The sequence below is a fragment of the Oncorhynchus mykiss genome, chromosome 1 (genome assembly GCF_013265735.2).
Source record: "Oncorhynchus mykiss isolate Arlee chromosome 1, USDA_OmykA_1.1, whole genome shotgun sequence".
Taxonomy (NCBI): Eukaryota; Metazoa; Chordata; class Actinopteri; order Salmoniformes; family Salmonidae; genus Oncorhynchus; species Oncorhynchus mykiss.
The window spans coordinates 75,135,516-75,207,159 of NC_048565.1; the positions used below are offsets into that span (position 1 = coordinate 75,135,516).

A 71,644-nucleotide genomic window follows, 5' to 3' on the forward strand; every position below is an offset into this window, starting at 1 on the left:
ACCAAGCTATGAGTTGACATTATACAGTAATGCTGAGTGATGAAGGAAAGCAAGTTGACCATAAGGCAGAAAGAGTGACATACAATGTGGGCTGCACATGGGAAAAGCTATATACACAAGGCTTGGATAACACTGCAGGGTGAAGGATACTCTGCCCACAATTGGAACAACCTTTCTTCTTTCCAGTCGCTTGCAATGTGCGTGTAGTAACAAGCCAGTGTAACTGCCAAAATGGAAGGCACTGGACTCTGAACTGAGGTCATTTTTGTCACATTATCAAGGTCCATACACATTTAGCCCAATCAGCTTTGAGTGTGAGGTCTATTGGTGTTGACAAGACAGTCAGGAGATGTCTTGTTCCAAGGCTGTAACATATAGCTACAGGGGGAAACCGTTCCCACAGAATTACCTTGGGGGAAGCCATTCTAGTCAGTTTCAGCACTCAGCAGAAATGGAGATGACCAGCAGTGCAAGGACATGAGATGAAAGAAGCAGACAGGTTATTAATGTCGATGCACAGTTCTTGTTTAGTGGTAGCTCTGATGCAGCAGCAAGGTCTGGTTAGTAAAGCTAGAGTACGTTGTGTTTTCTCCCTGTCAACCCCATACAATCCACAAAAGCTGAGCTAGCTCAGCTCAGGTGATCAAAGCGTACTTCTCAAGTGGCACAACTGAACAGCATTGGTAAAGCACAATAACGAAATCCTCTAAATGTGTTATGTGCAGCAAAGCGCATACAGTTGTTTGTGTTATTTAAGAAAAATTAGACATTGAGTGACATTAATTAGGGATACTGCGAGAATCTGTTTTTTATAGTCACCCATAGTCAGATGAACTCGTAGATACCATTTTTCGTATGCAAGTGTACCTGTAGACTTCTCGTCTTTGCACTAACTTTAGTTAGCATTGGCTCGTGAAACTAACTTCCTTCATACTGCATGCAGAGGTGCCATCCACGAATTCTTCTGACTGGGTCATAGCTGTTATTTTGTCCTAAAAATTAATATAAGCACAAATTACAGTAGTGGCGAAGTAAAACTGAATCTAGACTCTTTGTCATCTAAATAGGCAACCGCATGATTCATAAAATCCATTGATTGTTAAAGGAAATTAAATCCTAATAAAGACAGCTCAAAGTAGAGTATCAGAACTGTGCAGACTAATGAAATTATAGCTTACGCATACATTTATTACTCCTTTGTAATAAGCAAAAAAAAAGAAAAGACAAAAAAAGAACAACACCTGTCTCACTAAAAAGACAAGTTTGAAGGCCACAGAACATTTTCCCTTTGCTTGTCTTAAATAAATTGTTAAAAGGCAAACATAGTGCAAGAGGTAATGGTACAATTGGATGCTCAAAGTTGATGATGCAGATGTGACGCAGCATGATCCAGGACGAGCGGAGTGGGTCTATCCATTCTGAGAGGTCGGACAAACTGGTTGGCGTTTATTCAGTTATAACGTAATCAGTCCCTAAATCAAACACATTCACTGGAGGCAGCCAGGCTCCAACTGACTATCTTTACCACACTAGACAGAAAAGTATAGCCCATGAAGCATGACATTACCCCCCAGAATGGTTATCAAACTAAAAGCGAACAGAAATACACATGCCTTTTATTTTCCGGGCTGGCACTTCCTCTGTAATATAGAAGACTACTCTCTTTGATTGGTTGGGATGCCATCCTCTCCCAGTGTGTCAGTTAATTGTGTCCCCATGGCTGGCGTCTACGAAGTCTGTGAGCCAAGGACTGAGGCATCACCGTCTGGACTGAGGGCGGCTGGGCGGCCCTGCGCCAACACACTGGCAGTAACCGGGGGCAACTGTGCCACCTCGCTCACAAGGTTCTCATACTCACTGCTGTCCTCATCATCATCATCCTCCTCCTCCTCCTCCTCCTCCTCCTCCTCCTCCTCCTCTTGCCCTGCAGCCTGTCTGTCCAGGGAGTCAGAGCTGGATCCGTCTCCGTTCCCCAGGTAGGGCGTACTGGGGCTAGGAGCAGGGCTGGGGTTCAGACCCAGAGGACTGGGAGAAGGGTGGCCTGGAGAGCCCACAGCCTGGGGACGGGGAAGCAGCGCAGCACTGGTAGGGGAGGACAAGGAGGGGAGGAGCGAGTCATCCTGCAAGGAGTGGAGGTCTGCGTAGGAAGGGGGGTTTGCAGAGGGACCTAGCCGCTCGGGGGTAGATGGGGTGTGAAAGGCCACCCTGGACAGGAGGGAGGTCTCCGGGGGCTCAGAGTTCTCCTCAGGAGTAGGACGTTGCTCAGGGTTCTGCGCCTCCTGGAGTCCTAAAGTACAGGAATAAGGCTAAGATTAAACGGGAATTCAATGCAAAACTAAAAACGTCCTGGTTTGTTTTTGCTCCCCCCCATCTTAAGTAAAGAAATTGTATTTGCTTAATACCACGTAAAACACCTCCCCAGAATTGGTTACAGGGAATGGATAGTTGATTCAAGAATCAATGTCACGAGAGAATGAGATGGTCAGAGCAGTCAAATTCAAACCCAATTAAGTAACATACTTCTCTCCTCCTCCGCAGATTTTTGTTTCCTGAGAGCAATTTGCTGTTTGAGTTTGTTCACCTCCTCCTGGAATTTCTCTTTCACGCGTTCATTCTGCTCAACCTCTCCACATACAGCCTGAAAAAGTCAAGAAAAAGCTATCAAGAATCATATCACTATTTATCTAAAAAATATATATAAAAACGCAACATACAACAATTTCAAAGATTTTACTGAGTTACAGTTCATATAAGGAAATAAATACATTAGGCCCTAATCTATGGATTTCACATGACTGGGCAGGGGTGCAGCCAAAGGTAGGCCTGTGAGGACATAAGCCCACCCACTTGGGAGCCAGACCAACCTACTGGGGAACCAGCACCCAGCCAATCAGAATACATTTTTCCCCACAGAAGGGCTTTATTACAGACAGAAATACTCCTCTGCAAGTAATACATTTTAGAATAACGCTGTAATGTAAGTAAATGTGGAAAAATTCAAGGGGTCTGAATACTTTCTGAATGCACTGTAGCCATGGTGTCTACCAAAACACCACATTGCTGTTAATCCAAGTATAGATGTGACTTGAAGGGTATGAATAGAACATTTGCAGGCAGTCAACTCACTTGCACTCTATCTTGTAGTGCACCGTAGACTTGAAAAATTGTTCTGATATCCTTCATCACACCGTCTTTATCAAAGAATTCAGCCCTGTAAAACATACGGTACATCCCATTTCCATCAACACATAATTCTCAATACTGAAAAAGAAACTACTTGACAGGGCCTACATATGGGAGACACTCACCCGTGCTCTTTGATGACCTTGGCATAGTTGAGTGAGGTGTTGGGGACAGAGGAGACTTTGTATTCCTGCTGGCTGGTGGTGCCCAGGTTGGGGATGTGGAGGGTCACCCTTTGGTTGTACCTGCTGGGTGGAACCAGAGTTAGCCTGATAACACACTACAGGCAGTCTAGCCCAAAATACCCTTAAAGCTCAGACACACTGGTTGGATTGTCAAAAGTTAGCTTGCTGACAGTACTTAGCACCTCTGAACAGAGCGTCGGCAGTCAATATCTTTTGTGTTCACACAGCAAAGACCTTGGAAGTCGTTAGCCACTCAGCCTTGTTAAAATACTCCAAACCAGAAGGTGGCAGTAGTGTTGTTTGGCAATGCTAATCCATGCATATTGCTTATGTTCTAAATTCCAAACAATCTGTGCTAATGTTGCTATTTTGTAGAAAGCCCTTGTTGATACTAGCCAGACGGCCACAGCTAAATAACAAAGAAAGAAATGTAATTCAATCTCCATAATCCTGTACCGCCAGTGCCAGACCATAGCTAAATGTTTGGGGTAGCTGCCTCCCGATATGGAGACCGGAGTATGGGCTAGTGGGCGTGTGGAAAGGAAAGTGGTGGGCGTGTGGAAAGGAAAGTGGTGGGCGTGTGCAAAGGAAAGTGGTGGGCGTGTGGAAAGGAAAGTGGTGGGCGTGTGCAAAGGAAAGTGGTGGGCGTGTGCAAAGGAAAGTGGTGGGCGTGTGCAAAGGAAAGTGGTGGGCGTGTGCAAAGGAAAGTGGTGGGCGTGTGGAAAGGAAAGTGGTGGGCGTGTGGAAAGGAAAGTGGTGGGCGTGTGGAAAGGAAAGTGGTGGGCGTGTGCAAAGGAAAGTGGTGGGCGTGTGCAAAGGAAAGTGGTGGGCGTGTGCAAAGGAAAGTGGTGGGCGTGTGCAAAGGAAAGTGGTGGGCGTGTGGAAAGGAAAGTGGTGGGCGTGTGGAAAGGAAAGTGGTGGGCGTGTGGAAAGGAGTGGGCGTGTGGAAAGGAAAGTGGTGGGCGTGTGGAAAGGAGTGGGCGTGTGGAAAGGAAATTGGTGGGCGTGTGGAAAGGAAAGTGGTGGGCGTGTGGAAAGGAAAGTGGTGGGCGTGTGGAAAGGAGTGGGCGTGTGGAAAGGAAAGTGGTGGGCGTGTGGAAAGGAGTGGGCGTGTGGAAAGGAAAGTGGTGGGCGTGTGGAAAGGAAAGGGGTGGGCGTGTGGAAAGGAAATGGGTGGGCGTGTGGAAAGGAAAGGGGTGGGCGTGTGGAAAGGAAAGGGGTGGGCGTGTGGAAAGGAAAGGAGTGGGCGTGTGGAAAGGAAAGGAGTGGGCGTGTGGAAAGGAAAGGTTTTTCCTAGCCACTGTGCTTCTACACCTGCATTGCTTGCTGTTTGGGGTTTTAGGCTGGGTTTCTGTACAGCACTTTGAGATATCAGCTGATGTACGAAGGGCTATATAAATAAATTTGATTTGAAATTTGATTTGAGTGGGCGTGTGGAAAGGAAAGGAGTGGGAGTGTGGAAAGGAAAGTGGTGGGCGTGTGGAAAGGAGTGGGCGTGTGGAAAGGAAAGTGGTGGGCGTGTGGAAAGGAGTGGGGTGTGGAAAGGAAAGTGGTGGGCATGTGGAAAGGAGTGGGCGTGTGGAAAGGAAAGTGGTGGGCGTGTGGAAAGGAGTGGGCGTGTGGAAAGGAAAGTGGTGGGCGTGTGGAAAGGAAAGGGGTGGGCGTGTGGAAAGGAAAGGGGTGGGCGTGTGGAAAGGAAAGGGGTGGGCGTGTGGAAAGGAAAGGGGTGGGCGTGTGGAAAGGAAAGGGGTGGGCGTGTGGAAAGGAAAGGAGTGGGCGTGTGGAAAGGAAAGGAGTGGGCGTGTGGAAAGGAAAGGAGTGGGCGTGTGGAAAGGAAAGGAGTGGGCGTGTGGAAAGGAAAGGAGTGGGCGTGTGGAAAGGAAAGGAGTGGGCGTGTGGAAAGGAAAGGAGTGGGCGTGTGGAAAGGAAAGAGGTGGGCGTGTGGAAAGGAAAGTGGTGGGCGCGTGGAAAGGAGTGGGCGTGTGGAAAGGAGTGGGCGCGTGGAAAGGAGTGGGCGCGTGGAAAGGAAAGTGGTGGGCGTGTGGAAAGGAGTGGGCGCGTGGAAAGGAAAGTGGTGGGCGTGTGGAAAGGAGTGGGCGTGTGGAAAGGAAAGTGGTGGGCGTGTGGAAAGGAGTGGGCGCGTGGAAAGGAAAGTGGTGGGCGTGTTGAAAGGAAAGTGGTGGGCATGATGAAAGGAAAGTGGTGGGCATGATGAAAGGAAAGTGGTGGGCGTGTGGAAAGGAAAGTGGTGGGCGTATTGAAAGGAAAGTGGTGGGCGTGTGGAAAGGAAAGTGGTGGGCGTGTGGAAAGGAAAGTGGTGGGCGTATTGAAAGGAAAGTGGTGGGCCTATTGAAAGGAAAGTGGTGGGCGTGTGGAAAGGAGTGGTTGTGTTGAAAGGAAAGTAGTGGGCGTGTGGAAAGGAGTGGGCGTGTGAAGAGGAGTGGGCGTGTTGAAAGGAAAGTGGTGGGCGTGTTGAAAGGAGAGTGGTGGGCGTGTGGAAAGGAGTGGGCGTGTTGAAAGGAAAGTGGTGGGCGTGTGGAGGAGTGGGTGTGTTGAAAGGAAAGTAATGGGCGTGTGAAAAGGAGTGGGCGTGTTGAAAGGAAAGTGGTGGGCGTGTTGAAAGGAAAGTGGTGGGCGTGTTGAAAGGAAAGTGGTGGGCGTGTTGAAAGGAAAGTGGTGGGCGTGTTGAAAGGAAAGTGGTGGGCGTGTTGAAAGGAAAGTGGTGGGCGTGTTGAAAGGAAAGTGGTGGGCGAGTTGAAAGGAAAGTGGTGGGCGAGTTGAAAGGAAAGTGGTGGGCGAGTTGAAAGGAAAGTGGTGGGCGTGTTGAAAGGAAAGTGGTGGGCGTGTTGAAAGGAAAGTGGTGGGCGTGTTGAAAGGAAAGTGGTGGGCGTGTTGAAAGGAAAGTGGTGGGCGTGTTGAAAGGAAAGTGGTGGGCGTGTTGAAAGGAAAGTGGTGGGCGTGTTGAAAGGAAAGTGGTGGGCGTGTTGAAAGGAAAGTGGTGGGCGTGTTGAAAGGAAAGTGGTGGGCGTGTGGAAAGGAGTGGGCGTGTTGATAGGAAAGGAGTGGGCGTGTGAAAAGGAGTGGGCGTGTTGAAAGGAAAGTGGTGGGCGTGTTGAAAGGAAAGGAGTGGGCGTGTTGAAAGGAAAGTGGTGGGCGTGTTGAAAGGAAAGTGGTGGGCGTGTTGAAAGGAAAGTGGTGGGCGTGTTGAAAGGAAAGTGGTGGGCGTGTGGAAAGGAGTGGGCGTGTTGATAGGAAAGTAATGGGCGTGTGGAAAGGAGTGGGCGTGTGAAAAGGAGTGGGCGTGTTGAAAGGAAAGTGGTGGGCGTGTTGAAAGGAAAGTGGTGGGCGTGTTGAAAGGAAAGTGGTGGGCGTGTTGAAAGGAAAGTGGTGGGCGTGTTGAAAGGAAAGTGGTGGGCGTGTTGAAAGGAAAGTGGTGGGCGTGTTGAAAGGAAAGTGGTGGGCGTGTTGAAAGGAAAGTGGTGGGCGTGTTGAAAGGAAAGTGGTGGGCTTGTTGAAAGGAAAGTGGTGGGCGTGTTGAAAGGAAAGTGGTGGGCGTGTTGAAAGGAAAGTGGTGGGCATGTGGAAAGGAGTGGGCGTGTTGATAGGAAAGTAATGGGCGTGTGGAAAGGAGTGGGCGTGTGAAAAGGAGTGGGCGTGTTGAAAGGAAAGTGGTGGGCGTGTTGAAAGGAAAGGAGTGGGCGTGTTGAAAGGAAAGTGGTGGGCGTGTTGAAAGGAAAGTGGTGGGCGTGTTGAAAGGAAAGTGGTGGGCGTGTTGAAAGGAAAGTGGTGGGCGTGTTGAAAGGAAAGTGGTGGGCGTGTTGAAAGGAAAGTGGTGGGCGTGTGGAAAGGAAAGTGGTGGGCGTGTGGAAAGGAGTGGGCGTGTGGATCCCCATATATATAAAATCAATCTGCATAATTAATGCTGATCTACCCCCCCCCTACACACCTACTCATTCAAGGGTTTTTCTTTATTTTTACTATTTTCAACATTTTAGAATATTAGTGAAGACATCAAAACTATGAAATAACACATATGGAATCATGTCGTAACCAAAAAAGTATTAAACAAATAAAAATATATTTTAAATTTGAGAATCTTCAAAGTAGCCACCCGTTGCCTTGATGACAGCTTTGCACATAGTTCCATAGGGCGACGCACAATTGGCCCACCGATATCGTCTGGGTTAGGGGAGGGTTTGGCCAGTTGGGGCTCTCCTTGGCTCATCACGGTCTAGCAACTCCTTGTGGCGGGCCGTGCGGCTGAAGGCTGACCTCGGTCGTCAGTTAAACAATTTTTCCTCTGACACATTGGCGCTGCTGGCTTCCGGGTTAAGTGGGCGGGTGTTAAGAAGTGTGGTTTAGGGGGTCATTTGATTAATAGTTCAGCAGTCTTACGGCTTGGGGGTAGAAGTTGTTAAAGAACCTTTTGGTCCTAGACATTTTTTGGTGCATTTTTCCCTATATTCCATCCTGTTCGCTTTATTTTTATAATATATTACACTTGATCTTTCTTAAATAGGTTCCTCCAAAATGGGTGTACTCTGTTGCTTCATGTGTTGTATGTGTGTTCTTACTGTGACCGTCTGTGATACTTGCTACTAGGAAGCTACTTCACACGCCTTTGCCGGACAGTAGTGCTTGTCAAGTGGGAGCGAAGGGCAATGTCCCGGTGTTGTTGCCTTTCATGCCCTCCCCATTGAGTAGTAAACTTTATGTACGCTATATAGCAGGGCTGCCCAAGCCTCTTCCTGGAGATCTACCGTCCTGTGGGTTTTCAGTCCAACCCTAATTTAACACACCCGATTCTACTAATTAGCTGCTCAACAAGACCTTAAGTAGTTGAATCAGAACTGCTAAATTAGGGTTGGACTGAAAACCTACAGGACAGTAGATCTCCAGGAAGAGGGTTTGGCAGCCCCGCTATTCAGTATGTTTCAATCATATTGGGCTGTAACTACCCATACTTGAAATGTTTAGCTAGCTAGCTAAAATTAGCATATTCACTAGCTAGCACAAGCAGCCAACACAGGCAGCCGTTCCATGGAAATGGATTATAATATAAATCCTACAGTGGTTAGCTAGCTTGGAAGACGTATAAAGTGTTGTATGCATTGTGTCTGTGCACTTAGCTAGCTACCATCCCATAGCCTAAATTGTAAATGAAGTGTGACTGGCTCATCTGTGGATTTAGCCTACGGAGAAAATGCCCAAATTATTATGATGTTGTTGTTTTTTTGTGGGGGGTTGGGGGCTCCCCCACATGGGGGTTTGTGTTCTCTGATTGGCTCAAAGTCAAGTTGTTGGCCACTGACGAGCATTGTGATTCTATAAGTAGAATCGGAATGTTCGTCACTACCAGGTCGGCATGCAGCAGGTACCGCTCGTTCTAGCAAGAGAAGGAACAGCCTCCCACTGTGATAAGTACCGATCGGCAGTGAGATTCTCAGTATGTTTCATGCTTCACCCATTGATGGCTGGTCCCCTTTAACTTGTATGTAGAGCAGCAAAATTTTACTACGTTGCTTTGATTGATACTCAGATCCAATGGATCTTGTTGAGAGTTCAGAAGCTGTAAAAATCTGCTGATGTAGGGTGCCACCCACACACACACACACACACAATCCCTCCAGGCCTCGAGCAACCCACTCTGAGCCCTCAAGCCACGGACAGAGAAGCATTTAAGTACCCCAGTTTGAGTCCAACACACAAGCCTTTAATCCCTACTGACAGACCTCCCGCTGGGCAGTCCATCTGACCCTACATATAGAATGGCCAGACCATAAATAGTTGTTTAATCCATGTGTGATTTATCTGAACGGTCATTCTATAAATGATATGCCTATGCACCCGAGGTGCTTCCACAACTAGCAACCATTAAGGCTCAAAGGCGAGGCCACTAGTGTTCTCCTCCTCTGTGGATTCTGTGCCACTGACAACAGCTGTGTCCTTCTGTTGCCTCAGTAGGAGGGGAAAATTAAGGGCCACTTTCAAATTACAGATTCAGATTTTAGTTTCCCCTTGTGAGGACAGTGAGTCAGTTCAAAAAACTAAATTATTATTCATTCCAAGCTGGCACCTCTTGCAGACTGAAGGCAACAAAGCTGCACTTGATGGACCCGAGCTCTGATTCGCCTCCCACACACAATGACCTGGCTGCATAGGGTGAGCAACAGTGTGGGAATGAACACAGAGGAGGGAGGCTCAACAGTCAACTTCATGAACAGTGTTGGTCTGTATGTGTGGATTGTTCAGCATCGCCAATATATGCACCAGCCTGTTTGTGCATGCTGTTTGGTACAGTGTGCATATAGCTGTGCGTGGGTAGTCCTACCTGCGGTTGGGTCTGAACAGCACATACTCCAGTGCGTGTGTGGAGTTGTTAGCTGTGGAGATGAAGCTGAAGAGGAGGAAGACTAGGTCGGGCACGCCCAGGAGCTGGGTCAGCTGCTTGTGGATGATCTGTTCCCTGAACGACATCTGCTGCTGCGTGTTCCTCCTGAACCTGTACCAGCCGATGACATTCTACACGGGGGGGGGGGGGGGGGGGGGTGGGGGGGGGGGGGTCAAGTATAAGAGGGTCATTAAGAAGATGCACAGACAGTGTTTAAGCTACATGTACAGACTGATCGCTAGATACTCCTGTTCAATAATGCTACTAATGCACATACAAATAGGCCTATAATAAAATACTCACTTTGTGTCTATCTTTAAGAATTCTGTTAAGATTCTCATCATTGACTTTTCCAGCATAATCATAAAAGCTGGTGGGGAGATAAAAAATAAAAAAATCAATTTCCACACAGTAGGTCTGCATTACTCAAGACTTCTGGTGGGGTGGGGCCACCTGCTGTTCACTGACAATTACATCCCTAATTTGTTGAATGAAAGTACTGTACGGTATTTGGCCTAGAAAGTGCATGATCAAGACAAAGCTTGCTCTCAGATTGGATAATACATTTATGAAATATATCAGTAGTCTAGGCTAATTATATTTGAGCCCATAACTTTAGTTTGCACATAAACCAAGCAGTCATTTGAAAAACAGTTTTATGAAAAATAATGTCACAAAATGTCTAAGGACAACAAATTCCATAGAATTTTAAATAACATAAAATCTTACCTAAATAGCTGTGCACAAGGTTCATGATTATGGACTTCTGTTTTTAAAAAGAACACAGCAAATACATGGTTATTAAACATATATATAATGTTAGTCTATTGCATCCTACCGCTTTAAAAGGTGTAATCTGCAGTTTGAACAATAAAGTGGCCACACCGCCAACGATTTCGTAAACAGCGGAGGGGGCTGGAGAAATGTAACCACTCTCAGACTCATGGACAGAGCTATGGATACATGGACTGGCCATCCATGATATGAACATTATAGTTTTAACCATGTTTTGAGGCTATACAGGGTTTGTTTGTTAACAATGTACAATTAAACAAAGGAGTAAACAAGCTCATATTTTGGGTTCTGATGGGTACGAAAGTTGAACTAAGGTTATGAGACATAAGTCAATAAGTATATATCATGAATTTAAACATCTGAAAATGGATGTAGCAACAGCAGATTGTCCCTTTTTTTATCGTTGAGACAACTACAATTCTAAGACTTTAGCCTACAGTCTATTGTGTATAAATCCCATTTCCCAGAGACTAGCTACATAATATATTGAACAGCTGCTGTGAAGGACCCACTATAAGCAGAAAAAACTATGAGACACTCCTTTTAATCTGAAACCTGACAGTCCAGTTTGACAGAATTCTACAGTAGCACGGAGCATATTCAGTCAAGACAAGCCTGGAAACAAATAGGTCCGTTTCTTTGAGTTGAGTTCCCACATGTCAAAGAGTTAGGCTATCCGAGGCCTAGCTCTCGAAAACCCTTTTTCTCCGTATGTTTTCAGCAGTTACATTTGCCCATATTTGGCTTCATGTGAACTACAATACCAACACTGTTTTGACGTTTAGAAAAGTTGGTTTTCAAAATATGCTGATATGCCCATTATCTTTCATTTCTGCGAGAAATAATCTTTCAAATAAAAAAATAAACACATACTGTAGCAGTTTTGCACAGATCAACAAGCTCTGTGTGCCTCCAGTTGATAAACTAGACTTCCTTCCCAGTTAGCTTACACACATTTCAGAGCACGCTAGATAACTAATTAGCCCAGGTGGCCACCTACATCTTCAGTCTGTCTTCCGTAAACAAGCGATGTAACATGGAGATTTGGCCGTGTCGGAACACTAACCCAACCCTATAAAAAGGTGTGTATTAAGTTAAAGCTGCACTATGCAGAAATCGCTCCACCATTTCCTGGTTGCTAAAATTCAAATAGTTTGCCTAATTTCAGTTAATGTGACAAAACAAGCAAGTATAGTGTAGAGAATCATTGTATCATCTAAACTGCGGTGAAATATATTTTCCATAACCAAAAATATTGTATTTTCAGCCGTTTGAAATAAAAGATACAAAAATAAAACTTAAGAATGGAAAGTATAGAAATAGTGCAGATCTACCACTTCTTAGACTTGCGTTCAACGAGAATGACAGATTTATAACTCATTTCTTTGTAAATTTAGTCAGCTCACCCAAAAAGTTCAATATTCCAGATTTAACATCGTGTTTTTTGAAAATGATTTCTTGCTGATACGAATGATATGTTCCTTATGTTTCCAAAAACGCACCGCAAGTGATGCATATTAATTTGTTGAGCAAGCGTTGGGGCTCTTAACAAAACTCCCCTGGTTAGAATATACTACTGTCAATAGGTGCTAAAGCAGTTCACTTCTATGAATGGGGAATCCAAGGTCTTACCTACTACTTGGAGGAGTTCAGCACTGCTGATCTGTGTATCACTGATGCTGACAGTTTCCTCTTGCCTTACTTCTCCTAAAAGGAAGCCCTCCTGTAGGAACAAAAAGTTGTTTCTAATGACAAAACGTGGCAGAAAGGCAACTACTAATACTACAATTATACAACAAATACTGTTTGAGGCCTGACACTTATCAAGCTCTGGCTACAGACAGTCAAATCAAGTCATGTGTCAAATGTCAGGTGAAACAGCAGCATCGACTCTCAACTGTTTGCTAACAGGTGTCTATCCAGTTTTCTATCAAATGGTAAACAAAAACTGTTGTGGCTTGAATGCACGCTGATTGACTTGATTATTGTTTATAAGCTTATCAGAATTCACATCCTAGTTGTCCAACAAACTTGCTAGCTAGCTCGCGAGACGTGGTGACAGTGCTAGCAAATTACTTCACAATACTTTACAGAAAAAATAATATAACACTTAGCAAGATATGTTGCACATTAGCTAGCTAGCTAACATAGAGCGGAAAAACAAAAAATCTCAGCTCTACCTTTCTGATGACATAACCAATGCAACTGTGCCATCTGTGACAACGTTAGCCAGCTAGCTAATTTGTAATTTTTAATGTGCATAATGTGATGCAATTGCACATTTTCGTAATATTGTTAGCCAAGTAACTAGCTAGCTACATATTACTACATCAGTGTTGTAAAGTCGAAACCACTGAAAGTCCACCCTAAGTATTACAGAGTAGTTAGCAAATGTCTTGCTGTAGTGATGGCACGTAGCTAGCTAACTACTAGCGAACGTTAGCTAGCAACAGGAAGATGACACTGGGAAACCCACTGAGTTTATGCCCGAGAATAAAGTCCAAATATACACCCAAGTTGCAATTAAACAAATGTATGCACTCTCTCCTAATTCATTCAAATGTCCCCGGTACTTACATGATCAGAGTTGCTGTTAGCGCTGTGATAACACACAGAACTAAAAGTATAGCTCGAAATGGAAGCCGCCATGATGGAAACATCCCCATCTATCCCACCACCCACTGCGTTTGCACGCACGCTCCTCTCGGCGTAAACATCCTGGGGAACTTCTCTTTGGGTGTATGATTTGGTGTGTATTATTATACCGATAGCGCAGATAGCTTACTTTACGCGGACTAACTATTCATCTAATTTAAAACATACTAATATGTGCACATGAAAGTTGATGAATACGTTGTCATTGTGAATGCGTTTGTTACTTTGATAGTTTTAGTTTATACAGTATTTTTTTTAACTGGGATGATGCGTACCAGAGGGAATTACAGATATTTAAAGACATTAGAGACGTGAGATAAGGTATAGTCATTATGTGTATAAATTGTTATGTGCAGCCCTATCAACTTTGGATCGGGTTTTTTTCAGAAGGGTTGAACATTAATTTGCCTACAAACCTTTACGTTAATTTTGCCTGCAACACTTTGCACCGGTGAACTACCTACTACAGTATCCAGCTACAAAGGACACATTATGGCCACAAAGTTGCTACAGTTGTCATTGTTCTGTACTGTGCCCCATCTCTATTTCCCAAGGTTTCGAGAAGAGAGTATGGACCGTGTGCTGCGGGTGGATGGAAAAAGAGGAAAACACAGAAATCTCTGTCATACTTAATATTGGTGAGGGGAAGGGCATCCTCTTAATTGAGCTGGTAGGCTTTGAAATACAATTTGAAGGTGTGTAATTACTATGATGTAAAAATGCCAATTAGGCCTACACACCTGTAGCATATATGACAACATTAGCTCGTACCTTTGCATGACATGTTCTTTATGCATTCAGATTTTCCACAGGAATAGATACTTCTGTAGCCTCTGTAGAACTTCAATAAATGTACTGCAGACAGAAGACTTGTCTAATGTGGAAGTCAAGGTAAGTCCTACCTGCTGTGTGTGTAGAAATGCTAATCACTACTGTAACAACATTGTATTAACTGCTGTTTCACAGTACAGTAGCAGGCTAATAGCTTTGTTATCACATAGTAATGGAGTTGAGCGGTTTTCAATAAAAAAAATAAACTTTTTAGTGTTTTAGTCGTGTGTATACCGGCAATTGTACTGTGCATGGTTACAGCAGATGGTATACTTAACAGTTGGTGGCACTATTGGACTGTATTGTGCATAGACCTATGGAACAGCTACTGCAGATGTTCAGCCAAGGTGAGCGAACCGTCGGAGACACTCCTGGAATGTTCTGAGTGGAACATTGAATTACAGGGGCCTCACTACCAAAATCCCAAAGTATCCCTTTAAGCACAACAAATTCATAACATTTTGAATAAATTGCATTCGTAACATACACCAATTGCAAAATATATATATATTTTTTATAGCACACAAACAACAGGGACCACTTTGGGCTCATGAGCACCACTTTCACAGCTACTGGCTACAATTATGTTGTTTTAATGGACTTTTATTTATCAATTGAAGTTACATGTTTGTGAAATAATCAGAGGAACAATTAGAATACCCTAAAATAAATATATATTATTTTGTATTGAGTTATTTGTCTTGCTCTTAATTTTTTTTTAATCAGATTCCAGACATCTAAATCTAAATCTATATTCTGCAATGATATTTTATTAAGATCCTCAATAGCAGCAGCCACTCTTTCTGGGGTCCACATAAAACATGGCATAATACAGAATAAAAATAGACAAGAACAGCTCAAAGACAGAACAACATACATTTAAAATACGAATAATTTGTAACCATTCACTCTTTCTGCCATTACCATATCACTGTACCCTGGTCTCCTTCTCAAAGCTTAGGAGGTACAGCTGTGAGTCACAAGGAAATGTGAGGGTTAATGCTACTAAATGTGATGATATTGTCAGACACAGCAGAGGGGGCCATTTCTCGGCAAAATAAATTCATCAAGCCTTGTCCTCTAATCAGCAGCACCTTGTTCCTTAAAAAAAAAAAAATTCACACACCCACACACACATAAAATACCAAAAACGATTTCACATTAATTCAAGAGCCTGTCATATTATGTGCTGTTGTCAAAACCAGTTTTATAAAAAGTCCTATGTTCAGATCATTCATGTCATGTTTAGATTGATGAATCCAAAATCTCCCTCCGGGAAAGATTGTAACTTTTGAATGTCAAATAGCTATGTGGCTTTCTAATATGATCATCTTTTGCTAACATTACAAATATTTACAAATTTCCTATGAAACCTTTTAGTTCAGATTGCCATCAGTTCTTCTTGGCCTTTTATCAACCCCATTTACTTTGTTCTAACTTACGTACGTATTATCATATTTAAGTGGATTCTCCTGCCTTGTGGCATTGAGGTCATCACTGACCCATATGGACTCATCATCTTCATGTGCGGTCAGTTAGCTGTAGTCAGAAGACCATGGACTATTAGGTCTTCCTAGTGTAGGGCATTCACCGGACACCAGCCATGTGTCCTCTCTAGCCTGTGTGAGGAAAGATAGAGAACTGAAGAGTACAGGGAATAGTAATCTAATCTGTACCCTTTTCAAATGCTTATTAACCAAATAGAGATGGTATCATGTTCATGTTCTGTAAATCCAGAGCTACAGTGTATTGCTTATACATTAAAGTTGCAATCAGCAGTTGAAACAATAACAAAGTGTGATTCCTGCCACTGTTTCGGTAAAAATCTGAGGGATGGGGCTGGTGAAATGTAACCAATCTCAAATTCATACAGAGCTATAGATGCAAGAACTCCCCATCCATTATATCAACATTTTAGTTTTAACCATTTTTCAAGGATATACAGTGTTTGTTTACATTTACTTTGTTTACAAACATTGGAGGAAAACCAGGTTACATTTCGGGTTCTGATGGGGTAGGACAGTTGAACTAAGCTCATGAGGCTTTTATAAGTTATATTCTTCCCAAATCAATGGGTACATATCATTAATTTATAAGTACAAAAATGTATGTAGCAGCTGCAGATTGCCCCTTTACTGTACAGTATCTTTGGATTAAGCTGTGGATGTATTCATCATGTCTACCTATGTCAAGATTTTCCATTCAGAAGTCCTCTGCAATCCACCTTAATAACCAGCTCATAATGAATAAACAGAGGGCATGGTTCAAAGAAAGATAAGTGATTTCCTGTCTTAACTCATTCTGTCATTAATAACTCTCAATCTACCTCTAATTGGAATCTGGGCGGGTGGCCCAATGGGAGCAGTTGATGCCGAGGCATGCTATTGAGTAAACACATGCAACGTGTTACGAAAACTACTGCCTGGAAATTTACAAGGCACTGAAAATCCTGCCTGGATGCGCATTGACACATTATACCATTACACAACTTTTTCCCATGAAACAAGATGCTTCTTGACTGTCTTCACTCGGTGACCAATATTGTCTCATTGAAATGTACACTGTCTGAGACGAGACAGCATCTAAGGAAGTCTTCAAATGGCTCTTTGTTTGCCTGGCACAGAAACAATGTCTTTGTTCTGCACCACAGATTAGATTGAATTACGGACTGAAGCTCGCTGCTCTTTGCGTAAAGCCCACTCGCACAGGTGCTGTTGCTAAGAGACGTAGACACAAATATGGAGGCTTTGGGAGGCACTGAAATGCTGTTAATCAAAGTCATGTCATGGGAGTAATCCAGTCAACTTTTCGATACAGCATGCCTTATCGTCAGGGTATCCTGCTAATGCAGTTGCCAAACACCATTCAAATAAACCTCAATTCGCATCTGTGGATAGCACCTTAGTTCCTTGTGGATGAATAGAAGTGATTGATAGATGTATCATTACCATGAAAAGTTTTATGCATCTGCTATGTTTTTGATTTATTTTTACCTTCATTTAACTCGGCAAGTCAGTTAAGAACAAATTCCTATTTTCAATGACGGCCTAGGAACAGTGGGCTACCTACCTTGTTCAGGGGCAGAACGACAGATGTGATTGTGATCCTGTCACCCTGAGGGTTTGATAGTGGTTAATTTGTTAGTTTACGAGGCTGTGAACAGGAACACACCCCTGGAGCTCTGCTGCTGTTCATGGAAGAAAGCATGCCCACTGTACTGCGTGTTTTAAGGCTGCAGTCATTAAACTGGTTCCAGGAATTTGAGGCCTAGTAAATGATACATTTTGTTTCACTCATCTGCTTGGAGCATGTTATGCTCTTTCAACAGATGCCTGGCATGCCAAGCTAGTTGAGCAATCCTATCTTTTGGTGCGACAGGTAGCCTAGTGGTAACCGAAGGGTTGCTGGATCGAATCCCTGAGCTGACAAAGTAAAAATCTGTTGTTCTGTCCCTGAACAAGGCAGTTAACCCACTGTAGGTCGTCATTGTAAACAAGAATTTGTTTTTAACTGACTTGTCTAGTTAAATAAAACAATCTGAAAAGGACTGGTGTGGGTGGCTGGAGGATTTTTTGCACATTGTGCTGTTTTAGGATGTTCACTGTAATTTCAAATCAAATCAAATTGTATTTGTCACATGCACCGAATACAACAGAACGTACCCCAGTTCGAGAAATAGAGTTAAGAAAATATTTACTAAATAAACTAAACCAAAGTAAAAAAAAAAAAAATGTTTATCAAAAAGTAACACGATACATTTACATAACAATATGTACCGAGTCAATGTGCGAGGGGTTAGTCGAGGCAATTTGTATTGACTATGCATAGATAATAAACAGCGAGTAGCAGCAGTATAAAAACAAAGGGGGGGGGGGGGGCTTGGTCCCAGTGATGTATTTGGCCATACGCACTACCCGCTGTAGTGCCTTGCGGTCAGATGGTGAGCAGTTGCCATACCAGACGGTGATGCTCTCGATGGTGTAGCTGGAGAACGTTTTGAGGATCTGGGGACCCATGCCAAATCTTTTCAGTCTTCTGAGGGGGAAAAGGTGTTGTCGTGCCCTCTTCACAACTGTCTTGGTGTGTTTGGACCATGATAGTTTGTTGGTGATGTGGACACCAAGGAACTTGAACCCCTCAACCTGCTCCACTTCAGTCCCGTCGATGTTAATAGGGGCCTGTTCGGCCCTCTTTTTCCAATAGTCCACGATCAGCTCCATTGTGTTGCTCACATTGAGAGAGAGGTTGTTGTTCTAGACACATGATCTGTGTTTCATGAGTCACAGAAGACATACACTATATGGGATATATGGGCGTCATTCTCAAGGCCAAATAAAACAACATGAGCTGGCTCACACCCAGAGAAAATGATTTTATCTAGAGGTGCTGACTGACGGAGAATAAACTATAAGCTATGAAAATAAATAAAGAGAGTCGCACTCTATATATTAGCTCCCATTCATTTATTGGGTAAATCACCAACATTTCGGCATCACTGTGCCTTCTTCTGTGCCTTATTCTCAAAGCAACATGAAAATGTACAGTAGGTTCATAACTTGCCATCATCAGCAGGCAAAGTGTGCTGGCACTGTGGTGACGACTGACTTTTATTCCACTCATTATGCTCATCAAAAGTTGCAGAGTTGATGCCGCAGCCTTCTTGCCGCCCCAATACCATGAATGCTGTGCTTTCATTTCAGTCTCAAGTGTGATACAGTAAATATTTATGTTTTTTTGTATTTCTCCTTGGAAACCGTTTGACCTCTTAATATGATTTTCGGGTGCTGATTGAATTACTCCTGCATGTAGCTGTGTAGTTTTCCTTGCCGGGGAAGCAATGTGGAAGTGGGAAAGATTCCTCCTTGCCACATTTCAAACCATCTGTCAGGTTCCAGTGAAACCTTACAGGTAGCTCAGTCAACTTCACAGTTACAGAGCACATGGATGTAGCTAAATATAATACTGTATATCTCTGCATACAACCATTATACATTTATTTAGGCTACTAGGCCTGGCCTAGTATTTGTCTACTGCTACAATAGTTTACAGAACTGTACTACATGTTTCTACATGAACTATGGGTGTATATAGATAGACATTACTGTGACAAAGAGGGAACACTTTTAGACATGCCTAACAAATGGCAATATGAATGAGAACATGTAATAGGATCTACATATTTAGGCTAGTGTCATACATTACAGATGGTTAAGGCCTGGAAACAATTTGTTTTAATTCATGTCACAGGCTTAAGAGGGTCAGTCAACCACAGTCACATTGTGATAGGGGACACATTTACAAGTGAACTAGTAACTGTAACAATGTTACTACAGAGTTGTACATTCAGAATAGCTTGTGGGAAAATAAAAGGAACACACAGGTAGACGATACCAATATGGGGGGGGGGGGGGGGGTAAATTATGTAGTTTCTATTGAACTAGAAATAAAATACATGTGTAATGAATGGCAAGAAACATGCTGAATATATAAATAGTATCTGTATAAGTAACGGTTAAGCTTAATTGTTCAAATTGGCTACACCACTGTGGAATCAATAGTTGCTTCCTCCCTCTGCGTGAGAAATGGTTTCGCTGAACGCGGATTTTGTTTCAACGTTCCAGCGAGCACGGGGTTTCATGCAGTTTCTCAGTCCCACACTGCCATCGCCGCTGTGGAGGCAGTAGTGCGCATGAAGATCCACACACTTTTCTGGTCCTTTGTTGCGGAAATCGAAGATGACTTAACTTCGACAGACTCTCAGCTGGCCAGGTAGTAAGCCATCCATCACGACATCAAATTTTCTTTGAATTGGTAGGCCACTCTTGAGAATGAATGCTAATCATTTTTGGGGGTGTCTTTGTTGCCCAAAGTAGTTTGTTGATTGCTGAAGTTTGCTTGAGCTTTTTTCCATTGCAAGAAGTTGAAATAAGCATATAAGCTTGTTTCTTATGTCTAGAGAAAGTTAAATATTGTCAACAATATAAACTGGGAAGTGTTGCTTGCTTGTGATCCGTGCTATCATAATAGCAGGAAACAAAGTGCTTGGGAAATTGTGTTTTCAGGGACGATATTGAAAGGCTGTAACCCCAACACAAATGATTATCGTGTTTTATGTATCTTAAAATAGGCTACTGCACAATGTAATTGAGGAACAAGTTAAATACCGTGTTGCGATGCTGCGTAAACTTGCTTGCTTTATAGCTGCCGGTTGCGCATGTTTCCACTGTAGTAGAATAGCGCATAGTCAAATAAGAGAATAGAAAGGAGTTGATTGAGAGATCATTTGCGTTGTGCGCAGTGCTTGGGCAACTGGGACAAAGCCTTCCTGTATTCAATGCTCCAGCTCTGTAACCCGGTTCAACTGAACCCCCCTCCACCCTTGTGTAGTAATACTTTTTTTCTCCGCAGCTCTCACCATGCCTGTGTAGCACATGTGTGAAACTTACTTCTCAGCCTTAAGTGTTGCCACTTGCAGCTGACTGCTACCTTTTCGTGTGGTGCTAACTGTTAAGACAGTTTCAGGAGGGTAGTCACATGTGCTCGCAAGGCAGCAGTCCTGGGTTTGAGCCTTGGTGTGAGCCAAATCAGGAGCAAGTGATGCTTGCTAATCAAGCCATGATGATCTTTACAATGGTGCCTTGACCCAGATATACAGTTGTGCTCAGCTCAATGCTGGGGCAGCTTTTGAGTACATTTGAGGGGTGAATGTAGTCAATGGGGATGTGTGAAACATACTTCTCAGCCTTGAGTGTGACTTCTACCTGCGCTGCTGAATTGCTAGCTTTTGGTGTGGTGCTGACTGGTAAGATGCTTTACGAGGGTGGCAAGGCCTGGGTTCAAGCCTGGTGTGACCCGAATCAGGAGGTACTCTCTTAGCAAGCAGTGTGCAGTAGCCCATCCTTTACACCTGCATACCCTCAAATATCCAGATTGGGAATTGTAGAGATCATGTGTTGTTATTATTGTTGTTGTAGGCACTTTGGGGTTTGTAAGTTGTCCCACTTTTAAGTCATGTTGTGTGCCTGTAACACTGGTCTGTTTCAAGAACTGCCAGTTGGAGGGAAGTGTGGCTTTCTTATCTCATTTTATTGACACCCTCCTCAGCACCGCAACCTGTGAAAAGATTGATAGTCATTTGAGGTGTTTCATGAGTCACACACACACAACCTTACAGAAAAACCACATGATTTCAAGTGAAATTGCACATGTAAACAAGTGTTTTGGGAACACTTAACATGGAACTACATGTAAAAACATGATCACATTAACTTCACATAAGATCACATGCCACTGGAAACACACTGGTTGAATCAATGTTGTTTCCATTTCATTTCAATGTTTTTGGAACACTTCACGTGAAATTCATGTGGGTTTTCCGTAAGGCCACACACACACACACACACAAACACACTGGGCAAGACTTCAGACTCTAGGCTCTAAAAATTAATAATAGAGTTGCACACTATATATAAGCTGTCTGTAATTTATTGGGTAAACCAATGTTTCAGCATCACTGTGATTTTTAAACAAGTCAGTTAAGAACAAATTCTTATTTACAATGACAGCCTACACTGGCCAAATTGTGCGCCAGCCTATGGGACTCCCAATCACAGCTGGTTAGAATACAGCCTGGATTTGAACCCGGGTGTCTGTAGTGATGCCTCAAGCGCTGCCTTAGACTGCTGCATTACTCGGGAGCCCCTCGTGTGATGGCACATGAGAAGGCACTGTGATGCCGAAATGTTCATGGTTTACCTAATAAATTACTGGGAGCTTGTATAGAGTGTCCGATTCTCTTTATTTTTTTATAGCCTACAGTTTACTCGCCGTTAGTCAGCACCTCTACTAACTTTTTTGAATGTGCGCCAGCTCATACTTTTCACACTCATCAACATATTTCAGCCTTTTATTGTAATTGAGTTCTGTAATTAACATCATCCTTCTCGTTTGTGGTTTTGCAGAGGAGGGTTCGCAGCTGGGGATGTCTTGATATGAGTCACTTTGTTCTTTGTTTGTGTTGCTGAGTGGAATGAAACACGTAGACTTGTGAAAAAATACTTTAGATGCAACTTTGAAGGTGTTCTGAATGGTATAATTCAGTTTGAAGGAGCTCAGACAACCAAACCGCCCCTACGCTCTCTTAACGAAACAATGTGTTGAGATTCAGGAGCTGGCAGGGAAATGCTGTACTGTAAGATTGCATTGTTTTTGGAGTCGTGTTTTGGACCATCGTTGGAGTGTGTAATGTAATTGCGTGACTACAGAATGTTTGGGTAGGCCTACACTGATTAAAGTACCACTGACGATGGAACACTTTGACTATGGGTTTGCCAGGGTCGTTTCATTTGGGACTAGGGAAGTTATTGTTACAGTATGTGTTTTTTGCCCTCTTGTTTGTGTTGTGGGAGAGATGGTTGATCTTTACTTCATGAACTAAATATCAGACAGGACTGGTTTTGTACCAGGAATGCCTACAGTGTACTTGTCTGTGTCTGTTCTCACCGTACTGGGACAGCCTGAAAGGAGGTATGCCTATGTGGGTTTATACACCTCTGTTCTCTCTTTACGGAGGTGGTTATTGGCAAATTAACTAAAGTGTAGTTTTAGTGAATGTACATACAGTAGTTGACCTTTCGTTTCTTGCTTGCATGTGAATTCACTCATTCACTTGAAAACGAATCTCAGTTCCACTGGCAAACTAGGTGGACAGTCAGGCTGAGATTGGATCAGCTCTAGTATCTAATTGCAAAAGGGATGTTGATAGGGGTAGACCACCAGGCCTGTGTGTGTCTGAGACAGTCTAAGGGCTGTTTGTTGAGGAAAGAACAGTTTTGTTTGTGTGTTGGTTCATACTTCTCAGCTATGGTGGGACATACAGTTATGATGACTAAGCCTGTGTCTACACTTGACACTTACATGTGACATATGCTATCGGAATACGAATCTTGCATTGAAAAGACGGTCTAGACACACAAAAGTCGCTTTGTGGTTTGATTGTGTTCAGATCCGGCTAATCACTTCAGGATATGGTCAGGGAGGCATTGTGTGCCGATTTCTCCACAGTCTGGACACAATCAGGCTACCGAAAGCACTCAGCACTCCTCTCACATATCTCCAGAATATTTGTGTTTTGGGACAGACAGGCATCTTTTCATTATAACGTTGGAGGAAACGCATTCCTAGTATGTGGAGAACATGTTTGCTGGCCTCAAATGCTAGCCAGCTAGCTAATATTTAGAAAAGCTTTTTTTGTTAGTCTAGAGTTATGCTAACTAGTTTGCAATCCCTTTAGCATTGCTTGCTAGTTTGCTGGCTAGCTACAGAGGTTAGCTGGCTACTTTACTACAGTAGTTAGCTATTTTCATCAGCGTCTGTTGTGTTATCATATTTAGACTATTCCTCCACTTGTAGAATGCGTACTGGTATTTGAATATAGCACGAGAACAGAGAGTGTGGGTAGGGTGGACACATGTACAGTTGAAGTCGGAAGTTTACATACACCTTAGCCAAATACATTTAAACTCAGTTTTCCACAATTCCTGACATTTAATCCTGGTAAAAAGTTCCTGTTTTAGGTCAGTTAGGATCACCACTTTATTTTAAGAATGTGATATGTCAGAATAATAGTAGAGGGAATTATTTATTTCAGCTTTAATTTCTTTCATCACATTCCCAGTGTGTCAGAAGTTTACATACTCAATTAGTATTTGGTAGCATTGCCTTTAAATTGTTGAACTTGGGTCAAATGTTTCGGGTAGCCTTCCACAAGCTTCCCACAATAAGTTGGGTAAATTTTGGCCCATTCCTCCTGACAGAGCTGGTGTGACTGAGACAGGTTTGTAGGCCTCCATGCTCGCACATGCTTTTTCAGTTCTGCCCACAAATTGTCTATAGGATTGATGTCCGGGCTTTGTGATGGCCACTCCAATACCTTGACATTGTTGTCCTAATGCCATTTTGCCACAACTTTGGAAGTATGCTTGGGGTTATTGTCTATCTGGAAAACCCATTTGTGACCAAGCTTTAACTTCCTGACTGATGTATTGAGAGGTTGCTTCAATATATCCACATAATTTTTTTCCCCCTCATGATGCCATCTATTTTGTGAAGTGCACCAGTCCTTCCTGCAGCAAAGCACCCCCACAACATGATGCTGCCACCCCTGTGCTTCACTTTTGGGATGGTGTTCTTCGGCTTGCAAGCCTCCCCCTTTTTCCTCCAAACATAACGAAGGTCATTATGGCCAAACAGTTCTATTTTTGTTTCATCAGACCAGAGGACATTTTTCCAAAAAGTATGATCTTTGTCTCCATGTGCAGTTGCAAACCGCAGTCTGGCTTTTTTATGGCGGTTTTGGAGCAGTGTCTTCTTCCTGGTTGAGCTGCCTTCCAGGTTATGTCGGTATTGGACTCGTTTTACTGTGGATATAGATACTTCTGTACCTGTTTCCTTCAGCATTTTCACAAGGTCCTTTGCTGTTGTTCTGGGATTGATTTGTACTTTTCACACCAAAGTACATTCATTTCTAGGAGACAGAACACGTCTCCTTCCTGAGTGGTATGATGGCTGCGTGGTCCCATGGTGTTTATACTTGTGTACTATTGTTTGTACAGATGAACGTGGTACCTTCAGGCGTTTAGAAATATCTCCCAAGGATGAACCAGACTTGTGGAGGTCTACACATTTTTTTCTGAGATCTTGGCTGATTTCTTTTGATTTTCCCATGATGTCAAGCAAAGAGGCACTGCGTTTAAGGTAGGCCTTGAAATACATCCACAGGTACACCTCCAATTGACTCAAAGGATGTCAATTAGCCTATCAGAAGCTTCTAAAGCCAATACATCATTTTCTGGAATTTTCCAAGCCGTTTAAAGGCCCACTCAACTTAGTGTATGTAAACCTCTGAACCATTGGAATTGCGATACAGTGAAATCATCGGTCTGTAAACAATTGTTGGAAAAATGACTTGTGTCATGCACAAAGTAGATGCCCTAACTGACTTGCCAAAACTATTGTTTGTTAACACAAAATTTGTGGAGTGATTGAAAAACGAGTTTTAATGACACCAACCTAAGTGTATGTAAACTTCCGACTTCAACTGTAAATGTAGATGCACGACGTGTTCGGAATTCCATGATCGGAACTCGGGTATCAGGATGCAAAAGCTGCATGAACTGTCAAGTCTAGACATGGCCTAAGCTTCGTCTTGCTTTTTATACGCAGCATTGTTTAGTGTCACAAAGATTGAAGATCATATCTTCCTCAAACCTTTCCAGACAATCTGTTGATATCAAACGACTGTGCTATGTCTTAATTTGTATGCACTTGCATGGTATAGTACAACTTTGTTTACAGTCTTCCAGAGTATAGGCCTCATTCAAGGAATCGCTGCCTATGTTTCTGCCAAAGTAGATTTGCATGACAATCACGATCTCCCAAACTATCCAATGCCTTGTTAAAAAATGTCTTTACTTGCTTCAATTTCTTATTTTTAGCACAGTCAAATCGTAAATGCTGGAATCTACATGTGAAAGACAGTCAAGTCGAACAGGGTTGTCTCAGATAGCTAGGCAGGCGGTAGGCAGACAAGAGGGACTTGTTTTGGACATGGGATAGCTGCAGTAATTTATGGAGGTAATTAAGCAGAGTTGGTTTTTAAAGGGGATCACTCTGTGCTCCTGTGTGTGCTTAAGACGCACACATTTGCAAGGCTTTTGTGTGCGCGTGTCCCTATTAAGGCTTCATTCTCTGAGTGGGCAGCTGCGTGCCTGTCTGCGAGGCACTGGACCATACTCTCCCTCTCTCTCTGTCGCCCTCTCACTTTATCTCTCTCCTTTGCTCTCTCCCCTCTTTCTGTGGTTTCCTGGCCCGAGGCGTTATGCAAAGCCTCCAGAAAGAAGGATTGTTAGCCATGCCAGTCTGTGCCTCTGTGTTGCACACATTTGATTTTAACGACAGCCCTTTCTCTCTTTCTGTGTGACCTTCAGTCATAACTGCTCTGCTTCGCCCACAGCGTCAAATGCTGTGAGCCGAGTTCAAAACAAAAAGTTATGTTCCACGGTCTCCCCCACGTCTCTGTGTGTACATCTCATTTACATGATGCGTTTTGTAAATGTTACGTCTCGAACGCCCACAGAGTCTAAGATGGACTGCTGAGAAGAAAGGAGGCATTCTGGCATACACCAGAGCAACCTTCCCCAACCCCCTGCAAATGACTAGATCTGGTTTCAGATTAAAAGCATTCTGGGAAGGGAAGACATTTTTAAAGCCCTGTGACACATTGCACCATCAGTGTGTCCCACCACCACATCCGTGTGTCCCACCACTAGTCTGAAATGGCTTCCTTTCATTTTCTTCATTACCACTGATTGGTGAGAGGCCTGATAAGAAGCCTTATGATGAGATGGACAACCACCACTAATGGACATTCACCCTGAATTCCCTTCTGACAACTGAAGTGACCTCATGTTTTTTTTTTTTTTTGTCATTCACTATCATAAGACGTCTGTTATGAATGACAAAGGAGTCATTCTTCTGTTTATCCTTCTCCTTTCTCCCTGCTTTTCTGAACGACACTGCATATTTCCTGTCTGAATCACTCAAGGTTTGGATAGACTTTCTGTTGATGCTGTCTAGAGTGTAATCTGTCAATTATACACCCCTAAAAAAAGCAATCGTATGTTTCCATTGTTTTATGGCGTAGACAGTCTAAATAAAAGCATTAGCAAGCAGATCCTGTTTTCCATGCTAGTTCTGAAGCAGTGGCCTGCACTTCACAGTATTTGCCACAGTTTCTCTGCCAAGATGTTTCGCCTCTCACAATTGAGGTTTAATGAGCTGAGCGAAATCATGTTTCTTTCATCTGGTCATAATGGTAGCGAAATTAGTGTTGGTGTGTTTTGGCAATCCCTTTACCCTACACCTTCATCTTTTACACTATGTGAACGTAGAACTTTTATTATGACAGTGTTTACACTCTACTGTGAAATAATTAGCAATCATCTCTAATATATCATTTTGCAGGATCAATACGTGACTGTGATGACCCTGCGTCATGAGAAGACACACCTGTAGATTTGTGTAGTAGACACCTACGGGTCGTTAGTAACACACACGCACGCATGACAGCCAGCCTGGCGGAGGTAAGACAGAGTACAGAAAGATCAACGCATTCTCAGCTGCTGAAAATCCAATTCTCACACATTTACATTAAGATGATAAAAGAGCTGAAGGTGATCATCTGCCATTATATTAGTATGAAAGTATTGTATGGAAAGAATAACACGTAGCCTAATCCATCTATTATGTTCCACAGAGATTTTGCTGTGATAATGCTCAGCAGGTAGCCTAGCGGTTAAGAGCGTTGAGCCAGTAACTGAGAGGTTGCTGATTTGAATCCCTGAGCCGACTAAGTGAAAAGTCTGTCTGTGCAAGGCCCGTAACCCACTTACCCTCGTTCCAAGTATGCACACGAACACCCACAAAGTCATTGAGACCGTTACCAAGCAAGTAGCAGATGGATGTTTGGTTGAATAAGTCATACACTCATTCATGAGAAAGGTGAGCATGTCATGACTCAATGGAATTCCCATAATTTCCCATCATCCTAGGGCTGGGAAATATATTGTGAATAAGCAGTATACCGGTATGAAATTGGACTACTTCACTGTCAGTTTTGCCCTAATTTGGTTGAGTATAAAACTATCCCTTTAGAATGAATTGTTGCCAGTATAGAGTAATGCACTACTCATAAAACATATTTAGAACTATTATTATTCAGAAACATAAAATATCGCCATACCGTCAAAATAATATGATATTTTGGTCATAACATCACCCTCCACACCAAACACACCCACACCATTCATCCCCTAGCTCCCACAAAATGAGACCTTCAGTGTTATGTAACTTTCTTGGAGAGGAGTGGTACCCGGGACGTGTGATTATGGGGTTGGAAGTGACTTTCTTTATAACGTCACCTATTTAAACACCGTAGGAGTGGCCTCCTTAGCTGTGATGGAGCCCTGAGCGTGGGATTAACCATCATGGTCTGGTCTGGAGGCTCTCATGTAACATATCCCTGGTGGATTAGGGCCTGGTTAATGTGCATAGAGCAGCCTGTCAGGGGTAATGGGAGAAACCACATGCTGAGGGAGAGAGGGGAGAGGGGATGAGAGCGGAGGTAATTAGTAGGGTACCTGATGTGTGAAGAGCCCTGGAATGCAAAGGCTTTTCCAGAAGGGGGTCTGTACCTCCTTTATTACCTCACACTTAGACCCACCCGGTTCAGTCTTGTTCTATAGATTAGGGATCATTTAAGAAGAAGAAGAAGTGATGCTAAATCAGCTTTGACAAGCATAGCATCACTGGACAGGAACAGGGATTGCGGTGTCTGAAGTCCATCTCTCAAGCTTGAACTAATGTACTCCACTGATAAGGAAGTGATGTACTGTCTAGATATGACTGTCCTAGTTTCTAACATCCAGGTCAGAGGTTGGCCTTTTTCCACATGAGGACATGTCCGTGTAATGCAGCATATGTTACACATCCATACTGTAGCATGCTTGCCCTTGTAGACTAGGAATTGTACAGATCAATCAGCAGCAATGTCCTGTAGTGAGGAAACGCAGAGAGATGTTGCAGTAGTTTGAAAAAAAACATTGGCACATCTGGATGGATGTGTTGACGACATCTTGATGTTTACTATGTGGACAATAAAAGTGGATGTGAAAGCAAGATGGGATATTGCACAAGTTGACTGTGTTCCTCCTTTTCTGATTGAGGGTCAGTGTGTGTGTGTGTGTGTGTGTGTGTGTGTGTGTGTAGCACCAGCTACAGTATTTGTGTGTGAGAGACTGATTATAGCTTTGACAAGGCTTTGTGGATTTCCTTTGGCGGTTTTTCTTATCAAATGTTAGCTAATGAGGTGGTTGCTGCTGCTCACCAACACCCTGAAATAGAGTGCTGACTTGTGAGCACAGGGGAAGTGTTATTTGTGTATGTGTCGGTAATTTAAAATGGCAACACATTTTGCACTCCGGTGTGGCGTGGGGGGGGGGGTTACATGTCAGTGCCGTGGAAACCTCGCTCAAGAAAGGTGTGTTTCTCTGGAAACTCTTTCTCAAGAAAGGTGTTTCTTCTCTCTGTTGTTTTTCCCCTTTGTTACAGGACTGGGTTGTCATGGTCACTGCTCTTCTTTCAGAGATAAAGAAGTGAATGGCCTTTCAAAGTCCTCATAGAGATAAAGCCTTTATTTGTGTAGAATCAACTTGAAGGCCAAAATCAACCGCCGTTTTACCGCACATCAAGTCAGACGATGTCAAGTAAAACCTTTAATGAATGAGAGCTGCTTTGTTTGTGTTCTCACCAAGCTCCTGTTGCATGATGGGGTGGCGTTTTTGGACAAAGTGTCCAGCCAACGGGTGCTGGGGGGATGGCCGGAGGGCGGCTTGGTATGCTGTGACCTCTCCAGCCTTGCTTTACGACCTCAACATGAGAAAGGGCTGACCCAGCATTAACTAGAGAGTGATAGCTCTCCTCTGCAGTAACTACATCCAATCAGTGATGGACACCAAACACTGTGCCACAAAACCTTACAGGGACCCATATTGTCCCCCCCAGGCGCCCATTCACAATTCACATGTGCACAGGAAGCAGGGAGAGTATCGATAACGTCATCACATCATCCAAAAACATGGCAGACATTTGATGAATATAAAAGGTTAAAGCTGCAATATGTAACTTTTTTGGGTGACCTGACCAAATTCACATAGAAATGTAAGTTATAGATCTGTCATTTTCATTGAAAGCAAGTCTAAGAAATGGTAGATCTCTTTTATGTGCACTATTTCTATGCTTCCAGTTCTTACGTTTTGTTTTTGTGTCTTGTACTTTCGGTTTTGTACAAAAGCTTCAAACGGCTGAAAATACAATATTTTCGTTTATGTAAAAGAGATTTCACAGTGGTTTAGATGGTACAATGATTCTCTACACAATTAAATTAGGCAAATTATTAGAAGTTTAGCAACCAGGAAATGGAGGAGCATTTTCTGGTTGCTAATATTTTAATATCTTGGAAAAAGTGATGGAACAATAATAGGCCTCAGCGACAATAATTTGTATAATTCAATGGATGTTTTTTGCACAAAGGTGATGACTAAAGTGTTTTATTAGGAATTTTCTAATCTGACTTCTCTGTGGCCGTCTATTGAAATTGTATTTCTGGGACGGGGGTCTGTTAAACTGCAGTACCGAAGCAAAACAGTAGGAGCAGTAGAAACCGGGAACCCTAGTCCCTTGGCATGGTGATGTTACGAGTACAGTCCTTTCTGCCTCTCCTCAGTAATTAACCCTTGAGAGCCAAGAGGCCTGTGCGCAGACCCAACTTCTATAATGAAGAAAAATCTGTTTAGAATTACTGTTAGGTACAGTACTTCCCCTATGGAATTGGATCATAATTAACTTTTTTCCTTTTAGGGATTTATAAATGCAATTGCTATTGCCATTTAGTATGATCCTTTTTGGACCTTAACCTGAATTGGAGCCAAGTGCAGTAGAATTTACCCAGGTATGAAACATTATTTAACCCTTTACACTTGTGGGAATTGGCATATATGGATAGTTTATATGGTAGCAATTGAAAGGGAACAGTTTGGAGATCATGGGAACATTGTTAAACCAAAGGTGAGTCCACTACAGGTCACCTGACACAACACTAAATCCAAACATCTACTGTACTTTTCGCCACATTTTTTTGATAACAAAATCTGAAAATACTCTGGATAACATAATAAGACTATTCCTGGAATGAAAGGACTAACTGGTATCTCCATGTGGCCACAGTTCCTAAGCAATTTCAATGCACTTTTATGACTCAAAGAAGAGACTTCAACTTTAAGGTACTGTACCGTTGAGGAACCAGGGCAAGCACACTTGTAGTTGTTTAGTTCGGAACACAACCTTGCTTCCCCGCCATACCACCATTACAGTTGTTTAAGCAATCCAAAAATTGTCCAATATAAATCTCAATCTGGGTTCCTATTCCTATGCCAAGAGGCCTAACTAAGTTCTAAAAATACTAGTGTTCGACTTGAGCAAGGCAATTCAGAGAAACAGGTTGTATATAGAAAGGAGTCAGGTGTGTGTGCCACAATGACTTTTCCTCACAATAAACAAACAGGCTCATTCTTGAGAAACTTGAGAATGACCCAGGGTATAACGTCATGTTTTCTTGTAACTGTACACCAAATATAGTGATCATAAACGGTGACAATCTATGATTTGGAAATGTTCAGTGCACATTGGGACTCACAGGTGTTTGGCTTATCTGTATGACATCATAGTTGTATTTATAATAATCCTCAACATCTCATCTTTTTAAAATACACTGAACAATAATATAAACGCAATAATTTCACAGATTTTACGGAGTTACAATTCATATAAGGAAATTCATTATGCCCATTTCTATGGATTTCACCTGACTGGGAATACAGATATGCATCTGGTAGTGACAGATATCTTTTAAAAAAAGGTAGGGGCGTGGATCAGAAAACCAGTCAGTATCTGGTGTGATCACCATTTGCCTCATGCAGTGCGACACATCTCCTTTGTATAGAGTTGATCAGGCTGTTGATTGTGGCTGGATGTCTGGTGAGTATGAAGGCCATGGAAGAACTAGGACATTTTCAGCTTTCAGGAATTGTGTACAAATCCTTGGGCGCAGCATTATCATGCTGAAATATGAAGTAATGGTGGCAGATGAATGGCACGACAATGGGCCTCAGGATCTCGTCACGGTATCTCTGTGCATTAAATGCAATTGTGTTTGTTGTCTGTAGTTTATGCCTGCCCGTACCATAACCCCACTGCCATCAGCAAACCGCTCGCCCCCAACGCCATACAAAAAAAAAAAACGGGAAGAGCACACTTCTCCAGCGTGCCAGTGGTCATCGAAGGTGAGCATTTGCCCACTGAAGTCAGTTACGACGCCGAACTGCAGTCAGGTCAAGACCCTGGTGAGGATGACGAGCACAGTTTGTGCAGAAATTCTTCAGTTGTACAAACCCACAGTTTGTTTCATCAGCTGTCCAGGTGGCTGGTCTCAGATGATCCCGCAGGTGAAGAATCCGGATGTGGAGGTCCTGGGCTGGCTTGGTTACACATGGCCTGCTGTTGTGAGGCTCGTTGAACATACTGCCAAATTCTCGAAAATGTGTTGGAGGCGGCTTATGTTAGAAAATGAACATTCAATTATCTGGCAATAGCTCTGGTGGACATTCCTGCAGTCAACATGCCAATTGCACACTCCCTCAACTTTAGACATTGGCCTCCCGAGTGGTGCAGCGGTCAAAGGCACTTCATCGCAGTGCTTGAGGCGTCACTACAAACCTGGGTTCAATCCCAGGCTGTGTCACAACCAACCGGGAGTCCCATAGGGCGGTTCACAATTGGCCCAGCGTTGGAGGGTTTGGCTGGCTCCATGCTGTCATGAGACCGGAGAGGAGAGCAGAGGACATGAGGATGGGAAATGTTCCTAGTCTCTTTTTCCCTTGTGGGTGGAGGATTGGGTGGAGGACAGCCCGCAGGGGCTGATGCCCTCATTATTTCAACTCCTTTGTTTCCCACAGTTGGCAAGCACAGTACCCCTTTCTTTGTCATATAGTATATTAATGCAACCTTAACGTCCAGTACATTCTCTCCTCTCCAACTGACCCATCCTTTTTCTATCCTCATCCCTTACATGCTCCCACTTCATTGAACCATATCTTATGGAGAACCCAGAACAGTCATGGGGTTAGTTGAGGAGCTCTGGAGACTGTGGTAGCTGTGTCCGTTGGCCCACAGTAGAAACTGCAAGCTGTCATTAGTAGGCTGTTGATTGGAGAATAAGGCCTGGACCTTTCTAATCAGCTGTTTTGCATGCTATTCCTGATATAACCTAGCTCTGTCTGTCGGGGGGGGGATTCAACTGCACATTTTGGATTAGCTCCCTGGTGTTGTGAGTGAAAGATTCGAAGAGGAGGATTCAGTAAAGAGTGAGCCTGTGCTGTACTGTGTTTGTGGTGTCCCAGCCCAGTGGACTGACTGTATGTGTTTAGACTCGTCTCTCTAAGGGCCCTACTGCCTGCTATACAGACACACCCACAAGGACCAATCCTCCTTTCCTCCTCGCCCTGCGCCTGGGGACACACTGGTGGTGTGATGGTAAAGATCATTATGACACGTACTGCAATCATGGCGTGCTCACGCACATTTGTGCCCATTTGCAAATATGCACCCACGCATGCCGGGCGCCATAATGGCATGCACACATTTTTATGGATTGTAATATTTGTGTGTGCTCACCAAATCTCTCTCTTTCTGTCTGTTGTTGCACAGGGATTGGCTGAATAGCGAGAGACGCTCCCCTACCAACGAGGACACTCTGCGGATGAGAGGTGGTCGTCTGCCCGTCCAAACTGCCCAAAAGACCATCTCCCCATCCGTCCTCACCTAAGATGGCTTCCCACGGCCTTCTCCTGCACTGGAACGGACTGGAGCAGAGCTGTGCCCTACCATGGTGATCATCTTCTCAAAAACACTGGAAAAGAAGAAAGGTGGCGATCATGTAAGGGCTAAGGACACTGAATATTTGCTGCTGGTAGGTAAAACTCTGCTAGCTAGACCTATAACTGAAGTAGTGCAACAAGTTCCTTACAGGTGCCTCTCTCTCCACCAGCCTTGGAAACATGAGACTTGGGCTTTCTATTGGCTTCTCTACAATACAGCCTATTGTAGTTTTTGGCAAGGTGCTCGCCACCAAGGTGTATTCATATGGCCTCTACGTTGGTCCTTCTAAATACATTGTATATTATTCTACCTCAGTGTTCAAATCAAGCAATTTGGGTAAAAAGGCTTAGTTTTAGTTTTACCTCTTTATAACCCTCACTGTGTACTGTAAGGGGTCATCGCAGTTCTGAATGCTGACATTACACTGTATTGCTGTGACTCCTAGTAATGTTAATGACTGCTGCTTTGCCCTATTTCTCTATGAGCCAGCCTGCACCACCCTGCCTGTTATTTTCTCTGAATTGTGTGTGTGTGTGTGCACTCCTTCGTGTTCGATGCCTGAAAAGTTATGTACGGACATGTTTGGAGTCTGAGTAAATGAGCCTAGTCTAAGCCATATCCTCTTTGTCTGTTTTTCCCTGTCTATCCCTCCATCTGTCTGTCAACAGCGTGAGCGCCACACCATGAGCAGAGGGACTACCCTCTTCTCCTGTGGCACTGTGGGTGAGTGCATCCCTCTCCCCTTCACTCAGACTGTCCTCACCATAACGCTTCTTATTGTCTCCTCTTAGGCTTTATTGACCTGGGCTGTTGTGGAAACTGGTTGAATTGAACAATCTGCTTTTCATGTCCTCCGTGCTTTTCATAAAAACTGTCTCATTATTTGTTCCCATTCGCTCGTGTTCATTTCCTTTGTCTTGTTCACCAGCTTGATGCCTCGTTACAAGCTCCCCTATAACGGTTTCTGCCTGTCCTCCTCCTGTCTCATCTCGCCCTCATGTCTGGTGTGCACCTGCCGTCACACAGAGCTGTGTACTGCACTCATGGGACTTAACTGTAACGGAGTGTTGTTTTGCCTTTGTCAATGGTTCCCTTTTGGTTCGGTGAACGTCATGCTCCTTATCCCCTCCGCCCGTGTTGAAAGACAAGCCACTGTAAATCAGAGTCTCATTGGACCCCGCCATGTCGTCTGTTCAATGTACCCGCGAGTGGTTAACGGGATGCACGTCCCACAACTGCTGTTTCTACTGTTACAACTGGCATCACAAGACGTGTTATATATACTATTGGCTTCAGGTGGGATTTCAGTCCTTTTTCAACACATTTTTCACTGGGCTAGTTGAACCTTTTTCGATGTTTTCTCCTGTTGTTATTTTGTATGCTAGACATTCTTGTCAGGTCATGTTGTTGTTTTTTGGGACTGAAACAAAGACTTCTGCCCACCAAAAATGGAGAGAAGCATTTGAAGGGATGGGTTTGGACAGGGGTGGGCCACTTGCTGCCAATTGGGTATCAATAGAGTTCTGTGTTAGCTTTGAGCTCAGTAGTGGCAAAATTAGCTAGAACCAGTGTGGTAGGTGTTTTGCCTGTGACGAGTAATGTTGGCATAGTCATTTGTCAAATTCTATCTGAATTTAAACCAATCATTGGTGTAGGAAGCCATCCACTTTCACAGAATAATAAGCCTAGCTAGCCTATCCTGCTAACCAAACCAGCTGTCAGACACATTTCCCCTGGGATGGCTGCTACCATAATGTTAGGTAGCAATAAGTTGTGCTTAGCAAAGAGATGTTGAGAAGCAATGAAGGGAATGCCCAGACACCTAGCTGCCTCTCTGCCAACATTCATAGGACCTTTTGAAGTTTTCGTTCAGTCTGAGAAAAACCCATCAACAGTCAATCAAGTGGTAGAGCATTGACTTGAATGTTTGTTTTGTGACTGGTAGGGGTGTTGGGCAAACACCACTGTTAACTTGCCACGAGCAGGCGTAGGGTTTGTTAGCTAAGCGTTCTGTGACAACTGCAATGCTATATAATACAAAATGTGATTTGATTAATGACACACTGCCAGGTAGCTTGTATAATCCTGTACTACCAGAAAGCTCAGGCTATTGCCCTGCCACTATGCAACTGAAAGGTCTACCCAACCCAGGAGCTAGCAGCTCTGTTCCAGCAGGTAGTGTTCTGTCAAGCAGTGCAGCCTGGGTCGATCCAATCCCCTGTCTGTAGCTAGCCATTCTTCTACTATCCTGTCTCCACCTTAACCGGGCATCTAGACCTTGAGTGATGCGCTTCATCTCTCTCTCTATTAAAACTCCTACCGATGTGACCATACTCACTTCACACAGAATTGTCTCTAACCAAGAGCTGCTACTGCTGGCCTATTCTCCCTCTGGCCTCAGGCTGCTTACTGTCTATTGTTTTCTAAAGTGAGGTGCGCGTTTTGGGGTACATGTGGTTATTTACTCGGTTGATCATCCTAACGCGCATGCGTGAAGAAGCTGCACACGGCACCTCACCCTGGAAGGTCAGCCCTGCTGTCCATTTCATTATTGTTTCACATGAAGCTAGCCTCTAGAGGAGATGAAGTGGGATTTTTCACAACTCTGTTAGATGGCATAAGGGGCCTTATGTTAGAGGGGACACGCAGTAAGGAGGAGCATGATATGATAGTAATGATTTCAGCTTAGGCCCCTGATACAATAACTTTCCATCTGTTCTGTCCTGATTTATATGTCCACTTTTTGATTACATTTTGTCAAATTAAATTATATGTATAAGTGTTCGTTCATATATGTGTGTGTGTGTGTGTTTGTATGTTTTATAAGTGTGTCCATGTGTTCCAGAGGCAGACAGGTGGCTGGAGCTTGGCCGAGGCTGTGCCATCCAGCGAGGGACGCCCTGCGAGTCCGGCGCCAGTCTGGAGAGCCTGTGGGATGTTCTGCCCGAGGAGTGCCAGCGGAGGAGCCTGGTCTGGGGCCACGAGGTTGGCCCTGCCACCGCCATCACCAGCCTCATTCGAGACCTTAACCTTGGCGATGCCAAGCTGGCAGCCACCCAGTCCCTGGCCCTCGCCAACTCCCCTTCAGCCTCCACGGCACCCCCTAGCAAGCGCCAGTGCCGCTCACTCTCCTTCTCAGAAGAGTTTGGTGGCTGCCGGTCTTCATGGAGACCTCAGGTGTCGCGAGTGTGGACGGCGGTGGAGAAGAGGAGGTGCCACAGTGGGGGGAGTGTGCATCGCTGCTCTGGAGGAGGTGGTATAGGAGGTGGTGGAGGTTATTCAGGGGGTCATTTTCCTGCCATGCAGCGGAGCTCCAGTTTCAGCCTACCCTCACGGTCCAACAACCCCACAGACGGGGCTTTGGAGCTTCCCTGCTTCACCCAGCGCCTACCCCTTCACCCCCTGTTCACTGCCTCCCCTACGTCCCCCTCCCACCACCACTACCACCACTCCCTCAGGCCCCTCTCCTTGTCCCATGAGCAGATCAGCCTGCCAGAGCACCACAGGGAGGGGGCCAGCTCCCCGGACTTCACCCAAGAGATGGGGAGACGTGCTGGACAGAGGGCAGGGGGGACTGGGGGCCTGTCCCGGAGCAAGTCCCAGCCCTGCGTCCTGAACGATAAAAAGATTGGCATGAAGCGCAGGAGACCAGAGGATGCACAGGAACCACGGCCCTCCCTGGACCTGGCCAAGATGACCCAGGTTAGTAGCCACTGAGACACACACACCCTAATGGTCTGTCAGGAGTGTCTGACCATACCAAATGACAGAGGCAGCTGTAGATCAAAACATATTAGTGGATTTTGATTATGTTATAATGACTCAGACATTTCACAGAGCTTTATCCTTATTTACTCATCTCGATTAAGAATAGATCAAGTTTCATCCAAGTCTTTACACAGCTTTAATACCTTTAATAACCTGAGTACATAAGGTTAGATCAGGCCAAACAAAATGACTACAGAGGAATACTTCTGTTCAGAGATGGGGAACGTTCAAGGCTTCTTTCTCTGTGTCTGATCTGGTGGGGGATTAAAACGGGCTGTATTACGTTTTCTGGGTCAGTGGTTTGTAGCGCAGAGGGTAAGTGTTTTCAAGCCTCCCCTTTGGGAAGTGGCATTAACTAAGGAGCATTTCTTGTGTTCCGTCATGCTTCACACTGCCATGCTCTACCTCACTCGGCTCCGGTTATCATTTCATTGACTCTGTTGGGTAAGCACACGATGCAAAGGTTGAACCCACACAGTCCACTTCCCTGCCTACATTTTTAGCTGGATCACATTCTGCCTGGCCTGGGGGTGGCTTGTTTGTGTAATGTCAGAGGAAGTTGTGGAACTGCTCTGTGATTACTACTTGATGGCTCCATATAGACTGGATGGATACAGTTTAATTTTGCACGTTGATCGCAGCTAATTAATGTTGAGACGGCACTATATGCAGTCTTCAATGACCCAAGACTTGTCTGGCTCACTTGGCCCTATCCCTCTGACCAATGCGTCTCCCTTGAGAATAGGCTGAGAGCACAGTTTGGAATTTAAACCCAACACGTATAAGGCTCCTCCAGGACTAGCTCAGTGTAAACACTGATGAAGATAGCTGATATTACTGTGTGCCTCTCCGCCCTCCCTGCTCAGAGGTCCCCTGTCCTCTCTAGAGATCTCTAAATCTGTCCTAGAAAGCATCCAACCTCAACCCTCCCCCGCCCCCCTTCCTGTTCTCTTCCCCCTCTCGAAGAAACTGTTCCTAGCCACACTGAGGGGATAGCCAAGGTTGAATCAACAAGTGTTCAGTAATGGAGCCTAGCATGTTTCCTATGTCCATGCCAGCCGCTAAGAGAGGAAAACCAAGAGCATTTTCATTATCCACACCAGTTACCTCCTCTCTCTGGAATTCCCCAGTACGCCTCTCCAATGGCTCACAGGCTTTTCTTTTGGCATCGAGACTACCCGAATAGAGGCTAGTTTTTTTTATAACCTTGTTTTTGTTTTGGGTTGGGATTGCTCGACTGCGCTTTAGCATTGTGTGAGGAGGACTGATGAGATCGTGTGGTGCGGGTTTGATCAGTAGTTTCAAGCCTCACACGCATGAAACCAGATATCCACTTACCGGTCGGTATTTACTCTCTCACAACACAGAATACTGTAGGTCACAAAAGCCTACTGACACATGGATATACAAACACATTGTCACAGATGCACACACCCAAACTCAGTCACTCTCAGTCAAACTCAGTCCTGGTGAGTATAGTAAGGTTTAGGTAAGGTAATGAGTATGACCCTTTAGCAGACTCTCCTATCCAGAGCGATTTACAGTTAGTGCATTCATCTTAAGATAGCTAGGTGGGACAACCACATATCACTGTCATAGTAAGTACATTTTCCCTGGATAAAGTAGCCATCAGCAAAGTCAGGGCTAGTAAGGAGGGAAAAGCCAAGTGTGTGTGTGTGTGTGTGTGTGTGTGTGTGTTTAAATTACAAAAGGCTTTTTGGGGGGGGATTTAAGGTACTATTCGAAAAGGTAGGGTTTCAGATGTTTTCTGCTTGACTGCTATACTGAAACACAAGCAGAAACAGTCTGTATACAGCACTGCAGATGTACTGTATCTCCATATAACTGTACTGTATGTATTAAACTATGAACATGGTTGTTATTTTTGTACTGATTAATTGGGTCGTCATTAGTTACTACAGCCCCAAAGTCATAATTTTGTCTAAACCCTGCCTATTTCCACAATCTCTTTTCTTAAAATCTGATTTTAAACCTAATCTTAACCACACTGCTAACCTTATGCCAAACCTTAAATGAAGGCCCGAAAAGCACATTTTTGTTTTAATTTGTTTTTACTATATAGCCAATTTTGACTTTGTGGCTGGGATACTGTAACTAGTGACAACATTTGTAATGCAGGTTTATGGGCGAGGGGTACGACAGACCCAGAGAGGTGTAGTGGTCTCTGGATGAGGACAGATGAGGAGTGTTAACTGTTGGTTGGTTAAAAAGGAAGTGTTGAGCCGGAAGTTTTAGGCTGGTTACAAAATGTGTTCTGCCTGACATTAAGAGAGAATGAATGGAATAGATTTGATTGTATGGAAATCTGTCCTCTCCAATCCAAGTAGGATTGGTGGGGGAATCATTGAATTGTCTTTTAATTGAGATGTTCATTTGTTATGTCACTCTGTTCATATTTATTGACCTTTTGGTTTGTGTGGGAAGCAACTCAGATTGACTTTAACGAGCATAATTGCATGAGAATGTGATTGCCCAATTTTCTCAGAGGCTGTTTTTACATGTGAAAGTGATTCAAAAGGGCAAATCCACCTTCAGTCACTGTGGGTGTGTATGCATATGTCATGACTGTATGATGGTGAACATTAAAAGTGAATGCTTCTTCATGTATGAGAGTTGGGCCTTACCCAGTGAATAACACACACACACTCTGTGTAGAGAAACTAGGTGTGAGGTGTCAGGACTAGGTTTACATTGATTGGTTAAATTATCAAGGTGTTGCTGTTGCATCATGTAGACCTACCAGCGCTCTTATGACCTCTGTCAAGACTACATCTAAGGGAACTACAGTGTTTGGCTACAGTGAGAATAAAATGTTTGTTATTCAGCAGGTGGAACATGTTGTACATCCATCCCCCTTGTGTTTTGGATCAAATGACTTGTATAACATTTTTTATAACTAAAAGAAGATAGACCACAGCCTGTCGTTTTCAAATGGGAACAAATGAGTCATAGTGGGCAGAACAAGCACGGAGGTGGGCAGAGCCAAGCACGAGCTAGCGAGATCTTATTGGCGCGTTCTAGCATGCATGTGCATATTTCCGTTAGAGAATGCCTACTCTGTGAAGTGAGCATGTGCAATAACTCAATTTGCCTTTTCACTCCTTCTAAACAATGCATTTTTATTTTTTACTTTGGCAAAGAGTAAAGTCTACAAAACGTAGTCAACTCTGTTTGTAACATATATTTTAGTTTTGGTAACAGAACATGTTATTGAAATGTTTCATCGATGAGAAAATGAGCAGGAATGTCGTCCAAAATCCATAGAATTCCATCTTCTCCCACTGCCGGCCACTGGGCTTCCCCTCACTACCATATTTGGTAGTGAGTGGAAACGCCAAGCGGATGCTTCACATTTATACATACGGTGAAATATCTGTCTCATTGTTTTATCTGTGTTTGTATTATGTGTCCAGCGCATGTTGTAGATCAGAGATCATCAACTAGATTCAGGCGTGGGCCTATTTGTTTCTTGAGCGGATGGTCAGGGGGCCAGAACATAATTAAAAATCATTTATAGACCGCAAATTGATCTTGAGAAGCCCAAGCACATATAATATTTGACTGAAACATAATAATTTCAAACTTCGCTTACATTTGTATACAATCACAAATACACTACATGACCAAAAGTATGTGGATACCTGCTCGTCGAACATCTCATTCCAAAATCATTAATATGGAGTTGGTCCCCCCCTTTGCTGTTGTAACAGCCACTCTTCTGGGAAGGCTTTCCACTAGATGTTGGAACATTGCTGCAGGGATTCACATCCATTCAGCCACAAGAGCATTTGTGAGGTTGGGCACTGATGTTGGGCGATTAGGCTTTGCTTGCAGTCGGCGTTCCAATTCAGCCCAAAGGTGTTTGATGGGGTTACGGTCAGGGCTCTGTGCAGGCCAGTAAAGTTCTTCCACACCTATTACGACAAACCATTTCTGTATGTAACTCGCTTTGTTCACGGGGGTATTGTCATGCTGAAACAGTAAGGGCCTTCCCCAAACTGTTGGGGTAGGTAATGTGTTTCCACTGCTGCAGAGTCCAATGGCGGCGAGCTTTACACCACTCCAACCGATGCTTGTCTTTGCGCATGGTGATCTTAGGCTTGTGTGCTGCTGCTCGGCCATGGAAACCCATTTCATGAAGCTCCCGACTAACAGTTTTTGTGCTGATGTTGCTTCCAGAGGTAGTTTGGAACTCGGTAGTGAGTGTTGCAACCAAGAACAGACTATTTTTACACGCTTCAGCACTTGGCGGTCCTGTTCTGTGAGCTTGTGGCCTACCACTTCGCGGCTGAGCCGTTGTTGCTCCTAGACATTTAAACTTCACAATAACAGCACTTACAGTTGACCGGGGCAGCTCTGGCAGGATAGAAAGTTGACAAACTGACTTGTTAGAAAGGTGAGATCCTGTGATGGTGCCACGTTATAAGTCACTGAGTTCTAAAGTAAGGCCATTCTACTGCCAATGTTTGTCTATGGAGATTGCATGGCTGTATGCTCGATTTTGATACACCTTTCAGCAATGGATATGGCTGAAATAGCCGAATCCACTAATTTGAAGGGCTATCCACTTTTTGTAAACTGTGCCTTCAGAAACTATTCAGACCCTTTGACATTTTTCAAATTTTGTTACGTTACAGCCTTATTCTAATTATTATTATTTATTTATTTAATCCTCAGTAATCTACACACAATCCTTCATAATGATGTGCAAAGCTGCCATTAAGGCAAAGGGTGGCTACTTTGAAGAATCTCAAATAAACAAATCAAAATATATTTTATAATACTATTTTGGTTACTACATGATTCCATATGTATTATTTCATAGTTTTGATGTCTTCACTATTGTTCTACGATGTAGAAAATAGTGAAAATAAAGAAAAACCCTTGAATGAGTAGGTGTGTACTGTTGTGTGTGTGTGTGTGTGTGTGTGTATATCCCTCAGCCATACTGATGCAATGGGGTGTGAATTGTGTGGATGCGTGTTGTGCTAATGGGCTAAGGTCCAGCCACCATGGGGAATTTGTGTGTGTCTGAGAGAACTTGCAGGGTAGAGAGAGGGGGGGGTATTTATTTCTCCCTAAATCTCCCCTGCTGGCGGATGGCTGGCAGAGGAGTCTTGTGGCCTATTAATATCTCCTCATTGGCCCGAGTTCAGGCTCATAAAATGAAGGGGGGCGCTCTCTATCCCTTCTCTCCTCCCCCCATTTCTGGAATGATAGGCATGGCGAGCATAGCTGAGCTGAAGTCCTTGCGGGGTTGTGGGAACACCTAAGTAGGTGGGTGTGGTGGCGGGGTGTGGCGTGGGGCCCTGCTGTGACAGCAAACTATACACACATGCACACACAGGTAGATCTGCTAAACTAGTCATAGTCTGTCTGTCTGTCTGCCAGTTATGGGTTAAGCTCTACTTCCCTCCCTTTCCTGTCCCTCCCTGTCCTCTCCCTCTGTGTGCTGTCCTGTCCCTCCCTGTCCTCTCCCTCTGTGTGCTGTCCTCTCCCTCCCTGTCCTGTCCTCTCCCTCCATGTCCCTCCCAGTCCTCTCCCTCCCTGTCCTCTCCCTCTGTGTGCTGTCCTCTCCCTCCCAGTCCTCTCCCTCCCTGTCTTGTCCCTCCCTGTCCTCTCCCTCCGTGTGCTGTCCTGTCCCTCCCTGCCATGTCCCTCCCTATCCTGTACTGTGTTGTCCTGTCCCTCCCTCCCAGTCCTCTCCCTCCATGTGCTGTCCTGTCCCTCCCAGTCCTCTCCCTCCATGTGCTGTCCTGTCCCTCCCTGTCTTGTCCCTCCCTGTCCTCTCCCTCCATGTGCTGTCCTGTCCCTCCCAGTCCTCTCCCTCCATGTGCTGTCCTGTCCCTCCCTGCCATGTCCCTCCCTATCCTGTACTGTGCTGTCCTGTCCCTCCCTGTCCTGTCTCTCCCTTTCCTGTACTGTCCCTCCCCTCCTTGTCGTGCCCCTCCTTGTCCTGTCCTTTCTTGTTCTTTTTCCTCCTGTGTGCCTGTGTGTGTTTGCTCCAGGAGGTCTCTCTCTCTCCACCCCATAACACACTGTCTCTCTGGGGGCGACTTGTTGTGCCAGTACCATGCTTTTTAAATGAAGCTAGGAAATACGCTCTGATGAAGAGCTGTATGAGTAGCACTGTTTTGCCAGCTTGTTAGTAGGGTGTTGTTTTGACTGTTTGTTCACAGCCCCATTATCTAGGGGGATATTTCCTTAACCTCTTAGCCCTGTGTGTGTGTGTTTGTGTGTTCCCACACTAGCAGCTGTCTACACTATCCAGCTAGAACAAAATGCTATGCGCCTTCTAGGACTGGAGGGGCTGACAGGACTGTGTGTGTATATGGGGGTTACTCAAGGGAGGTGCTCTAGAGGAACAAAAAGCTGGGTAAACTTCAGAGTATTAAAGCTCCTTACCCCAAATCCTGGTTGTAGCCCAGGAGGATTTAATGGGAAGCATATTGCAGAGAATACCCTCCTCCTGCCGTCCACTTCTCCCCCTTCTCTCTCCTCAGTGGGCTATAGGAGGGGTTACTACAGGGGTCGAAGAAAGAGGGTGAGGCCCTCAACAACACAAAAGTGTGTGACAGAAATGCCCAACGGTGCCATTAAATACTGGTGTTTACATCCATTCCCTTTCCTTGTCTGTATTTTCTTTTTGAGGTAACTAGAGCGAAGCATTGGCCTCCAGTGTTCACCTGACATACAGTATTATAATATATTGTAGGTGTACCAGAGTATGTCTGAATGTTAGCCCTGCTCAGGTTTTAGCCACCGACTGTAAAGCTGACGTCCAAAGGTAGTAAACATTAAAGTTATATGAACGTATCACTTTATATTTATTGAAACATTGAAATGCCTTTTTGCTTCTTTCTCTCATAACAAGCACGTTTTGTAAAAAAAACTTTTGGTAAAAGAAGTGAATGAGGAATTGGAGGAACCGTGGGCTTTAGGAACACATCTCTATTCACCTCCAACATCTGCTACTGGGAGAGAGGGACGCTTAACCCTTTCACGGCTGGAATGTCTGTGGTCTGGCTCTATTGGAAGGCGGAGGGAAAGTCATTTAATGAGGGGACACGTTTTTTTTTTTAGGGAAGCAAACATTACACAATAAGGCGTCAGTACCACATTCAGTACGTATACTGACACAGATGGAAAAATATGCATATGAACCGTCCTTAAATGCCTAGAGTAGCCTACACCATTCTGAATATAGATGTTATGTTGATGATACAGGTTCACATATGGGTGTAGACATAGGGGTATCTTGCATTGACAGTTGGCACACAAAGAAGTGAAACTCAGTCAGCCCTGTGTTGGGCCACATGGGATGTGCTAATCAAGGTTAAGGTCAGGCGTTAACAACCAAACACGTGCACACCGCCACACGCACAGCTCTTCACATAACACATGGTCAAACTCTCTCTCTCTCTCTCGCTCATTAGTAGATGCACAGTCTCTCGCTCTTGAGCACACAAGTCGTTGTAACACAAATAGCCTGCTTTGCATACCTTGCCTGGGCACAGTGTGTTTGGTGTACACACATGTCTGGTCTCTGAAAGGAGAGATCACACCCTGAGTAAACAGAGAGCTGCTCCAGAGTCATTTTTTTTTTCTCTCCTCAGGGCTTGTGACGTCCATTTACCAGGAACACACAAACACTCTCTCTCTCGCAATAGCAATAACCGTACCTAACCCCCTTTGTCCAACACACGATTATTCATAAGGGTCAACTAGATGATGGGTGTATGAGTTGGCCAGTGCAGTTCAGGAGGTTTACCAAGCTAGGTCAAGCCAGACAATTGGAGGAATCGTATATAGAACATTGTAAGTCTTCAGGAAAGTTTGTCACTTTTTTAGTCTGTTGTGTGTTTTAGTTCCTCATCCCCTCAGTGCAGCAGGACAGGGAGACCCATGGGGTTGGGAGGAAGAGGATACCTTTGTGGTTTGCAGCTGATTGCACCATGTCATCATTCCACTGTGTTTCCTCGAACTGAGTGACTTACCAGAACATTAACAAAACTAGCTCCCTAGTGGGAGGGTGAGCTCAGCTCCACCGGTGAAGCAGGAGTCACACACCCACAGGCCATAAAGGTCAAGCTCTCAGGTTTCTCTCAACAACTCAGTGTTCCAGATGACTTAATGACATTTCTGAAGTGTACATGCATAGGTTTTGTGACCTGAATCAAGATTGAACAGTGAGACGACGATACTATAAATATTTTTTGTGTTGTTATAAAGTTATCCTAATATCTCCCTTTTACCTCGCATCTCTTCTCTCAAACAGAAACTCCAGACGTTCCACAGCTTGAGCTGCCCTGGGTTCTCTGGTCCGGACAGCTGTCGCTCATACATGCCCCCGCCCTCCACCAGGAGCTTGAGCCAATCGGAATCTGACTTCGCCTGTGCGTCTGACCTATGTGCTGAGACTCAACAGGAAGTGGACGAGGAGGAGGATGACTCTTCTTATAAAGAGCTGGACAGTGACTCAGCGTGTAGCCTGGACTCCAGGCCCGGGTCCCCATGCAGGGGAGGGGGGGAGAGAATGGGGCAGGGACACACCCCCTGGAAGGGTGAGTATGGGACAGAGAAGGACATCTACCAGCTGGGGGGTGAGCTGGACATTGACCAGATCGAGAGGAACTGAATGCAACCTGAAGCCTTTGGATAAAGGATTGTCATAACCTTTTGTGAAGGCTGAGGAATGTTTCCGAAGGATTGCAGGAGAATTTGGAATTTCATGACCACGAGAAGGATGCCTTATGTATGATAGGTGGATATTGAGCAGGTTGAAATGACCTCAGAGAGAGGAACCTAGCGATTTTAGACAGTGGTTTTTGGAACATTATAAGGATGTTTGTAAATGCAGTGGGGGGGGGGGTTGTATTGTGTGTAATGTCAACGAAGGACAAAGCACGTGGAAGTGTCAATAGAAGGTGTTGCATGTTGAATTGGCAGATGGCTTCTTTGGTTGAACTTTGAGATCCTGCAGAACAAACAGTTGTTTTGAACTGTCTCGTTGTCTTTCTGAATCTAAAGGCAGTGGCTTTCGCTTGGCGACGTGCAGCCTAACTCAGGAGTGGGAAAGTGAGGGATAGTCTTTAATACCTCCAAAAAGCCCTCTCTCCTCTTAGCCTGAGTACCTCCCTATACACCTGGACTGAACTGCAGCAGGAATATGCTACAACTTCTGCTTTTCTCTACCAGAATGGGGGGGGGACATGATGGACCGGGAGAGAGGGATGAAATAGAAGAGGAGAGAAACAGTATTTTTTTCTCATAGACATCACCTTGACACTTTTCTTCAACTATACCTGCAGGAAGGACACTCCCTGTTGAATTCCAAGTTAGCCCTTAGCCTCTATACCCTAGCCCCTATACTCTAGGCACTCCTGTAGATATGAAAGGAAGATGGTACCAGTATTATGGTCATTTCTTCACCTTCCCTTCTAACAGGCGGTGTGGAGTTTTCACCATATTGCTTACCTATCCAAGGGTTTCAGATTGCCTAGGGGATAGGGGTCAATTTGGAATTCCGAAGGTGTTCACACACCATCGCTGAATGTAAATAAGCTTTTAATGGGTTTGGAAATAACAGGCCATTTGGTCGGTCAGATACATGTGTTGTCTTTACACCTCAGAATACCCTACTCGAAACAAACCTTTTGTGACGTTTAATAGATTCTAATATGCAAAATGTATATTTGAATAAACACTGAGTTTTAAGTTTTCAGTTCTAATATCAATGTATATTTTTCTAAATGTATTTTTTTTATGATCTGTTTGTGAAGGATCTGAATTAAGAGGCTTTTCTTTAACAGGATAGACATGAAATAAAAACACAAACTGCCTCTGCTGTGGTCCATGTTGTTTCTTCATTACCAGGGAAGGGTGCCATTATACATGGTACAGCTTGACATTCAGCCTTCATGTCATAATACATACCTACAGTAGATATGCTTCTGATCTGATGTCCTCTAATTGTTTCATAAAGTCATTTAACTGCCATTGACTTTGGCACATCATGCCACGCAAGCTGTTTATACCCTGTGATGGATAGGGTCAGTTAGGTAAACATCCGTGTGCTATAGGATACCGTTACACAGCCCACCGGCACCAAACAACATGGCAGAAAGTCTAGAATACCCTGGCAACGCCACATGCCTTGAACTGAGGCAAGAGGAAGTGATGTCACAGCCACAGGAATGCTTCTTTTCAGTTCAGCAGGAAGGCAGACAGACACGTCATCAAGGCGGTGCTGTTTTGCCTGGAGATATCCTGTCATATAATTCTGTCTGTCCAAGTCTGAGGGGGCTAAAAGCACCTGCTGCCACATTGAAGAAAATAAGATAGAAAACTAGTTTATAGAGTTACACATCTTCACTGTATATTATTCTGCCCTTGGGGTGCATTATTCAAATAAAGCAATAGTGGAGTGTAGTTTTCCAGCACAACAGGATGTTGCAACCAGCTGAATGCTCTTTCCATTCACCGTGGCCTTTCCATTGACCGTGGCCTTGAAGTAAAACAAACTCTAACCCCAACGGTGGGGTGTTACCCTACCACACACACAGCCAAAGGCCTTAGAATGAATGCTGACTGTGCGCTCGGGGAGAAGTTCTAAACTGGTCTGAAAATATTTGGATTGCCTTCTCGCTTGTGTGAAGGGATAGGATGTAGAGTACTCCCAATGACTCCCTCTCCTCAGAGCTGTTGTTACAGCTGCCCACACAGTGCCAGAGTGGGAGTACCGGGTCGATCGAAATGTAGATGGATTCAGGGTGGTTTGAGGTGGGGAAGAAAGATGAAATGAAGGAAAAGGAGGCGAGGCTGTTGAAATCAACAAACCTGTTCACAGGCCACTTCTCTCTCCGAAACAATAAGCCTGGAAACACAAAATCACGTTGCCACGGACAACACATCAGTCGCTCACTCAGACCTAAAGGTCACTGACCTCCTTCCACACACATATGCACACTTCCTGTCAGACAGGAAGTAGCAGGCTGAGAGGAATAGAGATTTAGAGTCTGAGGTAACGCAAACACCACTCACACCACTGGCCCAGGCCTATAAATAGGAGGCACTATGTAGTAGAGGGAAAAGGCCATGTTACAAAGTCACAAAACCAGGGCTGTATCGCCTCAATTACATGTGAAAACACTGATGTTTTAGGGGAAAGCAGAGATTTTAGTTTGTTAGCAGAAAAGAACTGTCAGCAGAATAGGCTTTGGCTCTCAGAACTACTGAGGAGTAGAGCATGGTGCATTTATTAGTCTCGTAAAGGTTCATTTTGAGACGGATTCAAAGACCACTGCAATAAGAACGTTAAGGAAAACACATCTGGTATTCCATGTTCAAAAGGGTCTAGCTATATGCCTTGTTCCGAAAGGCCGACCTACCTTATAACTACCTCATACAGCGTCACGACCAGAGCTTTTAGTCCACTGAATGTTCTATATTTGTCTCACTCATTAGGTCATATTAGTCTCCACTTCGTGCTGGGTGAGCAGAGACAATATCTGTGGTTGATATCTGCTGTTTCCTTCCTCATAAGGCCAAGGTTTTAATTTTATACAGTTAAGTTACACAGACCATTTAAATTTCACTTCAAGGTGTTTGTAATTGCAGTTGTAGTATCCACACCGCAATGCAAGCGATTCATATTCTAAGCCTGTGATTGTCTTTGCTTAACCACCCTCAGAGGGGTCGCTACCAACCGAATGCATCCGGCTGTTTAGGGGAGACAGAATGAGAGCTGAATTGGTTGAACAGTGCAGAAGAGAACCCCCCCCCCCCCCCTCCCCAGAAAGAAACCCAGCGCAGGCATTTATTTTACACCTGCTACGTTAGGTTAGCTTAACAACCTTGACATAGAATGTGGCATTCAAACACGGCAACTACCTCTTAGTGGTTCAGGTAATCCTTTTGTAAAGGTTGTAATTAATTGTACATATGTGCTTAATTGCATCATCTTTAGTACACAACATTGTTTTATATTTATCATTGCCAAATTCACTTCCTTGATTATCACGAGAGAGAGACGGAGAAGAACAGAGAGAAAGGATTGGTTAAACAGTGCCTTTTATTAACAATATAATCAGCTTCAACATTTAGTTCAGACAGCTTTTACCAATACTGTACCTATAAATGGTTGTAAGCTTATATGAAGGGCATGGAGCCTTGGTGAGGTATTTATGTCTGCTTCTTTCACAACATATTGAATGCAAGTGTTGCTGAAAACTGTTGCAGGAAGCCAACTTCAATGAAGGCTTTTAGATTTTAACAACAATAAGGAATGCCTTAGTTAACTGCCTATTCAATAGCCATCTGCTGCCAGAATTGACTGCATTCCAAGCATCATTTGTTAGGTGTATAGCCTAGCTACAAAAACAGACAACTGTGCGTGACTCCATAGCTAGAGGACTCCTGAGCTCCAGGAGTGACAAGTATGATTTTTGTCTTCATCTGCTGTCTTTTTGCTCGCTAGGGCCATCTACTTCAAGTGCTGCCTGTCTTCCCATTAGCCTACTTGGTGTGTGAACTGATGACTGCTCATAACTTGCAGATGTTTGTTAACACATCAACCAGGATTAAAGGGAAGGGCAATTTGTGACTTGTTTTGGTTATCAGTGGCTGTACTGGAGAGGGAGTGGTTTCTCCTCTCCTAGGCAATCAGCAATTAGTGCAGTCTGGTGTGCTCTTCACCTCTGCTAGGCAAATAGCAATTAGTGTTAGTACTTCAGTCTTCCCTGGTTTTGCAACGGCAGCTGTAAGTGGCGGTCGGGTCAGTGGCGGTCTTGTCGGCAAAACTAAGACCGTTGCCGAAACAAGACGGTTCTGCCAAGTTCTTCGAGGAAGGCTCAATCCAGTCCTCTCACTTCAGTATCTTACCTAGTTATTTTCTGATGATCTCATTTGCTCTTTTGTAGCTTTGGCAACTACATGTGTCTTCTATATCTGTTTGCTTCTCTCCCTGTAGGCTTTACAGACTCTCCCCACCTCTTGCCTGCAACTCTTCTAATTTAGTGTACCCTGTGCACACAACCCATGTGGAATTCTGGGTCTTTGGAAGCATTTGGAACTGCTGCTCTGCGGTCATGAACGCAGAGTTCATCTCAGCCTATGCTGCCCTTCAGTCCCTTGACTTTTTGGCCCTGACGGAGACATGGATCACCCCAGAGAACACTTCTTCTCCAGCTGCTCTCTCTTCATCCGACTACGTTTTCTCTCGTAGTCCAAGAGCATCTGTTCGTTGTGATGATGGTTCAGCTCTACTAATTTCTCCTAACTGGAGATTTCCTATTTTCTCCCTCACTCACCTGTCCATCTCCTCATTTGAATTCCATGCTGTCACTTGCCCACTCAAGCTTAACATTGTTGTCATTTATCGCCCACCAGGTGCCCTTGGATAATTCTTCAATGAGTTTGACACCTTGATAAGCTAATTATCTGACGATTGCTCACTGCTCTTCGTACTTTCTGACTTCAACATCCCGATGTCTGCCTTCAATTAATTCCTTTCCAACTATCCTGTTCCCTTCCTTGCCTCTTTTGCCCTCATCCTTTCACATTCCCCTCCCACTCACCAGGCAGGCAATACGCTTGACCTCATCCTTTCACATTCCCCTCCCACTCACCAGGCAGGCAATACGCTTGACCTCATCCTTTCACATTCCCCTCCCATTCACCAGGCAGGCAATACGCTTGACCTCATCCTTTCACATTCCCCTCCCACTCACCAGGCAGGCAATACGCTTGACCTCATCCTTTGACATTCCCCTCCCACTCACCAGGCAGGCAATACGCTTGACCTCATCCTTTGACATTCCCCTCCCACTCACCAGGCAGGCAATACGCTTGACCTCATCTTTACTAGAGGCTGTTCCCCTACTAATCTCACTGCAACCCCCCTCCAGGTCTCTGATTACCACTTTGTTTCCTTTTCTGTCTCCCTTTCCTCAGCCACTCCTCAGATGGTCATGTGCCATCGCAATCTTCGCTTTCTCTCCATTACCCTCTCCTCTTCTATCCTATCATCTCTCTATTCTACTAAATCCTTCTGTCTCTTTGACCCTACTCAAATCAAACTTTATTTGTCATATGCGCCGAATACAACAAGTGTACATTTTAAGTTGAAATGCTTACTTACAAGCCCTTAACCAACAGTGCAACTCAAGAAGAGTTGCGAAAATATTTACCAACTAAAATAAGAATGAGGTTGTATACAGGGGGCACCGGTACTGAGTCAGTGTGCGGAGGTACAGGTTAGTTGAGGTCATTTGTACATGTAGGTAGCAGTGAAGTGACTATGCATAGATAATACATAGCGAGTAGCAGCAGTGTACAAAGGGGAGGGGTCAATGTAAATTGTCCAGTGGCGACTATATTAATTCAGCGGTCTACTCTCCTCCCTTTCCGCATCCTTTGACTCGCACTGTCCTCTTTCCTTCCGGCCGGTTGTGCCCTCCCCTCCTGCTGTGGCTGACTCATTGTGAGCTTGCAGAACAGGGTTGCGGGCAGCTGAGCTAAAATTGAGAAAAACTAAACTTCCAGAGGATCTATAATCCTTTCACTCCCTCCTCTCTACCTTGTCTTCCTCTATCTGCTGCTAAAGCCACTTTCTATCGCTCTAAATTTCAAGCTTCAGCCTCTAACTCTAGGAAACTATATTCTACCTTATTCTCCAGCCCCTCCCTCCTCCCTCTCTGTGGATGACTGTCAACCACTGAAAAGAAGGTTGACAACATCTGCTACTCATTCACTCAGCCTATTGAGTCCACTGGTCCCACTTACACAGAACTACCCTACGCCTTGACCGCTTTCTCCCCATCTGTGGAGACATTCTCCCATTCCTCACTTCCCTCAACTCATCCCTGACATCCCCTCCGACTTCAAAATGGCCTGAGTCGCGCCTCTCCTCAAGAATCCAACACTTGACTCATCTGATGTCAAACTATAGACCTGCAACCCTTTATATTCTTTCCAAAATACTTGAGCATGCTGTCTCTGATCAACTCTCTAATTATCTCCCTCAGAACAATCTTGACCCAGACTGCTCTTCTGTGTCACGGATGCTCTCCACACTGCCAAGGCTGACTCTGTCTCCTCTGTTCTCATCCTCCTAGATCTATCCGCTGCCTTCAACACCTTGAACCATCAGATCCTCCTCTCCACCCTCTGGGCATCTCAGGCTCTGCAAAATCTTGGATTGCATCCTACCTGCCAGGCTGCTCCTACCAGGTGATGTGGAGAGGATATGTTTCTGCACCACACACTCTCACTACTGTTGTCCCCCAGGGCTTGGTTCTTGGCCCTCTTCTCTCTATACACCAAGTCACTTGTCTCGGTCATATCCTTACATGGTCTCTCCTATAATTGCTATGCCTAACAGATATCTTAGCTTGGATGTCGGCCCACCACCTCAAGCTCAACAAGATGGAGCTGCTCTTCCTCCCAGGGAAGGCCTGCCTGCTCAAAGAACTCTCCATCATGGTTGACAACGCCACAGTGTCGCCCTCCCAGAGTGCAAAGAACCTTGGACAACACCCTGTTATTCTCAGCAAACATCAAAGCAGTGACTCACTCCTGCAGGTTCATGCTCTACAACATCCGTAGAGTACAACCCTACCTCACACAGGAAGCGGTACAGGTCCAAATCCAGGCACTTGTCATCGCCCGTCTGGACTACTGCAATTCGCTGTTGCCTGGGCTTGCCGCTTGTGCCATCCAACCCCTGCAATTCAAGAACGCTGCAGCCTGACTGGTTTTCAACCTTACCAGGTTCTCCCATGTCACCTTGTTTCTCTGCACACTCCACTGGCTTCCAATCGAAGCTCGGATCCATTGCAAGACCATGGTGCTTGTCTAAGGAGCGGCAAGAGGAACTGCCCCTCCCTACATTCAGGCTATGCTCAAACCCTGAATAACCCGAACACTCCATTCTGGTCTCTTATCCCCCCCTTTCTAGCTCTGACTTTGGTGATAGCTATTTTATTGAGGAAAATTTACTGTGATATGTGGTTGTCCCACCTAGTCGCTCTGGATAACAGCGTCTGCCTACATGACAAAAATGTAAATAACTACTCCGTTCTATCAATTTTGTCACCCAGTGTGTTAGCAAGAGAGAAAGGAAACACATGCTCTGTGTTTTTCCCATAAACTCTCCTATCCTTTGTGAGGCGACGGGGACTGGGCTGACTGTTGACTGGCTGCTAGTGATGACTGAATGCTGAACAATGGAGGACTGAAATAGTCAAGACCTGGCAACTCTCTTCCATATCCACGATCCATCATGTCTGTCACATCTGGCCGGCTTGTGGACCTTTGATTGTTCCAGCTGTCCTGGATCCACAACTGTCACCTTTTGAATGTAGACCCCTTTATGTCTTTCTGTACATATGAAGGATGGACTTGTGTGTGTCGGAGTCAAGGTTCGTTAGCATTATGCTCAACCTTTATTCAGCTTTCACCATCAAGATGAATGCACAGTTACTTATACAACCGTTTCGTGTGTACATTGACTACATTGCGTGTTTATTGTATTTGCCAGCCCAAGTAAATCCTATCCATATGACCCCCTATCTGCAGTAAACACATAGCTAAATCCCCGGCTTACATCAAGTAACGGAAACAGATCTGTATCTCAGCGACAGGGGGACGGGTGGAGTTGCGCTGAACCCTATTCTATACTATATGAGAGGGAGCTGCAACCCAGGACTGTGAGGACGGGCCACGGGTGTTTGTTTAATCTAGGCATCTGAGGGAGAGGCAGGCAGGGAGGTTGAATGGGACTGTCTGTGCTGTTGTCAATCTACAGTGATTAGAGAGCCAGTGAAAACACAGAGAACCTGTGAAAACATGTAGGAAATGCAGCTGTCATGTGGCATGACCTTTGAGCCGGAGTTCAGACCTTAGCGACTTGCCGCCTCAGCAACCTTAGTGACTGGTTAATGAAGGACTGGTTAGTGTGTTGCTTAGCCACCTGGGGTCGTTATTGGTGTGTTAGGCATGGACATTACTCTTGGTCTGGTGAAAGGTGCACTCTGTAAGATTGAGGGATGCTTTTTGCTCATCGTCTACAGAAATGTATCACTGAAATTTGAACAACAATATGCATAAAATGTATCGGACAGCTCAGATTTATTTTCTCCACAACAAATGTTACATTTGTACTGCTTTGGGAGTGTTGCCTCAACAGCTACATTCTGAGCAGAGCAACGTCTTCGGGAACTTGGATTTCAGCAGGTAGACAGACATCTGACAGAAATCATCTTTAAACACCGTACCCCTACAACACAGACAACATTCAACCTTTTGACCTATGTCTTGCTCATGACATCCGCCTGTGGGTGTGAGAACTATGTACTAATCCCAGTATGAACACAGGACTTGGCAGGAATGGTAATGAGAGGAACAACAGAAGTGTACCATTTAGAGTTCAAGGTGAGTGTCTTGGACTGACTCCATGTCAGTTGTAAAGACTAGGAAACTTTATCCAGTAAATTCTACATCTTTCTAGTGCTCTGTGGGATGGTCTTTCAGTGTGTGTTTTCTCCTCTGTGTCCACACGCTTGTTCCAGCTTTTCTGTAACACTGTGAACTTAGAGGCCCAGCTAGCTGTCAGATAGCAGAGCCTGTGCAATCCATCTCCACACAGTCTCTTCAAAGAGAACAGACAAGCACCATCTTACCATTTGTCATGGGGTTTATACACAATGTGAAACATCTCAGTGAGTGTACAGAGAGAAGATAACATTCACAGCTCTCCTAACTTTATGGGTCAGGAGAAGGAAACTAATCGGAGAGTTTGATGCTCTGACTGAGCGATGGCAGATGCTACTTTTAGCTCCACCACGAAACAGGCGGGAAGCTCCAACCGATGGGAATTCCATGATCTGCAACAATTGTTCCACATCCTTGTGGCCCCACACTGGATCCCGTGTGGAGAGTGATGTAAGCCAATGCCCAAATGGATTTCCCAGGTCATCTTGATCTGCCTGTCTGTCTGGCATTGGCTGGGGCAGTGATATTCTCTCCCAATTACTCTCCTGGTTGGCTTGACCTGCGTGTACCAGAAGTAGAGAGGTTTCAGAATTTCAGCCATGGTGTGCTGAATCGCTCAGTCGACCATATTACCCAGCACACCACCCTTCACGGCGGCCCTGTGGGTACTAACAGGAAGGGGTGAGCGCCTGCCACACACCACGCCAGCTACACATCTGTAAACATTTGCAGACGAATGGGCTGCTGTCGCCGATGCTATCACGAGAACATTAGCTACATTAGCCAGGACAAGAGGAAGGGGCTGATTGTAATCGATGGGGTTACTGGGTGACTGGCTGACCAACAGGGAGACAGCAGATATTGTTTGGGTACAAATTCATTGTAATTAGGCATTGTTGAAGTTTATTTGAGTGTAATCATGAACTCTCTTACATGTTCTGTGTTGTATTGCAATGAAGGACATCAGGTCAGAATGGTGCCTCCTCCTGCTGAATGAATAGCATAATTGGAATCTAATTTCAAAGGGATCTGGTCAAATCTGTTATCGTTTTATCCAAAATAGGTAATAAAAGGAGGAAACCTTGGAATACAGGACCTTGGAATACTATCCAATCTGGCATGAGACTGGAATGTGAAGGGATTGTTCAGGTTCTCACAACTGCTTATAAGCTTCTTATCAGTTGCTGTTCTTAGCAAAGGTCTCTGTCAGTTATAATGGTATTTGGCATAAGTCTCTGTCGATGATAGCCATAGGGGGGTTTGATCTAGCAAGAAGGACAACAAGAATGTTTGGAAAACTCTGCTAAACTACTGGTTATCTGCATTTTTATTCAGTATTTGTACTTTTGTTTTGCCACTCAAAAGTACATTAATACAAACTATTGACCATTTTGATCATATGACAGAGTTAAGAAGTAATAATACACTGAGTATGTAAAGGAAAAAAATACAAAAATAAGTAAGCCTCCAACCTCCCATCCATGTCTCCATCCAACCTTTCCTTGCTACATTGTTGGGGAAGTGTAATAATGTGACACGAGATATTCCGTGTTATGGTTTTTAGGTCAAATGAACTTCTTCAGATGTTCTTGATCTTCTATCTCTCTCTCACACACGCACATGCTTCCATTCAGCCACGAGCATTAGTGAGGTCAGCCACTGATGTTGGGCGATTAGGCCTGGCTCACACTCGGCATTCCAATTCATCCCAAAGGTGCTCGATGGGGTTGAGGTCAGGGCTCTGTGCAGGCCAGCCACGTTCTTCCACACTGATCTAAACAAACCATTTCTGTATGAACCTCGCTTTGTGCACGGGGGCATTGTCAACAGGAAAGGGCCTCCCCCCAAACTGTTGCCACAAAGTTGGAGCACAGAATCATGTAGAACGTCACTGTATTTCCCTTCACTGGAGCTAAGGGGCCTAGACCGAACCATGAAAAACAGTCCCAGACCATTATTCCTCCTCCACCAAACTTTACAGTTGGCACTATGCATTTGGGCAGGTCGCGATCTCCAGACATCCGCCAAACACAGATTTGTCTGTCGGACTGGTAGATGGTGAAGTGATTCATCACTTCAAAGAACGCTTTTCCACTGCTCCAGAGTCCAATGGCGGCGAGCTTTACACCACTCCAGCCGACGCTTGGCATTACACATGGTGATCTTAGACGTGTGTGCAGCTGCTCGGCCACGGAAACCCCTTTCATAAAGCTCCTGAGAAACAGTTATTGTGCTGACGTTGCTTCCAGAGGCGGTTTGGAACTAGGTAGTGAGTGTTGCAACCAACAACAGACAATTTACAGCACTCAATGGTCCCTTTCTGTGAGCTTATGTGGCCTACCACTTCGCGGCTGAGCTCTTGTTGCTGCTAGACATTTCCACTTCACAATAACAGCACTTACAGCAGCTCTAGCAATGCAGAAATTTGACGAACTGACTTGTTGGGCAGGTGGCATCCTATGACGATGCCACATTAAAGTCGATGAGCTCTTCAGAAAGGCCATTCTACTGCCAATGTTTGTCTATGGAGATTGCATGGCGGTGTGCTCGATTGCATACACCTGTCAGCAACGGGTGTGGCTGAAATAGCCGAATCCACAAATTTTTAAGGGGTGTCCACATACTTTGGCATAAATAGTGTGTGTGTCGGCCTTGTAATGTGTTTGGGAATGTCTGACATGGTCCTATGGCATCACAGAGATATGCAAGTGTGTGAAATATCTTCATTCCTGCACATGACGTGAAGGATGATGGATCGATAACGGGTCAAACCAGGACAAACCGGGACAGTGCTAATGTCGGTGTGCTTTATGTGTCAGTGGCAGAGAGAGAGAGAGAGAGAGAGAGTCTGTCTGTACATGCCAATGTTAACTGCATTCCAATTGTGTAGCTTACAGTACTGAACACTTCTTGTATAGTATGTAGGTGACTGTATATTTCTTTGATGAAACAGTCTGGCCTGTGCATGAGAGTCAGTGTTTGTTTATGCTCGCTACACATGGGCGACTGAGCAAGCGAACAAACTTCACACTTGCCTGAGATTTGAACATTCCCTCCTCTCTGTCTCTTTACCCCTCCACCCTCCGTTTGATATACTCACCTAGTCAGCAGTCTGGGACAGTGGGAGGTTGGTGGGGGGGGGGAGTTAACATGGCAGAGGGTCTTCGTCAGAGAGATGTGGAACCTCTAACTGTGGAGCACGTGGCATCTCTTTCCCAAGGTTAGGGAGGGGAATCCACTCTGAGGGGAGGAAGTCCAACCGTCACCCTGCTCCGATTTATCAGCTTCCTTTATAGATGTACTGCCTTGTCTGTATCTCCTTCCTGGAATCCACAGGGTAATACGGAGACACACTCATACACACACTCATTTGTTTCTTGGAAAATAGGAAAACTGTAAAAGGAATGTAGAAACTGGTTGAATGAGACTAGTAAAGCTAAATAACACAACATGGCAACAAGAAAAACATCAAAGACACAGATGGCTCTTATCCTACCATAACAACAGTGTTGGGATTCTAATTACGGCAATCAAAAGATGCCATTGAAGTGAAAAAGGCCACTTTAAAGTAGATATATTTCCTCATGCTGAGGGGCTTGTGGTTTTTCAGCTAGGGAATATGGGTTATCAAAGCACAATAGAGCTCAGTTAAAGGCCCTCCCTGTGTGGAAGTTTGGAAAGCCCCCGTCCCATGCTACCCATTCCCCTGTCTCTGTTCACCACTCTCCCCCCGGGACCTCCAGATCCAGGCGCTGCTTTGGACCAGCCTGCCTGGCTTTCATAAAAGAAAGACAAGGAAAGAATAGAGGGCTAAAAGAGAGAGTACAGGGTTAGAGGAGAGAGTACAGGGTCGGTGGAGAGAGTACAGGGTCGGTGGAGAGAGTACAGGGTCGGTGGAGAGAGTACAGGGTCAGTGGAGAGAGTACAGGGTCGGTGGAGAGAGTACAGGGTCGGTGGAGAGAGTACAGGGTTAGAGGAGAGAGTACAGGGTTAGTGGAGAGAGTACAGGGTCGGTGGAGAGAGTACAGGGTCGGTGGAGAGAGTACAGGGTCGGTGGAGAGAGTACAAGGTCAGTGGAGAGAGTACAGGGTCGGTGGAGAGAGTACAGGGTCGGTGGAGAGAGTACAGGGTCGGTGGAGAGAGTACAGGGTCGGTGGAGAGAGTACAGAGTCGGTGGAGAGAGTACAGGCTTAGATGAGAGAGTACAGGCTTAGATGAGAGAGTACAGGGTCAGTGGAGAGAGTACAGGGTCGGTGGAGAGAGTACAGGGTCGGTGGAGAGAGTACAGGGTCGGTGGAGAGAGTACAGGGTCGGTGGAGAGAGTACAGGGTCGGTGGAGAGAGTACAGGGTCGGTGGAGAGAGTACAGGGTCGGTGGAGAGAGTACAGGGTCGGTGGAGAGAGTACAGGGTCGGTGGAGAGAGTACAGAGTCGGTGGAGAGAGTACAGGCTTAGATGAGAGAGTACAGGCTTAGATGAGAGAGTACAGGGTCGGTGGAGAGAGTACAGGGTCGGTGGAGAGAGTACAGGGTCGGTGGAGAGAGTACAGGGTCGGTGGAGAGAGTACAGGGTCGGTGGAGAGAGTACAGGGTCGGTGGAGAGAGTACAGGGTCGGTGGAGAGAGTACAGGGTCGGTGGAGAGAGTACAGGGTCGGTGGAGAGAGTACAGGGTCGGTGGAGAGAGTACAGGGTCGGTGGAGAGAGTACAAGGTCAGTGGAGAGAGTACAGGGTCGGTGGAGAGAGTACAGGGTCGGTGGAGAGAGTACAGGGTCGGTGGAGAGAGTACAGGGTCGGTGGAGAGAGTACAAGGTCAGTGGAGAGAGTACAGGGTCGGTGGAGAGAGTACAGGGTCGGTGGAGAGAGTACAGGGTCGGTGCAGAGAGTACAGGGTCGGTGGAGAGAGTACAGGGTCGGTGGAGAGAGTACAGGGTCGGTGGAGAGAGTACAGAGTCGGTGGAGAGAGTACAGGCTTAGATGAGAGAGTACAGGCTTAGATGAGAGAGTACAGGGTCAGTGGAGAGAGTACAGGGTCGGTGGAGAGAGTACAGGGTCGGTGGAGAGAGTACAGGGTCGGTGGCGAGAGTACAGGGTCGGTGGCGAGAGTACAGGGTCGGTGGAGAGAGTACAGGGTCGGTGGAGAGAGTACAGGGTCGGTGGAGAGAGTACAGGGTCGGTGGAGAGAGTACAGGGTCGGTGGAGAGAGTACAGGGTCGGTGGCTGGCTGCATCCCCCTGTGTATTTTCCAGTGTGAATGGAAACAAAGTCTTCAGAGGGCAAAACAGAAGATTAAAAAAGAGGCAAAGATCGGTCAACAGCATATCTTGGCACGAGGCGTGAGACAGAAGTTACCCACTTTGTTATGGGTAACACTGCCAAACACAAAGACAAAAACAAACTGCACTGTTACAGTACGCAGGGAAATGCCAGTTCATGTCAGTTTGAGTGTTTATGAGGGTTTTGACATTTAATGGACATTCATTGGAACTGACATACGGAAATTGCACAGTAAACAAATGAGTTTGACAGCTTGTGAGTCTTTATGACATCCAATCTGACACTCATGACAACTTACATAACACATGCCACAGAGCAGTAACATCTGAACAGGGCCGTGCCTCAAACAGACCTATGTACGAATGAGACCTCTGAGGTGATTGATTTGGTGTCAGGAAATGAGGGGGACAGAGCTCTATGAGTTAAAGCTGTGGTTTCTGTTTTCAACATTATGCACTCACACAACCCCCCTCTCTCTGCATCTTTCTAGTGCTCTACGGGATGGTCTCTCTCTTTCTCTCTCTCGCTAACTGTTAATAAAAACAAGGAAGTTCTCATTATTTTGAGAAGTTTGAGTAAAACCTGATGTGTAAAACTACGTGCTCATACAGCAGCCCTACCCCGATGAACAAAATCTATTTCATCTCAAAGACACCTCTGTTTCTTCTGAAATAACTTCTCAAGTTAAGAGTGGCGCAATCGGGGTTTTCCGCATGCACGAGGACTGAAATTTTAATGAGATCTTAGCTGCATCTCCCTTGTTCTGCAATATCCTGTGCTGCTATGGCAAAGATACTGTTCCGCCATACACTTGTGGTAGCAAAAGTCTATAGAACAGGCAGAGGCTCTTGGGTAGAAGACACATGGGGGGGCCAGTCTCCCTCAAAGGGGGCGCTTCCCTTGAAGCAATTTTTGTTCTTCTTCTGTGCATACCATGGGACCTATAGTGGTATATCCAGCTGCAAAAACCGGCCACAAAACACTTTCAAATGCATGTCATATGGGCTTGTCTTCGCTCCAGTCACCCGAAGCCACTTAAAACTGCTCCCAGACATCAATAAAGGCAGAACACATGTACTACTGCAACATTCCTTAGTTTGGAGGTAACCATGGCTAAACGTCTGATCTACATTCTTTAATTCACATGGCATTGTTAAATATTTTCCCCAGCTTCTTTCTAATCAGACAACAAAGGTTGTCATGTTCAAGAAGTGAGGCAGAAATCTCTCATATGTACTGGAGTGTAGCCAATCACTGAGATCGTTCTTGAGGCGGAAAAAGCAAAAGGCAGTTCAGCATGAAGACGGGCTAAAACTGCTTCTCCGATAGAAATCCCCGATTGCAATGATCGGCGATGTAATGGCGACGTTGGCTTGCTAAGCTCATGCACAGAAACACGTCATCGGGTCTACCGGTTGTCTCGCGCCGAACTGCGCATGTGCACGCCATCAAATAAAAGGCACTCTTTCGATATGAAGTTGTTTTTGACAAAAATGAAAACGTGTCAATTTTTCACTTTCACGAAGACATTGCATTGAATCTAGGTTGTGCCTTTAGATTTCGAGAAAATGAACGACTAAGGGAAGAAGAAAAAAACTTGTCATTGACTTCCCAAACCCCGGCCTGGTCGGTTTGGTCTGTTTTGCAAGCGTTCCGGGAAGTCTTGCGATGTTAGGCCTCTGGGTTTTCTCCTCTGTGGAGAAAGTTACGTTCAGAATGAACCTGGGTAAAATATGTCCAATGCCCCTGATGTACTGTAGCTTGGAGTTGGTTCAATTGTACACTAAATCCAGTACAGCTCACGTACTTGAGATTTGACATATGACATTTGACATATGGTCTGGTTCAGAAAGCATTCACTATTTCATGCATTATGGTGTCGATGTACACTACTTGCTATGCTTTGATAAATAATCATATTTTCAAGGGAACTTGCTCCAATTGCTCTCCCCCTCTCTCTCTCTCTGTCCGTGACTGAGGGATCTCCATGCTTGCGACATGGGTTATTTGTTTCATCTGTCAGCAGTGGGCCATTATATTTCCTTGGCGGCTGCAGTGCCCGCTGTGTATTTTGTTTGGAATTACCTGAACACCGTCTGCGCTACTGGCCTGTAATGTAGAGCGTGTGACTGGCAGACAGAGAAGGGGATAGAGATAGGGAAAGGTACATCTCATTTAGACAAAAATAATGGTGTTCCAAAAAAGGTCCAGTTGCCAGGACCACAAAAACAAATTCCATCTAGACACCGTTGCCCTAGAGCAGGTATTCACCAAACTGGGGTACAAGCAAATAAAAATGTGATTCACATTTTCAAACAGTCCATTTCTATTTTCCAACGGGGCTATACACTTGGGTGAGGTTTTTTTTCTCACCTCAGTAGCCTCGTTTCACTGCCAAAAATAAAATGAAACTCTCTTTTCAGCGAAATAACAACACAATGTCAAATCCAGGTAGCCTAGTCAAAAAATTAACATCCAATCACATTACGCTCTCGCAGGAATTCCACTAACAGTCCATATGTAGCCAAACGTATCTGCTGCTCATTCCGTTTGCTTGAAAATTGATAAATGAGGGCCTCCCGGGTGGCGCAGTGGTTAAGGGCGCTGTACTGCAGCGTCAGCTGTGCCATCAGAGTCCCTGGGTTCGCGCCCAGGCTCTGTCGTAACCGGCCGCGACCGGGGGGTCCGTGGGGCGACGCACAATTGGCCTAGCGTCGTCCGGGTTAGGGAGGGCTTGGTCGGTAGGGATGTCCTTGTCTCATCGCGCACCAGCGACTCCTGTGGCGGGCCGGGTGCAGTGCGCGCTAAACAAGGTTGCCAGGTGCACGGTGTAGCCTCCGACACATTGGTGCGGCTGGCTTCCGGGTTGGATGTGTGCTGTGTTAAGAAGCAGTGCGGCTGGTTGGGTTGTGTATCGGAGGACGCATGACATTCAACCTTCGTCTCTCCCGAGCCCGTACGGGAGTTGTAGCGATGAGACAAGATAGTAGCTACTACAACACGAAAAAGGGGTAAAAAAAAAAAAACATTATTTTTTTTTATAAACGGTTAAAAAAGTAAGGCCCGCGTCCAGAGACACATACCAGCTCTACTGGTGGTACCAGCAGTACTACACTTCACCTATAAATTGACACAAGTTGTTCTGCTTCCTTGGGAAAGGCATACCGCTAGCGCCCGGCCTCAACAACATCCAGTGAAATTGCAGAGCAATTTCATGAAAATACAAGTGTTATACATTGGTTACATCTTCTTGTTAATCCAGACGCTTTGTCAGATTTCAAAAAGGCATACCATGTGATTATCTGAGGACAGCGCCCCACGTACAAAAGCATTAAAAAAAAAATCCAACCAAGCAGAGGCATCACAAAAGTCAGAAATAGCGATAAAATAAATAACTTACCTTTGAAGATCTTCCTCTGTTTGCAATCCAAAGCAAAATATCACATACTTAGAAGTGCGCTGGTTATCAAGGGTCAAAGTATTGACACGTTTTTTTGAATTGAGAGACGAGCTTAAAGTTTTCTTTACTGACCATAATTTTCACTTGTCTGACAGTTTGCATGATGACGAGTTTCTCACATGACTGGCCTGCCTGGGTGATGTTTTTTCTTGCCTGAATGATCTGAATCTAGGATTACAGGGACTCTCCACAACTATATTCAATGTGTGGGGCAAAATTGAGGCCATGGTTAAGAAGTTGGCGCTCTTCTCTGTCTACATTAACAAGGACAACACACAGGTCTTTCCATCATTATGTGCGAATGAACTCAAGCTTACGGATAATGTGAAATGCGATATAGCGAAGCACCTGAGTGAGTTGGGTGCACAATTACGCAGGTACTTTCCCGAAACGGATGACACAAACAACTGGATTCGTTATCCCTTTCATGCCCTGCCTCCAGTCCACTTACTGATATCTGAACAAGAGAGCCACATCGGAATTGCATCAAGCGGTTCTGTGAAATTGAATTTAATCAGAAGCCACTGCCAGATTTCTGGATTGGGCTGCGCTCAGAGTATCCTGCCTTGGCAAATCGCGCTTAAGACACTGATTCCCTTTGCAACCACGTACCTGTGTGAGAGTGGATTCTCAGCCCTTACTAACATGAAAACTAAACACAGGCACAGGCTGTATGTGGAAAATGATTTAAGACAGACGATCTCCAATATAACCCAACATTTCAGAGTTATGTGCATCCTTTCAAGCACACCCTTCTCATTAACCTGTGGTGAGTTATTCACAATTTTCGATGAACAAATAAGGTTTTATATGTAAGATGGCGAAATAAAGAGCTAAATTATTGATTATTATTATTTGTGCCTGGTCCTATAAGAGCTCTTTGTCACTTCCCACGAGCCGGGTTGTGACAAAAACACACTAATTCTTATGTTTAATAAATGTATCATATAGTGTGTGTGTGGCAGGCTTACAGTGATGGCAAAAACAACATTTTAGAGTGCGCTGACCCTGGTGCTAGAGGGGGTACGCAGCTGGAGGTTGAATGTTTGAAGGGATACGGGACTATAAAATGTTTGGGAACCACTGCCCTAGAGCACACAAAAAACGAAACATCAGCACCACTAGTAACTTCCACAAAGCTGTATACGAACTGAGAAACAAGGCAAGAAGGGCCTTCTATGCCATCAAAAATTAGACATACCAATTAGGATTTGGCTAAAAATACTTGAATCAGTTATAGAACCCATTGCCCTTTATGGTTGTGAGGTCTGGGGTCTGCTCACCAACCAAGAATTCACTAAATGGGACAAACACCAAATTGAGACTTCTGCTAAAATATCCTCCATGTACAACGTAAAACACCAAATAATGGATGCAGAGCAAAATTAGGCCGATACCTGCTAATGATCAAAATCCAGAAAAGAGCTGTTAAATTCTACAACCACCTAAAAGGAAGCGATTCCCAAACCTTCCATAACAAAGCCATCACCTACAGAGAGATGAACCTGGAGAAGAGGCCCCTAAGCAAGCTGGTCCTGGGGCTCTGTTCATAAACACACCCCACATAGCCCCAGGACAGCAACACAATTAGACCCAACCAAATCATGAGAAAACAAAAATATAATTATTTGACACATTGGAAAGAATGAACAAAAAAACAGAGCAAACTAGAATGCTATTTGTCCCTAAGAGTAGAGAGAGTACACAGTGGCAGAATACATGACCACTGTGACTGACCCAAACTTAAGGACATCTTTGACTAAGTACAGATTCTGTGAGCATAGTCTTGCTATTGAGAAAGGCTGTCGTAGGCAGACCTAGCTCTCAAGAGAAGACAGGCTATGTGTCATTTTTTAAAACACTTTTTTGGACAAAAATAAAACTTTCTTTAAGATAGTAATTCCGCTTTTTGTCTTCACCCAACCACGGCTGCTGTCGCTAACCAAAAGCTTTCGCATAAACACAAAAGAACACACAAGAAAAAGAGGAACACAGAAACAATAACCTTTAGACATACAGAACTTTTGAAAATACTCACACCCCTTGACTTTTTCCACATTTTGTTGTGTTACAGCCTGAAATGGATTCAATTAAGATTTTGTGCCACTGATCTACAATACACACACTACCCCAAAATGACAAAGTTTTTGTTTTGTTGACTTTTTTTTTTAAGCTGAAATGTTTTCAGTCAATAAGCGTTCAACCCGTTTGTTATGGCAAGCCTAAATACATCCAGTAGTACAAATGTGCTTAAGTCAAATACTAAGTTGCATGGACATACTCTGGTTAACATGATTTTTAATGATTACCCAATCTCTGTACCCCACATACAATTATATGTAAGGTCTCTCAGTCACGTAATGAATTTCAAGCACAGATTCCACCACACAGACCAGTGAAGTTTCAAAATGCCTTGCAAAGAAGGGCACCTATTGGTAGATGGGTAAACATTTTAAAAAGCAGACACTGAATATGCCTTTGAGCATGGTGAACTTATTAATTATGCTTTGGATGATGTATCAATACACCCATTCACTGCAAAGATACATGCGTCCTTCCTAACTCAGTTGCCCGACTTTAAAACAGTTAGAGTTTGATGGTTGTGATTGGAGAAAGCTGAGTTACTCCACAATACTAAATGACCAAGTGAAAAGAAGGCAGTCTGTACATAATAAAATATTCCAAAACATTCCTGTTAGCAACACGGCAATAAAGTAACACTGCAAAAGTAATACTTTTTGTCCTGAATACAAATAATTATTTTTGGGGCAAATCCAACACAACACGTTACTGCATGGTGGTGGATGAATCATGTTATAGATGTGCTCGTCATCGGCAAGGACTATGGTTTATTTGGGTGATACAAATAAATGGAACAGAACTAAGCAGAACTAAGCAGAACTAAGCAGAACTAAGCAGAACTAAGCACAGGCAAAGCACAGGCAAATCACAGGCAAATCCTATCAGAACCCCTGGTTCAGTCTGCTTTCCAACAGACACTGGGAGACAAATTCACCTTTCAGCAGGACAAGAACCTAAAACACAAGGTCAAATCTACACTGGAGTTGCTTACCTAGACGACATTTGTGTATGTATTTATTATGGATTCCCATTAGTTGCTGCCAAAATTTAAGGTAGTTATATACAATATCAACAAAAATATTACACAACAGATTCACAACATATTAGGTGTGTGCCCTCAGGCCACTACTCTACAACACAACATGAATGTGTACATGTGTGTATAGTGCATATGTTATCATGTGTGTGTTTGTATGCATGTGTCTGTGCCTGTGTCAAGTCTGTGCCTGTGTATGACGTTAAATGTTCCTGAGTTGCCTAGTTGTAGTTTGACTTAAAATGGCATTATGACTTCAAAATCTAGCGATGATCAACAACCAACTTGACAGAGATTGAAGAGTTAAAAAAAAATAAGGGCAAATACTGCACAATCCAGGTGTGCAAAGCTCTTAGAGACTTATCCCAAAAGGTTCAAAACAGTAATTGCTGCCAAAAGTTCTAGTAAAGGGAAATCTTAACACTATAGCATACAATGACGTTCTACACGATTCTGTGCTTCCAACTTTGTGGCAACAGTTTGGGGAAGGTCCTTTCCTGTTTCAGCATGACAATGCCCCCTTGCTCAAAGCGAGGTCCATACAGAAATGGTTTGTCGAGATCGGTGTGGAAGAACTTTTACTGGCATGCATGGAGCCCTGACCTCAACCCCATTGAAACACCTTTGGGATAAATTGGAACGCTGACTGTGAGCCAGGCCTAATCACCCAAATTCAGTGCCTTACCTCACTAATGCTCTTGTGGCTGAATGGAAGAAAGTCCCCTCTGCAATGTTCCAACATCTAGTGGAAAGCCTTCCCAGAAGAGTGAAGGCTGTTATAGCAGCAAAGGGGGGACCAACTCCATATTAATGTCCATGATTTTAGAATGATATGTTCGACAAGCAGGTGTCCATATACTTTTCGTCATGTACTGTATATTAGTGTTTTATCTTTCATTAATCTTTTAAAAAAATCTTCCACTTTGACATTACAGTATTTTGTGTAGATCGTTGGAGAAAATGACAATTAAATCCATTTTAATCCCAATTTCTAACAAAATGTGGAAAAGGTCAAGGGGTGTGAATACATTCTGAAAGCACTGTACATTATACATGACCCACCACCACATATACAGTACATGTACAATGTCTTGGTGACAGACATATTGTTTGTACAGGGTTGTTTCACATGAACATCATGGCTCGGGGGTAAACGTCTTTGTGATCCCAACACATCGTTATAAAGTAAATATACCACACCTTACATTGTTGAATCCTGTCAGGTTCTCTGCTACTGGGATACTGGGATGGGCTACAGCATACAGAGACGTGTTGGGGTTTAGACAGTCTACAGAAGATCACGTAGTTCAGAAATCTGACGAACATGTCGGAAGGGGCTAGTAGTTGGTAGGGTTTGGTATGAGGGTCAGTTGTGGATCAGGTGCTGCTTGAGATGGCGGGGAGGCTGTTATGTGCTGCCGAGGTGGCAGCTCTGATCTGGAAGGAGTGGAACTAGAGGTGTGCAGGGAAACAGGCGTGGGAGACAAGGGTCTTCAGCTGTGACTGGAACCAGTGCCTGGTGACGGGGTGGCATCTGTCTGTTATGGATAAAGTTTGAGAGGAGGAGTAAAAGGGCGCTATATTGAATATAGGAGGACAGGGAGCCATGGTGGTTGAGGAGACGAGGGATGTTGAATACGCCTTGGGAAGGCCCTTGTATGTTGCCGTGGCTGCTCCTACCCAGACGGAGAGGCCTTCAGATGTGATTGGAAACCATGTCTGATCATGGGGAGGTCTCTGTCTGTGAGACCTCCCCGAAGAGCACAGTTAGTGGAAGTGGTCCAGCGAAGAAACCTGAAGAAGGTGAATGTGAGGATGGTTACCAGGGTTCAGTTGGTGTGGGAAGAGAAGATGCCGGTCCTGAGACTGGTGATACTGATGGAGATGATGGAGGTGATGGAGAGCTGGATGAGTGCACTGGAAGGTTGTTGACTCTTACGGATGCCCCTTGGTAGCGTGTTCTACATGAATTGGAGGCTGCTGAGGTACAGTATATCCTGATGGTGGTGTAGTATGAGCAGAGGTGCTGGTGGGAAGGTCGAAGTTAGGGACATGAATGTGGGTACGCGGGGTTATGGATGTGGGTACGCAGAGCCACTGCTGACCCTCATGATGAGTTCTGTTTTTTTGTGGCCCACACCCCCATCAAAGTTTCCCATCTCTGATTTACAGCTACATAATGTGTTGTACAATAAGAAACCTAGGTAATAGCTATCTAACATCTGCTGTTGTAGCTAGCATGTTGAATTATGCAGGAAAGAGATTCTTTCTGACAAGTGGTCACTGGTCCAAGTCCGAGTTAACTCTGGTCAGATTGAGTCACTGCGTGGATAAGCTGCCTGCAGATACTATGTGCAGGGTTAGAGTTTTAGTGAAGTCAGGCATTTGAACATTTGAAAAAATATATATTGTATAGAAATTAAGTAAACGAGCTTTAACTTTCAAAACATTTCCTGGGGGGCAAAATCTTGCAGCAAAACATTTTAGTGGCCCCTCTCTTGACAGTGGAGTGAATTTAAAAAACAAGTTAATTTCCTGCAATTCTACATGTTTTAACATGGGGCGGAGATATATTTGTTTTTGCAGTTTTACAGCAACACGCCTGCAATTCTACACAATTTGTAATGACTAATGCCATAAAATGATATCTGAGAGAGAATGTCTGGAGGTAAAGGACATCATGATGCTTGCTTAGTGAGTACCACTTCCTCCCGATTTGGCCCATGCCTGGTGCAAACTCAGGACCTCTGCCTTGCTAGCACACGTGACCGCCCTCCCGAAGCACCTTTCTAGTCAGCGCCACGGTATTCACAGGTGCGAGTGTGGACACTACAGGCTGAGGAGTAAGTTTCACACATCCCCATGTGCTACACATGCCCAGTCAGTATTTGGCCATGATTACTATATGTTTAGATAGCTGGCTAGTTAAGTAACGGTCAGTGACTGACATAAGAGGAAAACTGCTGATGTCGAAACACATTTCAAACTTGTACCTGATGTATTCTCCTATTCTTCCTCTCAACCCGGGGGAAACTGCGGGAGCGGTGTGGGAGCAGGGAGGGAGGATAGCGGCCGAGAAGGCGAGAGGAGCCATCAAAGAAGGTGAGAGGGCCCACCGGTAGCGGTGTTGGTCTTCCATGTCTCCTAGAGGAAAGCGAGAGAAGAAGAGGCTGCGAAGCCCAGGAGCCCCAACTCTGGGTAAGCCGAGGGTGGAACCATGGTATTGGACCCCGGCAGTGAGGCAGCATGCTGGTCCAGTCACAGTAGGAGCCATCGACCGTGGTCGGCAGAATATTCCACAAGGTCATCATAGGCAGAGAGAAAAACTGAAGCACTGTATTACGACATGAAGGCACATGACAACACAAGCTAGGGGCTGCAAGGCCTAACGACTCCAACACCATCATTAAGTTTGCCGACGACACAACAGTGGTAGGCCTGATCACTGACAACGATGAGACAGACTATAGGGAGGAGGTCAGAGACCTGGCCGTGTGGTGCCAGGACAACAACCTCTCACTCAACGTGATCAAGACAAAGGAGATGATTGTGGACTACAAGAAAAGGAGGACCATTCTCATCAACGGGGCTATAGTGGAGCAGGTTGAGAGCTTCAAGTTCCTTGGTGTCCACATCACCAACTAACTATCATGGTTCAAACACACCAAGACAGTTTTGGTTGCATCACTGCTTAGCATGACAACTGCTCAGCCTCCGACCGCAAGGCACTACAGAAGGTAGTGCGTATGGCCCAGTACATTGCTGGGGCCAAGCCTCCTGCCATCCAGGACCTCTATACCAGGCGGTGTCAGAGGAAGGCCCTAAAAATCGTCAAGGACTCCAGCCACCCTAGTCATTGACTGTTCTCTCTGCTACCGCACGGCAAGCGGTACCGGAGCGCCAAGTCTAGGTCCAAAAGGCTTCTACTCCCTTTTGGAGTAGAGTCATAAGACTCCTAAACAGCTAATCAAATGGCTCTTGCTCTTTATTTGCATGTATTATGGATACCCATTAGCTGTTGCCTAGCTACTCTTCCTGGGGTCCAGCAAAATGAAGGCAGTTATACAATTTTTAAAGCATTACAATACACTCACAACAGAGTTCATATAAGTGTGTGCCCTCTGGGGAACCCCTGAAGACCTTGGCTGAGTGGTCCTGGGGAAACACAGACCCCCCACCCCCCAAGACCACAACAGGATCCACATTCTTTCCTTTGTTGCCAATCCCTCATAAGTGCCCGGGCACAAGAAAATAACCTAAGGGGAGTATTGTGTGGCAAAATAGACCTTTGTTCAGGCCACAACACAATGTGCAGATAAAATTAACAACCCGTTGTGTGTGGTGATGGGATGCAGGGGAGACTGGGGAGTACCCTCAAGGGTGCGTATGGGTCTGTCTGTGTTGTCGTCAAGTGTGAAGGAGGGAGTAAATTACATTGTGGCATATGTAGTTTATAACACAGTTTAAGGAAGGAGAGTTTTAAGCTTCACAGCTAATCCACAACAGTAACTTCCGTATATGGACATAGAACCGTGGGTCAGAGGTCAGAGGGTGAGTTAAGATGAGTTATACATTAGAAAAAAGGGGTCCAAAAGGGTTCTGTGGCTGTCCCCATAGGAGAACCCTTCTGTCTTCCATGTAGCACCCTCTGTGGAAAGGGTTCTACCTGTAACTCAAAAGGGGTTCTTCAAAGGGTTCTCCTATGGGGAATAAGAGTCAATGAACCCTTTTGAATTTTAGATAGCACCTTTTTTTCTAAGAGTGTAACATGTGTACAGGGAGGTCTCTGAAAGGACACCATGCAGGTCAGCAATATTGTTCAACTAGAGGCCTGAATCTTTTCTGATGGCGTGACCTGACCAGAGTTTATCAGGGCCCTACATATAACCAAAGAACAGAGATGCATCAAAACAGTCAAT

The 71,644-nt window shown here is 44.7% G+C and overlaps 2 protein-coding genes across 5 annotated transcripts in view; one reads left to right on the plus strand and one right to left on the minus strand.

The window, feature by feature from the left end:
* The window catches only part of LOC110529412 (BRISC complex subunit Abraxas 2), a 13,712-nt gene extending 437 nt beyond the window's left edge, over positions 1-13,275 (minus strand). The window contains exons 1-9 of one of the 2 annotated variants that reach the window (XM_021611577.2): positions 13,132-13,275; positions 12,187-12,277; positions 10,489-10,525; positions 10,063-10,129; positions 9,700-9,890; positions 3,309-3,428; positions 3,127-3,211; positions 2,521-2,638; positions 1-2,287 (exon numbers count right to left, since the gene is read on the minus strand). The exon at positions 1-2,287 is cut by the window's left edge and continues 437 nt beyond it. In XM_021611577.2, the coding sequence (XP_021467252.2) occupies positions 1,728-2,287; positions 2,521-2,638; positions 3,127-3,211; positions 3,309-3,428; positions 9,700-9,890; positions 10,063-10,129; positions 10,489-10,525; positions 12,187-12,277; positions 13,132-13,203 (1,341 nt within the window). In that variant the 5' untranslated portion in view covers positions 13,204-13,275 and the 3' untranslated portion in view covers positions 1-1,727. Of the gene's footprint in view, positions 2,288-2,520; positions 2,639-3,126; positions 3,212-3,308; positions 3,432-9,699; positions 9,891-10,062; positions 10,130-10,488; positions 10,526-12,186; positions 12,278-13,131 lie in introns of those variants that run through there. The other variant, XM_036985375.1, reaches the window with a different exon arrangement.
* Positions 13,276-19,652: 6,377 nt separating this feature from the next.
* LOC110529425 (protein FAM53B) lies at positions 19,653-47,222 on the plus strand. Of its 3 annotated transcripts, none has more exons than XM_036985380.1 (5): positions 19,653-19,809; positions 33,421-33,682; positions 34,260-34,314; positions 36,437-37,293; positions 45,659-47,222. In XM_036985380.1, exons 2-5 carry the CDS (start codon positions 33,599-33,601, stop codon positions 46,016-46,018), a joined length of 1,356 nt encoding a protein of 451 aa, XP_036841275.1. In that variant the 5' UTR covers positions 19,653-19,809; positions 33,421-33,598; the 3' UTR covers positions 46,019-47,222. The 3 variants fall into 3 exon arrangements, with proteins under 3 accessions (XP_036841275.1, XP_036841280.1, XP_036841271.1); XM_036985385.1 differs by lacking the exon at positions 19,653-19,809 and adding an exon at positions 33,047-33,246; XM_036985376.1 differs by lacking the exons at positions 19,653-19,809; positions 33,421-33,682 and adding an exon at positions 34,520-34,887 and having other exon boundaries at positions 34,273-34,314.
* The last annotated feature ends 24,422 nt before the right edge of the window (positions 47,223-71,644 follow it).

Coding starts and splice junctions, on each gene's coding strand:
- LOC110529425 (XM_036985376.1), top strand. CDS start 34,524: ATGCCTCGTTACAAGCTCCCCTATAACGGTTTCTGCCTGTCCTCCTCC. Junction 34,888..36,436: donor ATATATACTATTGGCTTCAG/GTGGGATTTCAG, acceptor CATGTGTTCCAG/AGGCAGACAGGTGGCTGGAG. Junction 37,294..45,658: donor ACCTGGCCAAGATGACCCAG/GTTAGTAGCCAC, acceptor TCTCTCAAACAG/AAACTCCAGACGTTCCACAG.